General features: G+C 40.1%; 1 protein-coding gene across 1 annotated transcript; it reads right to left on the bottom strand.

Annotated features, from left to right (window-relative positions):
* Positions 1–20,142: 20,142 nt before the first annotated feature.
* On the bottom strand, positions 20,143–49,512 carry MMP2 (matrix metallopeptidase 2). The gene is made up of 13 exons (XM_041400840.1): positions 49,208–49,512; positions 45,505–45,731; positions 43,940–44,088; positions 41,655–41,783; positions 40,758–40,931; positions 35,716–35,889; positions 33,604–33,777; positions 32,387–32,542; positions 30,484–30,631; positions 26,480–26,616; positions 24,565–24,724; positions 21,868–21,977; positions 20,143–21,128 (listed from the first exon to the last, which is right to left on the bottom strand). Exons 1-13 carry the CDS (start codon positions 49,349–49,351, stop codon positions 21,025–21,027), a joined length of 1,986 nt encoding a protein of 661 aa, XP_041256774.1. The 5' UTR covers positions 49,352–49,512; the 3' UTR covers positions 20,143–21,024.
* Between the last annotated feature and the right edge of the window lie 22,577 nt (positions 49,513–72,089).

Below are 72,089 nucleotides of genomic sequence, written 5' to 3'. Positions count from 1 at the left end.
CACTGCTGCACACAGCAGTTGGGGAGCATCTGTTCACTGCTTGTAAGAAAAACAACTCCTCTCAAGGACTAGCTAAAAAACTTCTTCATGCAAAGTGCCATTCTGATTTTCTGTTTTCTTTCTGTGGTACTAAATATGAACTACTTGCGAGCAATGTGTATGAGGACAGCAGTAGATGGCTGTGTGTTTCTGTTCTCAATTCTTGCTTTCTTGCTTGCTTGCTTTCTTGCTTTCTTTCTTGTTTTCTGGCTTGCTTTCTGGCTTTCTTTCTCTCTTGTTTGCTTTCTTGCTTGCTTGCTGTCTAGGCCATGGTGCCCTAATGCTGGTTGAGTTTGTGCCCCCCTCCTGGAAGAATGCCTGCTAATGCCTTCTACGTGCCCATCTGTGCCCAGCTGGCAGCATGTTCTCTGCAGCCATCAGGGCAGCCAAAAAGTGTGACACAAGTCACATGGAGTTTGTCTTTCTCCACCTGGGACAGTATTCCAGTGTTATCCTGGTCAGCTGTGTGTACTCAAAGGTCTTTGTGCACCGTACAACCTCAGTCTCATGCCACGTAAATGGCGCTGTGGCAGGCTGGATAACACAGGGTGTGAAACTCCTTAGGGTTCTGTCAATCACCTTCAGTCTCCTGGGAATCCAGCTCTGCATGTCTCTCAGTAGAATTCACTGGTTTAGTGAGACTTCAAGCAAGGAAAGCAGTTCTGGACTGCTCATTCACAGTGCTCAGGTACTTGGGGAGTGGATGAGGTGCTGACTTGCATGCATGCACCCGTCCAAGCAGGCACACGTGGGGGCATGCATGTCTACACAAACCCAGATATACCTTTTCTTTTCTTCTAAGGCAGGTGCTCAGATAGATCTATTTTGGAGTTTTCATTTAATGTTACATAGAATTGAAACACCCCTAAAGCTAATCTCTTTCTTGGGTATTCCTAGATGTTTTCTCTTACAGACATTTTTTTCTCTGCCTCTGTCCCTTCTTCCCTAAATGTTAGACTTTCTGTGTTTTTGTTATATTCCTTTTATTGATACACATAAGTTTCACAGTGTCTGCTTGGTAAGTTTTCAAATGCTTTGTTCAATTTGAGAGTTTTTTCTAGCAGTTTTTGTCACAGGGAGGTTGCTGTCCCCAGTGTGTTATCCATGCCATCCCTTAAGTGCAGGTAAAAGAATCCTGGCGTCCTACACCAAAGAGGAAAATTTCTTGCTGAAAGTTCCCTGAAGCTTCTTCTGCTGAATTCCCTTCTCTTTGCAATGGACATAGGTCAAATAAATCAGAGACAAGAACCTAATCACTTCCTTTAGCAAGTCATACCTACTAATGACCTCTGCAAAGGGAGACACTTCAGTAGATGCTCACCTTGTGTGGTGTTAGTCTCAGTGGAGTAGGCAGGACTTGGTTGGAATTTTGGTCCTAGACAGGCAGATAGACTGCTGAAGCAGCTCTGATAACAATTAAGGGGAAAATAGCATTGAAAAATGCAATATTATTATTGCATATTATTTATTGGAAAATAGCATCATCTTGCTGATGCTGAGTGAAAATGGAGGTGGTATTATCTCAGGGAGTCCACTGGGTATGTACCCTTGGAGATTCCTCCTTCCTCACCTGAGCTGGCTGCAGAACTAGACAACTTGACAATAATTAAGAATTTCTCTTCTGTTCCTCTGGGTAAGGAAAGCTCTCAACTGATGATAGGGCATCTCCAGCTCCCAGTGCTCTCAAACTGGCACCTTCACTGATTAATCAATTCACCTGAAAACAAAAGGAAAAAAGTAGATTTACAAGAAAACTAGAGACTCCAGTGATTTGTGTGAGAATGAGATATAAAATTACCAGTTGGGTTTTTTTTTTCCTTTGAACTGAACCCAGGAGCCTCAGTAGAGTTTACCCTATTTAAAGCATTAATTAGGGAGCTGACTGTACATAAAGATAAAACAGAACTCCTAAAAAAGTCTCCAGGGACTCCAAAAACCCCAGGTTTGTCTACATGAGGCAAAAGAATTTTAATTAGCTGCAACTGAATTGAAGTGAACTGATATGAGCAACAAAAAGAGAATTTATCCCACAATGTATTCAGAGAACATAATTGAATGTTCATTAGCTAAGAGTTATATACTGACTGTTAATGAGCAGAAATGAATATGTATTATTTCTTATTAAGCTGGAAATGTATGGAACTAATTGCATTTAAATATAGTAGCTATAAAGCTGTTTATTAACAGTCACTACTAAGAAGAGGAAAGACATAGGTGAATTTATATTCTTTACTGCGGTATCATTTTAAATATTCATTATGCTAAGTGGTATTAATACATAGTTTTTCAGGGAAATGGTTATTATGTAGTGCTAGTAGGGCTTGGTGATGCCTTCATTTGGATAGGATTTATGCTTTATTTACTTTAAATTAGGGAAGGCAGCACAAACAAACAGAAGCTCTCAGATTCCTCCAAGGCAGTGTTATTATTGCTTCTCAGGATGAGGGTTCTCTGTTACTCGTGATCAAATGACGCTTGGCTTCTTGATATCTTACCTTGCTAATAATCTCAGGAGAGAGTTTGGTAATGTTTCTTTGTTGCAGATGTACAGGAGAGAGCCATCTTTTTAGTAGGTGTGGTGACAGAAGACCAGAAGTAATTTGTGTTAACACACAGGGAGTGCTGTGCCCGCACCCAGGAAGGGCCCATGGGTGCCCAGGAAAGCCTGTGCTTATGTGGTGACATCCTGGGCTGAGCCTCAGGGGGAAGTGGTAGGGCATGTGGGCACTCCGTCTGGTGAGGGACACTGGGAAGTGAGTGGGGGTGAGCAGTTGCAGGGTTGTTTAGGTTGGAAGGGTTCCCTTTGGAGCATTTAGTTAGTGAGGGGTGCGTGAAGAAGGGAAGGGTAGAAGGAAGGAATGATGTAGCTGCCCATCCTTAGGGCGAGGTGTGCAATGGAAACCCTGGTGTCCAACAGCTCCTTGGCCTTGGAGTTTTGTCTGATGAGGGGTGGTGACTTTGCCTGAACATTTTATGGCTTTTGCCCTGATTTCAGTGGTCTCTTGGTAAAGGAGAGGGATAGTAGACAGAGATGGAGGAGGAAAGGATCAGTGACACCCTGAGTGGGTGCAGAGCAGCAGGGAAGAAAGGATACCACAAAGAAGAAGCTCTGTAAAAATAATTCAGTAGAAGTGTGATGGCTTCCCAGTGTTGAGCTAGCCCGTTTCCTCTGGAGCTGCTGTGGAGTGCTGGACCAGGACACCCTGCTCCTGTCTGCAAACTTCACTGGTATCCGCAAACAAATTTGGATTTACACCCACGATTATTCTTTGCAGTTAAAAGGCTATATCTTCTGTATGGCAAAAATAGGTGTTTCCATCCTTCTGCTCTGTTTGAAATTGAAGGGTGTTTTGGTTAATCAGGGATTAACACACCTTTGAGATAGTCTGTGCATTTGACATCAGTGCTTTAGGCAGTGAGTTTGTGGAATTTAGATTACTGTCTTCCTGCTTACACAGAAAAATATCTTGCTTGTTCTGATTTGAATTAGAATTATTTTTAATTTTGAAATTTATCCTTTTCTGATAAAATTATTATAGGTTATTAAAGTAACCAGCAGACCTATCTTTTTATTAACCTGAATTTCTGTTTATTAATTGTAGAGATGTGTTTTTACTACAGGATTCTTCAGCAGCCGCAACAACCGCACATTCACTTTCAGGAAGATTGTAACTTTTCCCCTGTTCACAAGAGGGCGATAAATCCCCAATGATCTTGATGCAGCCTCTAGTATGTGTTCAGTACCTCACTGCAAAACATCATAAAGACCAGCTTGCTGTCAGAAAACTGATATATATGTATATGATCTGTATGAAATATTGTGATGCCTTTTGTTTTGGTTTATGTGGAGTTTAAGCTATGCTCTGTTTATTTATTCTCACTGCAGATCCTACTATGAGTAGAAACTAGATGTGGAAAAGTTATTTATAATATCCGTCCACCACACACTGCAAATGTTTTCTTTGTGGTACACATACAGGTATTAAATTCAGACAAATGTCAAGCACATAATAAAAAAGTGATTTTGAGAACAACATTCAGGAGAATTTCCCATAACCTAAGTGTTTTTGTGTATGTTTATTTCTTCCTCCTATTGAAACTTTCTTTGGTAATCAGAACCTTCTGTTTCTTAATGTTAATATTTTTCTTGAATTAAAGTATATATTGTTTTGAACCTTCCCTTTGAATATAATAATATCAGTATGGACAGCTGTCATAAGAACTGCAATTTCTCTATTTTTGTTGACAGTTTTAAAATTTATTAACATGCTACTATATTTCCAATATTTATATTTATTCACATTCACAATCTCTTTTTAATAGTTTCTATTTCACATTGTATAATAAGAATGATTTCAGGAGTCTTACATGGAATAAGAGAAAAGAACAACTTATTCAGTGTGCTAAATTTTATCTCTCTGTTGATGTTATCTGAGCTCATTCCAGCTCCTGTGTTTGAAGGAGCTGGTTTTCTTCCAGCTCTAAAGCTCCAAGACCCAGCCCATGCAGTTTTTAAGCTGTCAGTATTAGAATAAATTCTTAATAATTTACGGTTAGTATGGCCTCTGAAGAGTGTTTTCACTTTGTATCTTAATATGAAAAATAAATAAATGCTGGAAGTCTCTAGCAATGCACTGAGGTATTTGCTCAGTCTGTTAGTACAGTGTCCAAACGAGTTTAAGGGCCTCAGCTAATGTGACTTCCTTAAATAATAAGACAAGTCCCTGGCTCTTGAGGTCCCTTTTGCAGTCTCAGTGGAGTTCTGGGGCTGTCTCAGATAGCTGAGACAAAACCACCTTTATATTTTCTTTCAACAGCTTCAGCTGCGTTTGGTTGCAGAGACTCAGTCTTGCCTGGTCCCTTGCCCAGCTGCTGATTACCTCAGGCCTGCAGTACGAGGGAGCTGTTAGAAATCAGGGCTACCAATAGCTTATTTATTTTGATATTACCTTGCCTGTAACCTTCACAATTCACCTCCAGCCCTCCTGCAGTGGTGGCTGCACCAGTGCGAGGGCAGAGATGTCCTTGAGCGCAGCGCTGGCTGTGTGCTCTGGCAGCTGCGGTGCCCACAGGAGCAGGACTGGGCAACAGGCACAGCTGGGGAGAGGATTGCAGCTCTGGGGAGAAAAATGCACCCTGTTTAAGGGAAATTAGAGTCTGTCCCATGCCTTTCCTAATCGCCCGATGAGGTCTGTGGCCTCTTCGCTGTTTTTTGTCAGCTCTAAAACTGGAGTGCTTTAATGGGTGTCTTACAGTCAGTAGTTCCAGGTTGGGAGCGCCACTGTAAACACAAACTCCTTCATAGAGATTCTGTCAGTACAGCCAGGCATTTTGGCTATTTTAGTAAAGACCAAAATTATATAACAAATCCATGTGACTGTGTCTGTTGGTTTACTATCAGCTTTCCTCTGGACAGCAGCAGAGACCAGTGTGCTTCGTTAATGTCTCCTGACTGCCTTGGCAGATGCAGCCCCAGCTCTGCTGTGTGTCTGGGGCTATGAAAACCTTAATAGGCACATTCAATTGTAAATATTATCTGCCTCACTGTAATGTATAATTCGTGTGTTTCCAGCCAAGGAAAACAAACTTTTCTTGCCACAAAAATGCATCCTCCAGAACTCCATCGGTATGTCAGAAGGATACTTAAGTCATACTTTTGTCATATTATTTGGAGTTTTAAGTACACCACAATAGTAGGAGAGTAAGTACGCAGATGGGCCAATTCTTTTTATACCATTTCAAGAAACAAAGAGGAGTAGAGAGTGAACAACCAAGAGTAAATGAGGCATTTCCATCCAACCCGCTAAGTGTGACTCAGCTGAGCATGATAATAGATAATGAGAGCAAGAACTTGGTAACTAGAATTAGAGTGGAAGACATGCAATAATTATTTTTTATTTAGCAACTGGAGGAAGATTTCTCCTACCTATTCCTTCTGTAGTGTTAACAGGTATCTGCTTTGCTCAAACCAGTTTCTGCTTTTTTTAAGTGCTATCACTGAAGGCATTCTAACGCTATTAATGTGACAGGTGAGGCTGCAAGATTGTAAGGACAATAGCAAAATTCAGGTGTGTAAACTCAGTTAATGCTAATATAATCTTCCCTGAGCCACACCGCTTTTTCAAATACTGAAGGTAAGGATATTGGGTAATTTAAAGCAAGACCAAGTATTCCTGCTGTTTAGCAGCTGGGACCCTTGAAGACCACAGCAGTGTTTCTTCTGCACAAGTACCCATAGGTCAGGTGGATCTGACATAGGGACCAGCCTAGATACTTGCTGTGAAGCCCAAAGCAGTGGTCTATTATAAGCTTTGGAATACAGGTTTAGAAAAAAATTATTTTTCTAGAGAAAAAGGGCAGGAAGAGTGGAAACAATGAGTATTGCAAAAAGGGGAATGAATGCTAGGAAACAGGCTTGCTATAACTTGGCAGTTTTCAGAGATGTGCTGCTAGTTGTGCCTGAAGAATAAACATTCGGCTTTTCTGCTGACTGTAGCCAAAGTTTTTGGCCAGCAAAAAGGCAGGGGAAGCTCTGAGGAAGTGTGTGTGTCTAACAGGACATTTCAGATGCTGATTACAGGTGCTTTGCCCAAGCTTTTCTTTCTTTATTTCAAAGAAGGTTTGAGTCTGGAAATGTGCTGTGGAATTAGAAACACTGCCTAAGCTCTACCCAGCTGGCTTGTAGAAGCTTTTGGACACTGATATGTAAGGTTCAAAAACTGAGATTGGGCCTTGAACAGTAAATAACCTCTTTTTCTTCTGTGGAATCAGATCACAGATGTGGATGTTAACAAAGGATTATGAAGCTGTAGCTCAGTTCTCATAAAGAGAAATGGTGATTAGTTACAGAGGCTTGTGATGTTCCTTTCCAGCAGCAGAGGGGCATGGACCCAAAGAGGTTGGGTGTTGGAATTTCACCCATGTTTCACTGGACAAATGACAGTAACTCTGTGCTGGTTTTCCAGTCTCTAGTATAAAGTGGTTATCTTACTGGAGGGATTGAAAGGCATAATCAGTTGTAAAATGTATTGAAACAGAAAGTGCTATCTCAGTGCAAAGTGGTTTTATCTACTGCTGCACACCCAAAGGATTTACTTTTGAGGTGGAGACACATTTCTTAATGCCTGTGATGTGTACCGAGACAATTGGAAATAATAAAGCCTTGGGGTAGTGGTGTTGGAGCCTCGTTCTTATTGAGGTCACTGGCATTCCATCACTGATTTCAGCAGGAAGAAGATCAGGATGCTTTATCAAGAGGCCTCAGGTAAACACAAGACTTTCCAAGACTAAGGATCTGGGGTTTTTGGAAGGCTGAATTGTGCAGTCCTTGCCTTGGTAGTCCAATGGTATAGTGTAGACACTTAATGTCAATTAATTAACTTGAAATTTTAAGAAAAGTGTTAGCTTCATTGCTGTCTGCAAACAAAACATGCTGAGTGAAGAAGGTTCACATACCCTAGGCATTTTGGCAGAAAGTGAACATAAAATGTGTTAATTGTACAGATGACAGTAATTCAAAAGGATGTGTGCCATTAAAATGGATCATATGATCCACAAAAGAACTCAGAAATAAACACAGTGTTTCCACCACTGTTGTAGAAACTGAGAAGTGACAGTGGATGGAGAGGCACAACAGAAAAAGAAACAGGAAAATCTCCACAAATACAAAATAAAAAAGCTCTTGTGGAAATTTACCCCAATGTAAATCAAGTTGAAAATGTATTGATATTTGGGAGATGCCTCTGACAGTTATGAACTTAAACAAGAAGGATGGATATTTCTCTGAAGAATTTCAGAGTGTATAGATCTGCAAACAATTTATATATCAAAGCAGTCACCAAAATGGGCTGGAGAGGCAAAGCAACAAATCATTTCCAGAAACTGCCATTATCAGAATTTACAAGTAGTGGTAATCTCAGTGTTGTTACAAAAGTGAATTTTAAATTGTATTTTAAAGTGTATTTTAAATAAAATATGATTTTGATTTTGTTATGGGGCCTTAGAACTCCTTGGAAATGGTCTTGGAAAATTGTGCTGTAGCCATGTCAGCTGGAGTCTTGACGTATAAATGACAGAAATCTGGAAAGTATTCTAAACTACCTGTACTGTCTTGTTAAATCACAGTGCAGTGTTTCATCTGACCATTGGACACGTGTATAGTAACAGACAGATGCACAGGTGACTTTCTTATTAAAAAAATACTATTCCTTGTTTATTTCTAATGTTCTTCTAAAGAATTTGTGCTCCCAGATGATTTTATGCTTTTGCATTCATTTCTTGTTTTGGGAAGGAAGATCTTTTAATAATGTTTAGCATCAACCTCTCCCACCTGTGCAATTTGCTGCTCTAGTAAAAGTGCTGTTCCCCTGCAAAAGCTTATAACGTGCTATATGAAATGTCAGAAATGATAAAGCAAACTCAGGAACCTCTGAAAGAAAATGTACTGCCATGAATATCTGAAATTTACTGAACCACTGCTTTTATTATACTTAAATTTTAATAAACACTTTTCTTAAGAGCTTGTGCTTCAGTAGGCATAGAGATGTTTTCTATGTTAATAGCAGTGTTTGACTTTTTTAAAAAAACTGTATTCTACTGCAGTAATAAATCCTACAAGCAAGCGAAGACACAGTTTAGGCCGTGAGATATGGAATTAAATCTCTGAAACCTCTCTCTATGCTTGTTGGGTTGCCAGTTGTGGCCGTAGGGCAAGAATGCCTTAGAGAATGGATTTTCTCAATGTTTTCATGTACGTTCAAGTTTTGAAAATAAGAGGGAAGGGAGGAAGCCAAAACCCATGAAAGGGTGCTAATAAGCTCATTTTGCCTCTTTGTTGTTTTATGCCTTGCCCCAGATTCTATAGCTTCACTCTCAAACGAGATGGTATGGCACAGGATTTATTTCCGAGTGCTTATCACTCCTCAGTAGAACGCATTTACGCTTTCCATAAGAATGCTTTCTATTCATAACTTCCTTGATAGCATTTTTATCCACTTACTTTACCCTGAGGTATCACTTACAACGCTGCTCAGAGGTTGGCAGGGTTAGTGTAACCATTAATTCATTAAAGTGGCTGCTGGAGGTGTTAAGGCTTTGCTGGCAGTTGTGTTTCAGAGCTGCTGTCTCTCGTGTCAAAGGACTTCCTTTCCTAAGTGCCAGGCCAGCACTTCCTTCCATCTGAAGTCTTCCTCAGTAACTCTACCAACTCTCCTAGTTACCACTTTTAGTCTCCCAAGATATCAGGCTTAAAGTCTTTGAAAGTTTGAAGATGTATCTGTAACTGTTTTTATAAATGTCTGCAAATATAACTGATTTTCCTGAGTAGACTTTCCGCAAGTCTCCTTTGCATCTCTTCAGGGCCAAGTTAGCAACCAAGCAGGAAGCAAGTGAAAAAGGTAGATTGTAACAGGACCAGTATGTGACTCCATCCTAAGCAGAAATATCACTTGAATATTTTCAGAATGAAAGGCAGTCTCTCCAGTTTTATATTCTGCTTGTGCTTTTTACTGCTCTTTTCCACATATCATTGGAGAACTTGTGTGTAGCTTTTCAGGCACGACAACCATTGCCTGTCATGCAGAGCTTTCTCTTTCTCTCCTCCTTTTTTTTCCAAAGAAGATCACTGTAAGGGACTTGTGTAATAACAGTAATGCTACCTGAATTACAGTAAGTGATATGGTGGTTGTTTAGCTTTGCATGGACTAGAAGAAGGCTGGAGTTGCAGCCTTCTAAAATCTGTTCATGGTTTATTTGGTGAGGTTGGGTTGGTTCTCAAGCTGGTTTAGATCTGTTTTTCTGTGGCTAAAACTGGCAATTATAATGCTTATCCATGAAAGTAAAGTTGCTTGCTTTGACACAGACATAGGGCATTTCTCCCATGGAGATAATGTCATGGAAGAAAGTAGTTTAATGATGAAAGAATGGAAACATTAGAGAGTTTTTTGGAGTGTTTTTTAGAGATTTCTTTTTCCTGTTCTCTGTCCCAAAGTAAATGTTCTGCCTTTGCGTGGGTAAGATGCATTGGATGTTAAGACCTCTGAATATCTTGGATACCTTAGAACAAACAGGCTGTCATAACATGGCTGAGCACAAATTTCTATCAATAATGCTGCATGTTGAATACTCTGGTTTTGTCTTTCTGAAAGGGAGGCTGTGTTCTGTTGTTCCTACACCTCCTACAAAGGCAGTTAGGACCCCAGTGAGATTCTTTGGTGCTGCTGGCCTTTGGGCTGGCACTAAGAGTGAACCACTACCAGCCTATAATTACACCAAAATTAAGAAGTTCCATAATTATGAGTACAGCCTGCCTTGCCTGTTACTGGCCCTACGAATCTTGCAAGGGGGAGGCATTAGCAGATGCCTGTGGTTGCTCTGCAGTTCTTCAGAGAAGGTGACATTCTGGACCTGGTGCCTCTTCCTGCACCAGCTCTGACTCCCCAGTTCCACAACGAACTCCTCAGCTTACAGAAGTGTTCCATGGGTTCATTAGTTAAGGTTTATAATGTGTCTTGATATACAAATGGTTGGCATTATTGCTTAATACTCTTGAACATTGCCTTGCTACAGAGATAGAAGACTGAGTTACAAAAATTCAGTATTTTATTAACTGATATTAACAATACCATTGTCTGAATTCCAGTGACTTTTTCTTCATGCCTTGCTGTTATCATTCAGTTGCCTTTTAAAAATATATAATTTTTAAACAGATTATTAAACTTTAGAACAGAAGTTGCTTGACATAAAACTATTTAGAATTTTTTTATTTTCTTTTTAGTTGCATATAGCGCTGCTTTGATTCAAAATATTTAACCTTCAAAATATTTAACCTTGAGCTCTGGGCTTTTTGGTTTTCTGAACCCTAACCCTAGGTAGGAAAAGCAGCCTTGGGCTAAGGCTGGTTCCAAGGAAAAAGCTGTGGAGGGAGCCATGTTGTGGCAGTTTTGTGTTCCCCTTGGGATGCCTTTTGTCGGTGCAGTGTCCTTGGAGTTCTGGGCTTTGTGGTTTTCAGAGCCCTAGACTGAGAAAACTTGTTCCAATATGCTGTAGTTGTATTTTTCATCAGGTCTTCAGGAAATTCCTTTTCACTCTCTGTTGCTTGGCTATAACACACTTTATGAAAACAGGTTTGTTTTTGTTTTTGGGTAAATGATGTATAAAAACTTTGGATAAAAAACACTGCTGCCTTCACCAATAATTCTAAGAAAAAGGAAGTATAAATGAATCTCTATCTATTATTTCTTATTCATTGTGTCCCTGTGTGTCTGATGGCTTGGAGAGGGCAGATGTCGTATTTGCTGTGGGCAAATGATGTAACTGGTTAAATGAACATGTGCTACTATGTAATAACTGATAATCTGTCTGTTTTAAAATTCTGTGTTCTGCTATCTGTTGATCACATCTAACACTGCAAATTGATGAAAACAAGAGCTTTTCCCTTCCTCTATTGAGGAATTATTTCATTGGCTCTGATTCTTACTGGAACTTAACAAGTCCAGACCACACACATGTCCTGAAAAGATGAACACAGTAGTATAATGGAAAAAGTTGAAAAAATAGCTGTGTTATTCAGTTTATTTTAACTTAACTTCTGAAAATGTGAATTTAACATTCTTAAATAATTTTTTTTCTCAGAAGACCAGGTATTTCTAGCTTCTGCTTAGACCACCAGGGCTAGTCTGAGTTAGTGAGTATTATAAAACAAATTCTCCATCAATGAACTAAGCTGAAGCATGTTTTCAAAAACACAGCTGCAGTCAATAATTTTGAAGAGTAAGAAATATTATGGACAAATTTGTTGAAAGCATATTCTGTACTGGATGTGAAATTCTTGTGCACATGTATAAACAGCACAATTCCTGGAGATGTGATACAGGGCTGTGGAGAGACACTCAGCTAGCAAGGTTTGTGTGTTTGCACATAGTTCATAAACAGCATGATTTGGAACTCAGTCATGTCCTGTGGTTTCCTCATATCCTTCATGTTGGATGAAAAATAAGCTGTCATTCATGGCATTGTGGAAATTGAACTACTTAAGAGGACAGTCATTTAATGTGGTAAATTTTCTGTTGTTTATAGCCCGTAAATCAAGGGTAAAAGTGACTGATCAATGTAGTAATCAGTGGTTGAATTTGAAGGGACATTTAAGGAGATCAGGTTAAATTAACACAATGCTCCTTCAAATGTAAAAGCTACAAAAGCACTACTGAGCATATGCACAGTCAGAATTTTATGTACCACATTTATGAAATGAGTATCTACTGTTCTAAAGTGCTCTGAGCAGGGGAGGAGGAGCCTTCACTTTAACCCTTCCTTCCCCAAACTCAGCATGAATGCTGAGCTGTTTTAAAGTGCCTTGCAAAGAGGAAGAAAAGAACATTCCTCCTTTATCCACAATGCAGTGCTGTTGTGCTTAACTCCAGGTAAATGTGTTGTTTTTTAGAAAATGGTAATAATACAATCAGCTTGCTTTTTGGTAAACTGAAAGTGTTTTTATGAATAGCCACCAGTGATACAGATAAAACCTGTCCATGATAATGGTACACACTCATCCCATCAGGGAAATGGAGAGGTCTTGCCAACATAGATTAGATTGTGATGGATATTAGACAGTAAGTGAGAATAGATTAATCTATATAAATGTGAAGTATTTAGTAGTATTCTTGAGGTCCAGATAATGAAGTGCCATCAAGGCACAGTTAAATTTCTGTTTATTGACAAACATCTGCTGCAGTAAAGAGCCTGCCAGGAGCATGGCCTATGTTTTGAATTGATTTTATATCCTAATAACTCTCCATAGTTGTGTGAAACAGGCCCAGGTGCTGGAATGGAATTCAGTAGTTCTGTCTCTAGTAATAATTTATCTGTTACCTTTCTTATGATTATTCCTCTTCTGGTGATCCCTCCCCTTCCCCCCTGTAAATAATAGCAGAAGGAAGACCTCTAATGACAAGTTAGTTGATCTCAGAGTTTTGAGCTGCTTGCATATTTATTTTATACTGTCAATACTTTGTTAGTATTTCCATGATGTCTGAAATTTTGGTATTGGCCTAAGAGCAGTAACAGCTGTCTGGTCAAGAGGAGTAATTTTTGGATTCAAAGTGTATCTTTGTGTTGCTGCCCCTCCAACAGTGAGTGCTGAGTGATGTTCAGGTGGGATGGCACAGGGGAGGTGAGGCCAGTGCTGGCTTTCCAAGGGTGAAACAGAGGACAATCTCTGTGAAGATGAACCACGTGGCTACTTAGATACTCATTCACCACTCTCCTTGCTGTTTTGCTGTGGCCATTCTCACATTTTGGATTATCCTGTGGAGTTACTGCCTGGTAGCTCTGTATTTGCACTGTTAATGTAAGACTGGGTGGCACTGCTCATCCTCCTTGGTTTCTCTCCCAAAGTTGTGTGTTTAGGGGTGTGAGCGTGCAGCAGTCATCTCTCCTAATTAGCAAGGTTTCCCACTCTATTTTCTGTGTTCTCAAGCACACCAAGATATTTCAGGCTATACTTTCACTGTGATGCCACAGTTGTACCATACCTTTTATCCATAGAGGCAAGGTCTGAATAATTTCCCATTCTCTGAGAGGGGAAGTTGACATACTAGTCACAGAGCAAGATCTAAAAATAATTACTTTTAAAAGAAAATTTTAGAGTTAAATAAACAGTTTCAGGTGTTGAATTATACCAGAGAATTGCACCAAGGTGACCTGTTAAAATTACATTCAGGTGGTATCAATTTAAAGAACAAAGACTTTAATAAGTCTGGAAAAAATATAGAAAATAGGTTGGAATACCCATAGTGTGTGGTGGAGATAGTGCTGAAACGTGGCCAGAGGTCTCCTGGCAGCACACTGTGCTGCTATAAAGACAATATTAGCTTTTCAGACTGGCAGGAGTTGCTGTGGGGGACTTGCCTCCTACAGTGAGGAAATTCCTTGAACGTGGCTCAGTCATTTCCCACCCAGCCTGTCCTGGCTGAAGACTGTGCTGAAGACTTAGGATGACTTTGCTCATTTGGCTTGAAGGGATGGTGGCTAAAATGAAGAGCCTGAGGGACATGAGGAAGGAGAGACAAACTCAGGGAAAAAGCTTCCCCTAAATGAGTATGGAGCGTATATATGGCAGAGTGTATATGGGAGTTGTGGAATGTGATTCAAGAATTGATTCTGTAAAAGAATTTTCACACTTATTCCTAACAAAATGTGCTACCCTTTTGATGTTTAAGCATTCTTTATCTTTTTAAATAGCTTGGTACTACCCCAAAATAACAGGCCCAAAGAGAGCAAAATCCTTCAAGCCTCCTGCTCGGCAGCATCTGTCACCGCAGCGAGGAGTCCGAGGAAGGCAGCTGTTCTGTGCGCTGCCTTTGGTGCAGGGGGCTGCTGTGGGGCCGTGCTGCAGGACCAGCGGTGTCTGAGCTCCGGGAGCCTGGTCCCGGTGCCGTGCTGCAGGAGGAGCGGTGTCAGGGCTCGGGGAGCTTTGTCCCGGTGCCGTGCTGCAGGAGGAGCGGTGTCAGGGCTCCGGAAGCTTTGTCCCGGTGCCATGCTGCAGGAGGAGCGGTGTCTGGCCTCGGGGGGCCTGGTCCCCGTGCCGTGCTGCAGGAGGAGCGGTGTCAGGGCTGGGGGGGCCTGGTCCCGGTGCCGTGCTGCAGGAGGAGCGGTGTCTGGGCTCGGGGGGCCTGGTCCCGGTGCCGGCGCTCCCCGGGCCGGCTGCGGTGCGGCCGCGCTCCCGCAGGGGCCGCTCCGAGCCCGGCCGCGCGGAACGCGCCCACAGCGAGAGCTGCAACACAGCTCCCCTTCCCAAATGTTTGTCTGTGACAGCCCGTCTGCTGACTCTGGAAGTAAAATCAAACTGGAAGCAATGCTGTGTCAAGTGCAATAACTCTCCTTCGGTTTGCTTTAAAGCTGTCAATTATTGTAAACCCACTTCTTGCCTCTGCAGAGGCTTTTATCCCTTGGAACTCCAGAAATGGTTCTCGTTTACATCCACATTTCATAAATGTCCTTCTGAATTAGCCTACTTTGGGCTAGTGAGAATGCAGTTTATTCCAAACTTAGAAGAAAGTAAGGCTCACAAATTTTGGTTTTATTTTTTTCACCACAATTTTTGCAGAGCCTCCTTTTGCCTTTTCACAGTGTGCCATGTGGTGTCTACAGCAGCCTAGCTCATGTCACAGTTATTCAGATAATACTCAATTACTTAAATTCCTAAGAATTTTAGCATTGGCAATCTTATATGGAAATACAATGCTGTGCAGTGTCACATAGAAAAGCATATAAATGTAAGAATGGATGAAAGTCCTACAAATGAGGGGTTTAGAAGCCCCTTTGACAGCATTAGAAACAACAGAAAAAGGATTTTCAGTGTAAGTCCTACTTCATTATTTTGAGCTGCTGATGAATAGAATAGTGAGTGGCCTTGAAAAGTACATTCTCTTAATGGAAAAGCATGAAAACGCTGGAATTTAATGAGCCTTGCCACATCTTCAGCTAGTGGGAAATGACTCTCTCCCTTTTGAGGCCTGGGTTCAACAGTCAGTGCATTGACCACAGAGGGGAAGCAGAGCCCTTGTCTTCCTTCTGCATGTGGGACTTGTCTCTCTGGTGAAGTCCTGTGACTTGGTTTGCCTTACTCACTGCTCTGCTGCTCTCCTGAGGCAGTGAACTCTGCTGTGGGGGTTCCACTGGGTCAGCTTCAGGGAGCTGGAAAGGAGAGCAGTGGAGAGTGGCCGTGGCCAGATTGTTTAGGTGCAGCCACAGCAGAAATAATGTCTCCATGGCTGAAGTAACTCTGTGATGTGGCACTGGGTGGGAGACCTGGGGTTGAATTTCCCAATTCCTTGGTCAGTGGTGATTAGGAACTTTATGCAGTGGAGGTGCTGGGTCTGCATCATTGCCTGGAAGCCAACTGCAGAATGTGAAGCTGCTTTCAGGCTTCAGCCCTTTTGGCAGCAGTATTGTGCTGTAAGAGGCATGGGCAAGGCAGAATATAGCTGTGAAGCAGTCCAAGGTTGAAGCAGTGGTAAGAGACATGGAAAATAAGCCCACTTGGATAGCTTAGTATTGTGAATGCCTGTCTTTTAGAAAGAGGAGACCACCTCCACCTAATTCCAGAGACAGACTGCCAAACTCCAGGCTAATCTAAATTTAAACAATTATCCTCTTACAATTTTAGTTTATTTTGGCAATGCTAACAAATTCTTAATAGCAAAGCAAGTCAGTCATTTCTAAGTAATTCTGAGAAGTCCCAGAGGAGAGGACTGTGCAGTAAAAGACAGCTGAAAGTTCAACAGATTCTGTTTTGTCACCCTCTGGCTCATTGTGCAGAGCCTCTGTGGCAGGATTTGCAAAGGACATGCAAACCTGTAGTGTTATGAGGTATTTTTTTTTATTCTTGTATCCCCCTTCCAGGCTGGCTTGGTGGTTGTCAAAAGATTCTGAGCATGGGTATGGTGAATCTGGCTGAAGCTGAACTTTAGAAGCCTCCTGGGAGTTTGGGATTTGCAAAATGAGGTGAAAGAATGATCCAGTGGTGACATAAACAGGCAGTGTGGATACAGCCTTCCCAGTGCTGGTTGGACTGACCAACCTGCAAGTGCTGGTGTGGCCTCTCATGCAGCTATTGCAGCTATGGAGAAAGTGTTTGAGCAATAAAACAAATGAACTACTGATTATCTTGGATTTCTTGGCTGTTATCTCCAGTAGTGCTACCAGGGAAGATCACCCATGCAGGCTGAACACTTTTACTTTATCTCACTGTGTTGTTCTTTGCTCACACTGTGATTGATTTTCTGGAGAAGGGAAAAACTGGTGTTATGTGCTGAGCAGGTTTAGGTCAATTAGCCTTCACACAGTTGGACTAGATGATTGTCATAGATCTCTTCAAACCAAATATTCTATTCTGACACCTGTAGGAAAAAAGTATTCTAATATAGCCATGAGCTATTTCTTTGTGTGTGCATATGCATGTATGCATGCAGCCATATATTTAATATGTAACTTAGAAAAAGCTATTATATATACTTCTTAAATTATAGAAATTAATTTAATGGCCTAAGGCAGTTCAAGACTAGAAGAGACTATTGGTTCACTTAATCCATTCCCTTCTTGGTCCAGGCCAGGAATTTGATTTCCCAAAAACCATGAGAAATAATATGTCTGATGAAGAATTTTCTCTGAAAAGGCAAGGAGTCTGATCTGAAGACATAGTTGTTGGCGTGGCTGTTGTTTAGAGATTTTTTTTTTTAATTTTGTTTTTGTTCTTACTACAGTTTCCTACCTGGAAACACCTAATACTCCTGATTATTTTACATAACCAGTCTGGAACAAGTTTCTCATTGCATGTACCAATCTCTGTGATTCCACAGAGCTCAATGCCTGCTTGTTTTCTGATTTCAGCTCTTCCAAAAGCAGTATGTTCATTCACTTAGTCTTTGCTGCTAAAAACATACATGTCTGCATTTATAAATAGAAATAATGTGTCCAAAATGGACCTAAAGGGCCTACTTCCTCCTGATTTTAAGAACAGCACAGTTACGTCAATTCCTAAAATTTATGGGTAACTGCTGCTTTGTAAAATCAAGACAGAGTAGAAGGAAGAAATTGTATTTTTAGCAAATACAAAGTATTAGTGAGACACAAACTGTTAAGCATGGTTCACAGTTCAGGCTGCTCTGTCTGTTGAGTGTTTAAGCTGTGGAATTTCATTATAGCCTTGGCTGCTTTTTATGTATTGTGATGGAGCAGTTGCTACACCACTGCCCTTTGCCCTACTGGACTGGAGCTGCCCTGCTGGGGGCCTGCAGCCCATCCTGCTCGTAACTGGGAGAGATTTCCTTCAGCTCAAGGAGCAAGAGTGTCTGAACTCTCCCCATGTTGCAACAAGCTTCGGTGCAGCGTGTGTGCAACTCTACCCTGACACCAAAAAGTCCTAAGTGAACCCAACTTCAATTTAATAAAACTCTAGAAGCAGAACAAGTTCAATAAATGTTTGTGCTAGATTTTGTATGGCTTTGAGGTAAACACTTGTGCTTTTTCCCTTTGCTACTTTTTGAAGAAGGTAGGTAAAAACTCTTGGTTCTCTTCTGAAAATGTCTTGGGAGAAGTGTGTTGAGGGCAGGAAAGGCAAGGGTGGTGTCCTCCTTGACAAGAGCACAGTCTCAAAGTGCACAGAGCTGAAAAAAGAGGCTCGGGAAGGATAATCTGGTTCAGCCAAGGGTCTAGGGATCATCAAGAAAGTCCATAGTGTTGGGACAGACCTAGACAGGGAAGCAAATGAGTGGGATGGATTTGCATGGGAAATGTCGGGTACAGGCTGAGCTGCAGTGCTTCTGTCTCGTGGTTAACTCATTACAGACAGGAAAGGAGAGGCAGGTTTTAGAAGTGACTCTCAATAAGTGGAATTAGACCCAAAGACTTTTTCAGGACACATTTTGTGACTTAGTATTTCCCAGGTCAGATGTGAAAGGCTAATGAGAAGGTCAGTATGCTCCCCCAGCTTGTCTGACATACATAAGTGATAACCTGGCAAATGTTACAGCTGATGAACAGAAACAGATGTGTTTATAAATGACCTGTGTTAATCTTAAAGTCGCCAGTCTGAAACTGAACCCAAAGAAGTGTGCATTGGGTTAAGGATAGAAAATTTATTTCTGGTTTTCTGCCAGTGATTTAGTCATTGGAGAATGGGTTTACACAGGCAAGAACAAAAGGAGACACTGAGCAGAACTCCTTACAGCCACCAGATGTGCAGAGTTTTGTAGGATTATGGTGCTATTACTACAGAACATAAGATGGTAGGCTTGCCAATATTGCAGAAAATGCATGAGTTGTAGACAAAAAGGAAACTATTTCAGTAATCAGTAGAAATGTGATTTAGCAAGTTCAGAGCTGGAAAGCCCATTGCAAATGTTCTGCTATATCTATGTTTGAAACCCCTTCCATATTAAATACAGATTCTAGAGTAGGCATTGTGGAGCAGTATTGACATAAGAACATAAAAATCTTCAGGGGATAGTTATTGAGGATTCTTAAAACAGAGCTTAAATTATTGCAGTGCTCAAAAGGAATGCCTGGCAGTCATTAAAGCTAGAGAATATTTTCAGCACTAGTGCTGGCAAGATGTTTAGGAAGATGTTTATGATCAGGACAGATCATACATCCCTGAAATAGATGCTGCTATCATGAGAGGGTTGCCAGGTGTTTGTAAAAACTGAAACACGAATATTTTGCAATTAGAGCCACTTTGTTTTGTGTTTTCTTTTGTTGGCTCTGGTGCAAGAATAATTGTGAAGGCAGTTAATGATTTCTAATGAGAATGAGTATTCTGAGGAGGAGATAAGGCATCTTTCCTTTTGGCATAAGTAAAAATAGTGCTGGCTCATCCAGGTGAGGATTGTCTATAGTAATTGACAGCTTCCTAAAGTGGAGTTATATCTGGGTGAGTGCAATTAAAAGATTATTTGGCAAATGCCATTTTAGAAAAAGTATATTTTCAGAATATCATAGTAAAAAAAGTCTGCTTAGAACAGGAAAGCAGTGAGTGTAAACAAACATGAAGTTGTAGAGGACATGAGAAGAAACCAGGTCATGGGCTCAGGTATTAGCTACTGGTCAGTTCTGTGAATTATGGACTTAAAGATGTTTTTAGAAGGACCTAGGTTGACCCCTTGCCTGATCCATAGAGGATTATGAAGTGTTTCATGTGTATGGAGCAGGATAAGATCCTTGGCCAGATGGTGTCTGATCCCAAGGGCAGGATAAGGGTCTACATCCCTGTTTCTCAAGCTTGCATCCCTATAGGATGCATACACCCTCTCTTCCTGCCTGGGCTGTGGAGAGGTAGCCTGTGGTAGAGGGTGGATGACAGACAGGAGCAGAAGCTGTTCAGGGAGGGTAGCGGGCTTTGGCAGACATGGGGCCACATCATCTCTTTAATTAAATTGCTGCAGTTGCACCTTGGAACCAACAGAGAAAATAGCCTAGGTTTCTAAATAAACCCCCTATGTGCTTATATACTGGGGTAATGGTTTTGCCTTTGACAGGTAATGCACTGAAACATGCCACTGGATTTATAATTTCAAGTGATACAAGGAAGCCTGGCCAGGAGTAGTGTTGACAGTGTAATTTGATTTTATTGGTATTGTTGGCACTTCATGTGTGGAACATTCTTTTCTGGTTTATTTTTTAATGAGAAACATTCTATCAGATTGTGAAAAGAACAAAGCCTAATTGAACACCCCCCCAATATTATAAAGAACAGAAAAGTAAAACACGTTAAACAGTACTTGACTTTTATGTGTAACACATTGTCTTCAAAAATCTGAGTCGTTTCCATCCATATAAACAAGTTATATAGTAGTAACAAAGTGCATGAAGCAAATTGCTAAATTTAACTAAGGTATTAAAATAAAAAGTACTTTAAAACAATACTTTAACACAGTTTTTTTGCCATGATTCTATCATGCATCAACACAAAGCAGATCCTGAGGCAACCTGTGCCTTTGACAGTCTTTCTGTATTATTATGTAAATAAATGGAAGTAATGATCAAACTTGTAAGAGGGTGAAAAACATCAAGACAAACCATCCATTTATAACAGAGTTGTATTAAAAAAAATAAAAATCAAAGTGCACTGCTGGTACATCTCATTTGAACCTATCTGGTATGTGAATAACAGAGGGGCATGATCCAGTCTCCAAAGGTTCCAAGGCTTTGTTTAAGCACCAAGGCAATAAAGAATGATGGCTGTTCTGTTCATAGCACTACTATGACTAGCTTGACAACGGAAAAATTGTACCAGAATATATACGTAAACATCTTTTGTATACTGAGGAGGCAAACACTCTTAAATTATCTGATGTGTACAGTACTGGTACTTAGTGTTTTGGTGCCAGTACCAGACTGGTCCAGTAATTAGCATTCAGATCTATTTCTAATTACAGATAAGGCATATAACAAAAAAGTAAATATTTGGTTATTGATATCTCATATGGTTCAGCAACCCAACCAGTCAGAGCTTATCTTGCCTATTTTAACAATCTTCAAACTCTTGTCTTCCATTTGTAGGTAGTACTGATCTTTGAAAAAGTAGGTATATCCTGTTAAAATAAATAAATAAACATGCTTAGATTATGGAGCACATAATTCTTGATCAAAGATTTTTTGTCTTTGTGATTTCATTAAGCTTTGTTAATTGAATGACTTATTTCCCAAAATATTCATGTGTGTTTGTATTATTAAAAAGATATATTTAAAAAATACATTAAAATTTCCATCCTGTAGAAGAGAGCTGTTGTTAAATGGAGCCTTATTAAGGTCACTACTTTGTGAGCCAGAGTTTTCTGGGATGAAATGTTTGCTGGCAAAATAGATGTTGAAAATGTGACTGAGTCAAGACTCATGTGACACCAGTGTTGCTTTCAGACATTAGTGCATATCTGTGCAAAGTTTAAGGCCCTTTAAAACCACGGGCCAGGATCTCAGCTGGAGTACATAGGAAATCAAGAAAAATTGCAACATAAAACCCATTCATGCCTGTGATGAGGGAGATTATCATACTTGAGTTCTGGTTGTGCTAGGGCAGGATGGTGCTGAAATGGTGCTGGGGCTGTGTGCTGGTGTGGAGGAACCTGGAGAGTGTCAAGGAGCTGGGAAATGTCCAAGCCACAAGGACTGGCTCGGTCATGCACCCTGGTGTTAGGACATCCTGTGCATCAGGCATTGGGTGGCTCCATTTGGCTCCTGCTCATGGACCACAAGAAATTAAAGTCTCCAATAAGTCTTGCAGCAAACAAATAAGAGAGTTTGTTAGTGATTTAAATCAGAATTACAGCTTACCACTGTCCCCAAGGCCCAGGACAGCATTGAGGTTATCTGGAACACCATTCCAAGAGTCAGCAATGAATTTAGGGGATGCAAGCTCCATTTTCTTCTTTTCTTCATTGTACCTGAAGGAAATGATATCTCTACATTACAAATCTGCATTTAATATTAAATTATAGTATAATTTTTCAGGGTGTCCTCAGCAAATGTGACTATATAAAACAAATAGAAATATAATAACTAGATTGTAACATGGTTTCTATTTCATTATAATTATTGCTGATTCCTTTAAAACTCTGTGAAATTTTACATCTTTCCTTCAAAAGTGAAATTCAGTATTGAAAATACACTTTCTAAGGAAAGTTCCTTCCAGAAACATAATTTGGATAGGAATCAGTGCTGAGCAGGAGGCATGGAGGTGTCCTGAGCATGGTGACATGCAATGTAGTTTGAACCAGGCTTCAAGTACATCATGTGAGGCCTCAATGACCCTTCAGGTGCTCAAGCACCTCTTCAGGAGCAGGAGACTTCAGAGAGTTTGTCTTTGACAGTACTGGAGGGAGAAAACCATTTATATTCCCAATTCTATATATCCATGTCCATAGGCATCTCAGGTTACTTTTCCCTCATTGCTCTATGGAACTACTTGGAATATATCCAAAGTTACACCAGTACTAATGAGCACTAGGTTGGTCCAAGTCAATTTAAATGATTAATTTACATTCCTTACTATTTTTTTTCTGGGCTATTTAAAGAAAATCTAATATCTTGCTGGGTAGCTTTAAAACTTCAGCTGTGGAATCTGAGCCAGCTCCTTTTCCCCTCCTTCAAAAAACTTTGCTCTGCTCAACAGTCTTGTTATAATAACACTAAAATAGCTTGTGGCTGGAATGAAGGAGAGAGAAGACTTCCAAAAAATCCATTTAAAGTAAGTGTGATAATGACACAGGAAGGACTATGGTATGTAAGTATTTTGATTCCACTGACAGAGTCCTTGTATAAAATGTAACAGCCACATACTTAAGGGTTATAGCGTCTGTTCAACAGAGATGCGTTTTTTTTCTGAAATATTTTTCAACTGCTTCCTTTCTTCTTTATACAGATAGAAATCACTTAATCCTATTTTGTTTCCTTAACTATAAATTATGCATTCTGCAGTGACTGAACTTGATAAGGTACTTTGATAGAAATACTGTCTGTGATTGGAGTGATGAATTACTTGGAGGCCCTGCAGTACAGTTAATCAAAACAATAGTTGGTACAGAGGAAACCAGCAGCTTTTTAACTCATAGTCTGTAGGTTTTAGTAGGAGTCTGAAGTGTTGCAAATGGCTGTATTAGAAGTACTTGGCTCTACAATATGACATTAAAGAATTAATAACATTCATTAAGTTTTTAGGTTTTTTTTTCTTTAGATAATGGAGAAGAGTACTGTCCTTAAAGTAATTGAAAATTATGATCAAATGGCAATTGTATGGAAAGAGTATTTTATTTACTTACAGGAATCCACAGCCATTAGGACAAAATAAAGTCATTCAGTTTAATCATAACATGAAATTATTGTTCACATAAAATGAACTCAGTTATACTGAGACCTGCTTTGATATCTTACACAGAACATCTTTCATAATGAACCCTTAAAAATTGGAGAATCTTTTAGATTTCTGGTGGTTATTTCTGATGTTTAACTTTCCTCTAAATTTTCAGTTAATGAGTGGGTCCACTTTCAGCCTGTTGTGTAATATCTGCATTCCTGAAGTGAAGTCCTGTTCCTGGAACAGGCCTCTGACAGTGACTGCAGGAGTCAGGGCCTCTCTTTTGTTCTGGTGCCATTTTGACAGCATCCAGGTAACTCACAAAGATCCTCCTCTGCTTTTTAAGATGGTCTTTTGTGCCAGATCTTCCTGGCAATTATGGTAATGAAATTCTATTAAATACAATTATACAATTAGTAGACTCTTCAGGTGTAGGATATTTATTTCTACCACAGTAATAGCCTTGAGACTTCTTAAGGACATTCTTTCTTAATCTAAGATGATTAGATAAGAGCATGGTAGCAGGTCACCTGAGTTTCACTGGAAACATGAAAAGGATTGAGAGACTGTCAAAATGAATTGAAGCTAAGATTTTTCTCAAAGTACTTACAGATACAATTGCGTCTTGTTCAAATTTCCTCAGTGCCAATTATATTAGTAGAGCAAAGGTGTAAGTGATGGTAGATCAGCTGCTGAAAGGATTTACAGTCAACCCCAGCATGTTTTGGTAGTCACACTACTTAGGCAATCTGGTCAGTCTTTGGATTCAAGTGATTGGAGCTCAGGGCATTTCTAAGGAATTCCTTGTAGAGTTTTCTCCCAGCATTTTTGAGCTGACAGCAAGGGCAGCTTGCCCCTCTTAAGAGCCAGGGACTGATGTGGGGCAGTGGCTGGTACATGGGGGCACAGGGATGAGTTAGTGGTGGGCAACCTGACAGACACTCCCAGATATCCTGTTCCATTGCTGTTTTTGAGGCTGTTATTTTCTCAAATATGTGCCAGCTTCCTGTTGCTATACTCAAGCACTTTCCTGCAGTCAGCACTGTCCTGGCAGCCCTTGTTTTGCATTCCCAGAGGATGTGCCCTGTGTTTGTGCCCTGCCTCCTGAAGCTCAGGGCGTATTCAGCCCTGGAGACAACTCAGCTAACAGCATCCCACCACCACTCAAAGCATCTTACTTCCAGTATCTGTCTCCAGCAAAGATGTATGTCCTCTTGTTCCTGCCCCAGTTGAAAGCTGCATCCACACGCTGCACATCAGGGGGCAGTCCCAGGCTGCTGAGTTTCTTTGGATAGCCCCTGTCCAAGTTGCTGGCTGAATAAACCCAGTACTCGTTTCCTAAGTAGGGGAGCAAAAAAAAAGCAAATAAAACCTGTTTATTAATCAGTAACAAAAGGGTATTTCTTCTTTTTTGCTTTGCCATGTGACTTTATTGTACTAGCTGTACCATTAGTCTATCTATTATTTTGCCATCTGTGAATACAATCCAAGTGGACAGTGATTACCACTGCTTTTGCTACTGAAGTGCTCCTTGCCTCAGAAAAAGACAGCCCCTCATTTCTCTTGCTTCCTCCCTTCTTAGCTGATGCCCCTTTGAGACAGACACTGCCTTGGTAAATTGGAGTTATATGCTAAACCACGTCGTTTATACAGGAAATTTTTTGTATGATAAAAATTGTCTGAAACCTGGCAGGGGCACATGATGTTCAAATGCAGCAGCTCATTTTCACCCTTTACTTATTTTGTTGGCCAGTTTTATTGAGTGATTAATAGGAGTTTTTGCTCAGAGTTCCTGTTGTCCTTTGTCACAGAACATTATCTAATGTCTCTCCAGATATGTATTAGTGGACTATGTAGTAGTGTTCTGTGTTCTCTACATGGAATTATAATTTGCTTAGTAAATAGCCTCACTGAATTATCTGAAAGCCATGGAAAGATTTATTCATGAAAGGACACTTCTTTGATCCTGTGCTACTGGGAAAGTAGGTAAGTAAAGTATTAATGTGAGAAAAATGTAAAGTGTAGCATTTGAGATTCTTAGAAGTTACTGATTCACTATTCAGGAGCAAATGGTGGGACTAACTGTAAGTATTTTAAGACAGTTGTGTTATTTTCAAACCAGTCTTTGTTTTTTGATAGTTCTTATTATTTTTTTTTAAAGCAGGTTAGCTATGTTTCCCTGGAATTTATAAGAAAAGGAGAGGCGTAGATGTGATAGGATTATATACAATAAACACAATATTTGATGTGCTTTGGTTTGCCTGACTAATTTTAGGGTTTTTTTCCCCCATTTATGTAAACTAAAGCAAATAGCCTCTGAGCCATGTGGAATAGATTATCATTACTTTTTTCCCTCCTGTACAGAAAATGTACAGCAGCTTTTGCCATATGGTTTTTACATGACTGGAGATGTTTAGTCATGTTTTTAGTAGATACGGGAGCCTAGGTTTTGCTGGCTCAGTTCTTCATGTTGAAAACAGTCTCACAGCTCTGCTCATTTGGCCACTACAGCTGAACCATATGTGACAGACAGAGCAGAGCTTCCTGTCCTCCTCCTCTCCCATGGAGGCAGTTTGCCTGTATCCTCTGCCTGATGAGCCACCAAGGAAGATGCTTGGAAGCCAAAGGGGAAGTCAGTCTTTGGCAAAAGACAAGGACACAAGGAGGGGCATGAGGAGAAAAAAGAAAGTGTAGTTTTCTCAAGCAACATGTGCTGAGATAATAGCTTAAAATGGAAGGAAACAAGAAAAACAGAGCAGGGACTGAGGAAAGAGAGCTCCCACTGTTGTTGTTGCTTTGCATTTGAAATAATGATTCTTGTTTGGTTTTGCTTATTGTTGAATGTCTCTTTCTAGGTGCTTATAGTTCTCATTTTGTTGTACTAGAGGCTGAATGCTGTTCTGAGTCTTTCAGATCCAGCTTTTTTTCTAAAATCCTCAACTTGTGAATAGAGAGATCTGTCACCCCACCTGTCAGCTCTGTTGGCTCTTGGACAGGCTGTTCCATGTCCCAGGTACATTATGCAAATGGATACTTACATTTTGAAACTTAAAACACATACATGTAAAAAAATATAGCTTTTAAAACCAATACCTGAGAAAAACACAGCCTTCTCGTCCTGAGGGGCCTCATAGACAGCATCAATTTTCTCTGGCAGATCAGGCCAGAATGTAGCAACAAGAAGAGGACCTGTGGGTTTTCCTCGGGGGTTTATAGTCCTCCACATGAATCTGAGCAGAACAGAAAATTGTACAAGATTTACAATGAACTAATTCAGCAGCACATCTGTTTCTCATCACTTCTGGCACAGCCACGTGAGCACGCACGCACACACACATGCGCACACTCGTAACTTCTCTCCACTGACTGAAAAGCAAATTCATTTCTTTGGAGTCTATGCTGCTAGAGGAGCTGCACCATAAGCTGCATGCTGGACTGCAGGTGAAATTGCTGTGCTGATTGTTCCTGTTGTTTTTTTGCATCGGGGCAAAATTTATCCTGTGCTTTGAGTACACAAATAAAGTGCTTTGAGCATACAAATAAACTCATTTACGCAGCATTTAAATTGTTAGAGCCCTCCTGGTGCTGTGGATGGAGCAGATGGATGAGCATTTAACAAAAGCAGAATTTTGCATTCCATGAACTGCTCTTGCAATTACTATTGTAGTGACTAAAAGTTCAAATTTAATAGCAGTATATCATAGTGCTTGGAAGGGAGTTTGGCTGTAAAAGAAACTGCTAGCACTAAAAATGTTCATTAGAGAAATGCAAAGGGTAATTTATTGGCTATTTTATGTATAAGTAGGATGATAATTTGATTTAAGCTTTAAAAAGCTCTAATTATCTTTAAATGGCAAAGCTTTGTGCTGAGGGCTTGTGGTATTTAAATTGACACTGCTATTTCAGCCTCCACAGAACGAAGAACTTTTTTCCCCAACAGAACAAAAGTTTTGACTTGGTCATAAAATGAAAAATCAGCAGGCTGGTGGAATTGCTCTTGCACCAAGCTGTAGTCATTAAATTCTGAGGTCAAACTGCTTTTGCCATTAATATGTTTCTGAAGCTCAAGGTGCTGCTGGCATTTTAATTTTTTGTAGAATATAAATTGTTATTACCCATTCCTGCCTAGAATAATTATACCTTTGAGAAGTCCGGGATATTAAACTGCATTTTTTTGTCTAAAATTTGGAGGAGCAGTCCTAAATTAATTTAACAAATTGCTGGTTTTTTATCAACAATGAAGATGGTAATATGTTATCCTATCCATGTTTTGCATACATAGATGTATTTTTAGCATGTACAGAAACATCTCTGAACATAACTCATAATTTTCATTTACAAAAAAAGATGCAAAGAATAAACCATCTGGCTAATTACTCCTCTTGAAAGTGTTAAAACACATGTGACATGTTGTAATAGGTAATACTGTTCATTTCATGCATGTCTTTTTAGACAGAAAAGAAGATCCAATATGATGTGGAACAGAAATTCATATAGAAAATCTTTATAACACAGCTTTCATAAAAGCAGTTCCTTTAAAAATCCAAGTTACAGAATTCTCAGTCAAGTTTCGACCTGATTTATGGCTGAATCAGCTCCAGTAATTGCTATCTGCATGAATTTCAAACTTTCCAGAGCCAATGGAGACTTAACACCAGGTTTTTAATAAACCACACATTTCAAGGGACTTGTTAAATTGGTGAGGTTTTCTTTTGGAAAGGGAAACTTTGTCAAAGATGAATTTTATTTTGTTTTTGAATTGGGTAGAAGGTATTTCAATTTCTACACATCTTACTGAGGAAATGGTGAAATTAATTATTTGGCTTTCTCATTTCAGTTTGAACACAATAAAATGTTTAAACTCATCCATAATAAATCTTAATATTACATTTATGGACAGATTTAATAATATAGTAGTAGTCACAGTAGGTACTTTACATAATATTTTAACATAATCTATATTTGCAATGATGATGTTTTTTATATAGAGTTATTAAAAGTGGATCTTTTTTAGTGTCCTGATAAATTTCAAAGTGTGAACTTTTATTCACTCTCAGAATAAAACCATCTGTGGAAATGCTGTTCTTGAGCATTCTGTGCCCAACAGAAAAGCTCAACTGTTTTCTATGGCTAACAGCCATAATTCCTGTAATTCCCATTTCCTGGTAATTTCCTTTCCTTGATTTGAGGTGGGGAGGGAAAATACTTTTTTTTTTTTGGAAAGAATTAATCATATCTGACCTCCTTTTTGCTATTTACTCTCTTTGGCATGTGACAGTTGGATTCTATGGTAGTTTTCATGAATCATGGAAGTCACACGACACATGACAGACAGTTGTTTCTTGAATTCCAAAAGTGAGTCACAATGCTGTTTGCCTGATACTTGGAAAGCTGCAAGACTGACAGGCAAAGCCATTCCAGAGCAAAACAATTCAACAGTTGTCTGCTTTTGCTGCGTGCTGAAAGAAGACTGAGCCAGTCTGAACAGATTGTTTTGGTATTTGCATAGTTCTTAGACCAACTGTATCTAAATGCAAAATACTCCTCTTTTGTTGGGATTATATAGAATATTGGATCACTCTGCTGGTTTAGGAGCAGATTTTACTTTGCTCCTGTGTGTGACTTTTGGCTTGCAAGGGCAGAAGCAAGGTGGAGGTCTGGCTGAAGACCCAGGGCCACGAGTGAGCAGAAGAGGAGCAGGAGCTGGGAATGGTGTGGAACTTGGTAGGGGTTTTACTGCTGTGAAAATGTTTTTCCTTTGAAGGCTCTGAGCTCAGGTGAATACTTCAGCACTCTGATGACTAAACTAGCAAAACTGGGCACTGTTTTTGGCAAACTTGGTGTGGGGCCGTGGGGCCAGCCCTGTGAGGCTTTGTGTGAGACTGGTCTGTTGGTACTATGGGGCCATTTGGTGCAAGGAAAGAAAGTTCCTTGCCAGCAGGGATCACTGGAGTCTTAGCCTGCTGCTGACAGGACAAAAAGAAAGAGAAAGAATACAAAAGGTATCAGGGTGATCCCCACAGACCAGATCGAAGCTTCTTACAAGCAGATGGTTTAAACTCCGTTTCTGCATTGCTAAAACACAAAGCCTGTGAAAAAGATTAAGTCCAACCTCAAACCTAAAGCACCATTGTGCTGGGTATCATATAGATTTATCTAGAAGGAAATACATGGAATCATGGTATCTACCCTTAAAAATCAACTAAGTAACCCTGGGGGTATTTTGTTTCTAAAAGCTGGTGAGTAGAGTTAAACCATTCAGCATAGTAATAAATGCTTCCTATATCTAGCTGCAAGTTTGAATCTGGAGTAGATGGCTGGACTCAGGTATATCACCAGGAGATACAAATAATATTTAAATTGCTATTTTGTGAGGGGAACTTGTTTGTTAGTTCCTGTTTCCTTTCAAATTTCAACTGACAACTGGCAAGAAGCAATGAACAGGTGAGTTGCAACACTTCCCTTAGCTTGAGATGTTTGAGTATGTTTCTATATGTTAGGAGACAGTGTTTGATTTTGGCACTCATTGAATGTGTGTGGACCCAGATCTTCAGTGGTGTTGTGAGAATGTTCAAGGTAGCTGAGGATAATTGATTCCAAACTTGGCACTGATTTATGACAGGGAAGAAAGGAGCTTTAGTGTCTCTCACAATGGTGCTGCCAAGTCCCATACTCCTTAGGAGATGCTCTTCATTGCTGAGCAGTTGGGTAATACAGGCCCTGGCAAAGGCAGGGGGAGCTGCAGCTGAGCTGCCACCTCATTTTATGAGGAATGTCTCTGCTTTTGCATCCAAAATGCCTTTGGTGCCTTCTGTCTTGGAGGCTTTGCACACATGTAGCCTATCCCAATCACCAGTGTCCTTGATGTGCTACAGCAACCATGAGCCACATAATGCTGTTATTTAATGACTTTGGACTCAGCCTGAATTAAACCATTTCCATTTCCCTTTGGAGTTGATCAGGACACTTCCCAGTCTCTGAACACACAAAACAAAGGGTGGATGTTGTGCCTGATAACAAATTTCTAGATTTTGGCGAATAGGTCTCACAGATTCCTTCACTTGAGGTTCTCCTGGTAAGCAATTTATCTCACTTACCTATCTTTGAAGAAAAACGTTTCTCCTCTAATTTGTGCGACTCCATCAAACACGATTTCATGCTTGCAGAGCTCTGGAGTGACAGGTCCGAGGGTTGGATGTGGGCCTGGTCCTGGTCCTGGTCCTGGCCCCACATCAGGTGACACCTCTGTGATGGTGAGCAGAGACATTCTGTTACACAGCAATGAAGGGTTACATGGAGAACAAGAGCTGCATGGCTTCTAAAGTGGTAATCATTTGGAGAGAGTTCTTGAAGGAGGAAAAGCTGATAATAAAATCTCTTCAGAAGAAGCGTGGTGGAGCAAAGCTGAGGAAGCCTTGACTTCCACTCCTGCCTTTATCCTCTGTGTGGCCTCATTTGAGACATGGTGCCTGTGTGTGTCTGTCTGGGTTGACCTGCCTGTTTAACCTGAGAGATAATTAGAAGTGACTACATTGGGTTCAGAAGTGAACATTACAATTTTTATTTTGCTGGCTTCTAAAAAGAAGATAAAAATTTCAAAGTCCTTGTACTTGGAATTATGTACAGCTCTGCTGGGAAAGATGTCAAAGTGGATTTCTGTATTTTAAAGAAGTGACAATATCTGGCAAGTTACAAAGCTGCATTTTGAGCCATTTGTATGATCTTTCTGCCATCACTGAGAATCAAAATGTGCTTTTCAGAACATGCATTTTGCCATCTGGTTTATTTTATTTGGTATTATTATTTGGGTTGAGTCATTTGCCTCTTTTTCTCAGACACTGGGTTAATTTACTGTATGAGTAAAAAAATGGAGTGTAGCTGATTTGTGATAACAACAAAGCAAGAAAAGAAGTTTTTTTTTAATACTTGTTTTACATAGAAAGCAGTTTGTAAAGTGTTATATGAGTTAAAAAGATGAAGAAAGGTAGTTTCATCTTGGATCTTGAAGCATGCTTTAAGACACCTGGGTTAAGTTTTCAACTCTTATCAAAGATGCACAGTATGGGCTCAGAAAACTCACTTAATCTTGACCATGTCTCAATTCCCATTCTTAATTAAAGCAGCTAAGAACAAGTAATAATGAAGATTCAAATCAGACTTTTGTCTCATGTGATAATATTTTTGGCATATTCTTATTAAAATTTCCAAGGTGGGGAATACTGTCGAATATAGTCACAGTTAAAAAGATCTCTCAGTAGAAAAGTGAAAAGCACAGAAAGAGAAATGGAATATGGGAATGACTGCTTAATTGACTGTAGTATACTGGTGGCTCTGCAAGGTAGAAAATGTATCCATGGAAGGAAGCTTAATCATGATACCACTTATGCATTTTACTAAGACTATCTGTGGAGAAAACCACAAATGTTAAAGATGTAGCTATGTAAAAATACTTAAATTCACTTTTTCTTTAGGAGTCTGCCTAATACATTTGCGCTGAAGTTTCAGCTCCCACACACTTTCTGTGAATGTTATTGTGATGGTACAGCTTGAATTGTGGGAAGGCAATGTGAACTGTTTCCAAGCTGGGACACAGGAAACAATGTCCTTCCCCCCTTGCAGAGGGTCACAATCTGGGATGCTCAGAGCGTTGCAGAAAGTGACATCTAAACCCACCCACATCAGGTATTTCAAGCTAGAGACAAACATGGCATTTTATTGCCCCAGTAAAGGCACTAGAAATTTTCATCTAAAATTTTGTTATGGAGTGTTTTGATGCTCCTTTTCATTCAGTAAATTTAGTAACCTGTCATCCTTAAGTTATGATATTTGATTGAGGTAGGAGGCCTGGTAATATGAAGAAAGCAGGGGGAAAGGAGCAGAGGATATTTCTGCTGTTGGTGGGATTGTGCCATTTGTAATTTACTGCAAATTCTGAGTCCCAGATTTCAGCCTGTGCTGCCTGATTTTCTGATGAGTTCTGCTGATGGGGGAGGCCTTTACCATATAGCTCCTGGATCCCTTTAATGTCATCCTGAGAAAGTCGGAAGTTCTTGGTGTAGGTGTAGATAGGGGCCATGAGAGCTCCCGGGTCCTCAGAGTGCTCCAATCCCATAGCATGGCCAAATTCATGGGCAGCAACCAAGAAGAGACTGTACCCTGGATAACACAGGAAGACAGTGTTAGCCTCTTTAATTTAAATAGAATTGTTCCACACAGGTTATTCACAATAAACAATAATGATTAATATTTGCAGCCTCCCGTGGTGAACATCCCACCTGTTCCCAATAATGCCATTTCACTGGAGAGATTCTAAAACCTTCCTTTGTGGGTGATCTTTGCTGCTGTCTCCCATGCAATTGACTCTGAGGACAGTCTTAGTACTTGTGTAAGAAAAGGAAGTGTAGCAAATAACATTGGACATCCCTTTTAAGTACAGAAGAATTGAACTTGCAATCTAGATATCAAACCTTATTTTTCACCATGAAATGGCTTGTAGGTGATAAAAAGGTCTGTAAATATGTGTCCCTGAGAACAGAGTCTGAATCACTACTGGTGTACCAAATATTGTTAGGTTAGGAATAGCCTTTTATCATAGAATGACATTTTATCAATTATGCCCAAACAGTCTCTGAAATTTGTCAGGTTTCTTTCTTCCTAGAATAACACCCCAAATCTAGCATTTATTTGTAAATATGTAACAAGCCTTTTGCCCTTGTTAAATTATGGCAAATATTAACCAAAGTAATTTTGAATAGGGATATTCACCACATAAACTATATACTGTCTCACTTTTTGAATGTTTTTAATCCTTCCCAATATCAGTCATGAATGTATTCATTTTTTACATGTATTGTTCGTTTCTAATTTGTATCAATGTATAATTTAATGCGTACTAGTGAAACACTATAGTACTTGTGGCTTTTAGCCTTGGAAGGAAAAACTAGTGGGGAGAAAAACATCTATTTATTCATTAATTTATTTAATATTTTTGTATTTTGGAAGGATCCTGCAGCGCTATATCTTTAGGAAATCTGAATACTTCAGACGAGCTCTGGGTGTGACCCTCTAGCTCTAGTCTCACACTTCACTATAGGGATTTTGCTGAGATTTCAGGCTGGGGAGAAGTGCTGGAGCGAGGAGCGTGGCGTCATTGCACGCGTGCTGCCAGGGGTGTGGGCAGTGCTCAGTCAGCCCTGTGCTCTGGCAGGAGCTGTCACCTTGGTCTGGACAGAAGCCCCACTTGCGGTCGTCGTCGTAGCTGCTGGTGGAGGCGCACCAGAGCTTGCCGTCGCTGCGCCCCGCGCTCGTGCACGACTCGTACTTGTTCCCCAGGAAGATGAAGGGGAACACGCAGGGAGCTCCCTCGGAATTCCCACCAACTGTTGACATGGCTGTGCAAAATGACAGGAAGACGCAGTGAGAAGGGGGTCCCTGTTGCACCGTCTTAGCTACACTAAAGCAGGAAGGAAGCAGAAAGAGTGCAATCCTTCTAGGAATATGAAGAGTAAGGTTAAAAGTAATATTTGAAAGGTGTCGGAACGAATTAAAAAGGAAAAAGTCTACACATTGCCATTGCAATGGACTTGCCAATAGTTTTGGTGGGGGTGAGAAGGAACCCTGGACTCGTGTTCACGGCTCTGGGAAAGCAGCAGTTTAATGGTGTTTTTTGGAAGGTGATTTCCCAGTGAGTATCTTTTAATGCTCATTCCTGGTGTTATTTTAAAGTGCTTTAAAGTGTTCAGGAGGAAGGTAGGTTAAACAACTGTTGAATATCCACCTGGCTGGTGGATGTCCCACTGAAGAATAAGCTTTATATATCCTAATAAATATAGTATTTTATTATAATATAATACATATTATAATATATTTTTATATATTATAAAATGTATTATATAAATATCAAATTTATATAATTTATAATATAAATATAATATTTAATATAATATAATCAACAGCAGGATACTGTTGAAAATCATGCGGTTTTAAACATTTTCTAAAGAAAAGGATGCATTAAATGGGGATAACTTTTTTTTATCCATGATGTTTGCAAAAACTTGAGAAATTTTCCTGTGTTCTCATCTATGTAGTATATGGCAGTAATATATAAGAAATAATACTTGTATGTGTGGTACAAGTATTTCTAGAGGAAAGAGGATGTAAATGCATATAAAATAACAGTTTAAAGTAGGTATCATGAACAGAATATGAAAAGAACATAAAACTCATTTAAATTAATTTACACTGCTACCTGGAAATTACAGTTCCTTTCCAGTTATGGTCTGTCTTCTGGGAAGGTACATGACAGCAATACAGAAGCAAAACTGGTTGTGTCCCTAATTATTTATTAGTATTTATTTCTCATTCATTATTATTTATTAATAGCCTTTTATGCTGAAATACAAAATCTTAAACTAAGAGTATTTCTTACTTCCAGTGATAGCGACTGTGCTACCTTTGAATACATTGATTCTAGATATACTGGTTCTTTTGTCTGTTGAATGATCCTTTAGAATTTTCTCTTCCTAACCTTGTAGCAAGTTATAATGAATTTCTCCTTCCTTTTCTTTTTTTTTTTTTAAAGCATCTGTAATGTAAAATGGAAGGGTTACACCTGGTTATTAAAAGTAGAAGAAAGCTGAATACCAGTAAGGCCATTTTCAAGAGACCCCAAAAAATCAAAAAGCAGGATGCATGTAGGTTTGAATGTAGCTTCCCACTGGCCCTGTTAAAAGACAGAGATTTTAGAGCTGCCACGGTTCACTTTGTCTGTATGCTTATGGCTCTAGTGTCACAAAATGAACACCTGCCAAGCTATTCAACATTATAAATTAATTTTTGTTCCTTTATGTAGTAAAACTCAAGTTAGGAAGTATGAAAAAGTCTGAAGAAAGCTGACATTTCTTTCCATGGCTAAACCATTTCACTAAGCTTTCTTGAATTGCTGAAAAGATCTATTAACACAAGCTTAACGTACTAAACAGGATTCCTTTTTACAAGTGTACATGGTAAGTATTAAGCTAAAATATTATTCATACTTTTTCTGTCTCATGAGACTTCCCTTCCTGGGCCATTAACAAATTGTAATCTGCTTTAATTATCCTGCAGTGGTAGCCAGGCATTTGTATGTTCAATGCCATTTGTGTATTCCTGACAAACCTGTGCTGTGACACACCAACAGATTGCTCCTGTTCCAGTTACATCCTGGTCCACCTCTGCTGAAATTGTGTTTAACTCATCAACTTTTGTGTGCTCTGCTGAAAGTGTGCCAAAGGAGTCTTGTTAAAACAATGACCAATTAGTCTGTGTTGTGCAAGCAACCTTCCTCATACCAGTCTCGGGACAGAATCCGTATTTCTTATCTCTGTCGTAGTCTTCAGTGGTTCCACACCATCGGTACCCATCTGTCCTGCCTTCTGTTGTGCACTGGTCGTAGGACTGGCCTTGGAATTTGAAGGGAAATTTGCATGGCTGCCCATCACCATTGCCACCCATTGTAAAAAGTGCTGTAGGGAGAACAGAGAGGAAAATGTCAATACACAAAGCTCAGTATCAACAAGGACTCCCAGTGTGCCTGTGGGAATGTGCCCAGGTCTGGACAGACAGTGGACACCCATCAGATGTGATGTACTTCACACTCAGAACCTCTGTTTTACAGCAGCACTGAAATGCCTTGGCAAGAGAGACCAGGGCTCTTACAGTCTCACAAGTGTGCAGAGGGAATGGCTGAGTGATCTTAGCACAAACTCATAACACAAACTTGATATTCCTTCTTAAAACAGCATTTAGAAAGAGGGTTCTGAGCAAGTCACTCATGTTCCTTAGCTCTGTGCTGATTCACTTGCCTTCTGTCAGAGATGTCAGCTAGAATGGCAGACTTTGGGCAGAGTTTCTCAAAATGCTGGTGTACAGTAAAATTGAATAATAACTGGTAGGTTCTTCCTCTGTGTTTGCTTCTCATTTCTGAGAATCTCTGCTCAGAAGAAGAAGAAGGAGGAGAGGACAAGTATGAGTGGAGAAGCAGGAGAGGACAAGTATGAGTGGAGGCTTCTCCTGTCCTTTGCTTGGTCAGTGTTCCTGAAGGTTTTGTATTGGTCTTCTGGGGAAGGAGAAGGGATGCAGAGTGTTTGTTGTCAGTCCATATGCACAAGCAATGCCCCATGGCTCAACCCTGAGAACCAGAAACTGTTCTTATGGATGAGGAATTAAAATGGTTCATATTCAAATGACTTGAGTTCTGGGTTTCGTTTTAGGATTTTACTAAACTTTCTGGAATATCTAGAGGAAGACAAATACAATCTCACATGCTGATATTTAAAAAATGTGTGTTCAAATTGAATTCTGTGAAAAGGCAGGTGGCTTGGAGTATCAGACATCTTGTGAATCTGACTGTGTCTTCTGGCTGCTCTATCAGTGGGAATCCTCTGTGGTAGGACACTGCTGTGCCATGTGCTGGTGAGAGAAGTCTGTGAAAGCAACAAACTGCTAAGGTCTTGCCCTGAACAGAGATTAAAAATCCTTCCTTCATTCATCTACTGGAGTTTTAAGAACAGCACTGCAGAATGACTTATCTGTTGAATTCCCAGTGTAAAGCACGCATGATTTGGCCTTTTTAAGATGTCCAAGGGCACCTTTTCCCCTCTCTCTCATCCAGTTTAAAGCTGCAGCTAAAACCCTAATGTGTATGTGGGAAGCTTGGCAGGTTAATTCTAACTTTGCTGTTGTTTTTGATGACTCAACAGCCATTGCAGCCTCAGGGCTTGTGTAGGGTCTGGGGGGGTTTGCCTTTGCTTAGTCTGATGCATCAGTGGGAAGAGGCATTGTTTATGTGTGTGCTTCTTTAGGGTAGCACTAAATAAACCCCCCAGACCTCTTCTGGCTTAAGGGTGACTGGGAAATGGCTCTGACAGTGGGCTATTGCGACACAGGTGGTCCATTTTGCCTTTTACACTTAAACCAATAATTGGCCACAGCACCAGGAACATGAACCAGTAAGTTATGGAAGTTCCAGTCCCACTAATGAGAGGATTTGGAGCTTTGCAGGCGTGGGTCACACACATGTTTGCTGAACTTCTGCTCTGCCTACAAGAGTGATTCCATCCTTCTTCATCCTGGGCATGGATGGGGTCCTGTCTGCAACACACACTGTGCCTCCCCAAAAGAGCATGCTGCAAATGCTGGGTTTTGTCTCAGATGCTGTACTAAGATAGGAAAGGTGCATTAACTAGGACTGTGGCTATTATGATTGGAGAAGGACTTTTTTTTTTTTTTTTTAAAGTAATGATAGGATTGGAGAGCAAAGTTAAACTTTGTTTAGATGACTCACTTACCATGAGCTGTTTCCAGCTCTAGGTCTGGCAAACGGCATTTTAATAGCCGTTTTTATATTGGTTTGCATGTGGCTAAATTGCAAAAACCGTATGGAAAGCCAGTCTCTTAGATTGCATGCAGCCTTTCTGAGTCACAGTCAGAATGCAGTTTTTCATTTTGCTTGAGGCTACATCATGTGATGGTAACAACAATGGTTTATTAAGTTTTCAATCCCCCCTCCTTACTATAAAATTGCTTTAATGTAAATGAAAGTTGGAGACTGGGGCAGTTTCCCCAAAACAGAAGGCCAATTTACTTGTAAGGGGATCTTAAAGGGCCTTGTTCTGCATCACGGCAAGCTCAGCAATTTAAAAACTGGTGAAGATACACTGACGTGAGAGCAGATTCAGACTGGGCATTACTAATATGTGAACTTCACTTTTAGCTCTTCCCAGAAAAATCAACCAGTTGTGATGTCAGGAAACCTCAACTGGAAGGCTGCTAAACCCCTGTGGCACAGATCCAAGGTGGAGGTGGCTGCAGCTCCAGGAGGGCTCTGCCTGGGAGAGCTGACAGGCAGCGGTAGGAACTGGGGTGAGTGTGAGGCAGGGAGCAGATTGTTAGATCTTGCAGGACTAAAGTTAGGAGCCTAAACTGCCTGTAGTGTCAGTGGAGTTTGGAAATGAGAGATATCAGGATCCCTTGATCCCATATGGCAAAGGAGAAGTTCAACACGCCTGTGTAAGGTTTGTGCAGTAGGTAGATAGCTTCCTGCTTTACCTTTTGCTTTGACAAACTATAGTTCAATCAGTTTACAAACTTGGGGTACAGATCTGGGATTAACTTTAGAGAAACCTGGTGCAGCACCATAGCAGTAAAGATGTTTCCATATATGCACTGTGGCTCTATACTAAGAATAATTGGAACTAACTTCAGTGAGTTAAGCATGAGAGAAACAAAGGCCAACAACCAGGAATGTTGCCCCCAACACAGAGTCTCTGATGTAAATCCTCCCCTATCTGAATGTATTAGCTGGGGTTTAGCAAATGGTGCCTTGGAATAATGAGTGAACAATGCCACTCTGCATTTAATAAGAAACATCTGTGCATAACGAACGGTTCATGGGTCTTGCAAAACAATTACATCAGAAACAAAAGGCTGAAACCCTTCTGTTCCATTTCAGAAACCTTGACACTGACACTTCCAGGAACTTCACTTTCAGAACCAGCTCTCTCTGACAGTGCTTCACTGCTTACATTTTCAGCCTTCCATGACTTTAGGATGTTACAGAAGTATATCAGTCAGGGTAAATGTGGATATCCATTTCTCCAGCTGCCTATAATCTGGGCTTCCTTCTGACTGTATCTGAGTGCTTGCAGTACTGAGCCAAATTTTTATTTTTCTGTCTGAAAGAATTAGCCCGAGGAAGAGGAGATTTGGGGAAAGGTGGGAAATTAAGGAGATGGCAAATTTTCACCAAAAAAAAAAAAAAAAAAGATTGTGCAGTTATGTGCATGTGCACACTTATAGCCTGATGAAGTAAACATTCTGATGTAAACATTCTGAAGTAAACATTCTGAAGTAAACATTCATACCACTAACAATAACTTAAAAAAAATAATTGTAGTCTGTGTAAAGTTCGTATTCCTGCTTGTTCATCCTCTATAGCTGTATAAATAGCTGTCACCAGGGTAGATCCTAGCTCTAAATGTGATCTGGAACAGGCAATTAGGGGCTTGGAAATTAAAGAATAACTTTTTACCAGATTACGGCTAGAAGACTGGTATGTTCTACAACAGATTGTCTTTGGAAACCACCACCATCCTGATGCAGAAAATATGTAATCTTGTATTTGAAACTGTATGGTCTTGCTTGAAAAAGCCCAGCAATTTGTCAAGCAGGAATCCATTTAGTGTTTGGCTACAACAGGATTCCAAAGAATCCTGTTTTGAACTTTTTCCATGTACACATACCTGCAAACTTTTGAAAAATGTGGTTTTTTACAGACATTAATACATGTACATGTGTGACAGTACTTGTGTGCTGGGACATGTTGGGCTCTACTTGTGCACTCTTGGGCTGGCAAACCCCTGTTAGCTGTTAGCTTAAGGCATCACTAATTTTCTTTCAGCAATCTGCATTCTCTTTCCTTGTACTGACTGCATGTAGCCATAATATTGTAAGTTTAGTGCTATTGTTTCAAGCAGGAGTAGCATGAATCTGAAAAAAACACATTGCTTTCTGGTTTGTTCTCTTTAAAACTTTCTTCTTATTTGTTATGACCCAGGAGTAATAGACAGGAGTTTTAGTGACCCAGGGCTTGATATGAAAGGTAAAGAGTGATGAAACACGCCACAAAGCTAATAGTTGGTTATGTACAAAGGGGAAAAAATGAATGTGGGAAACTGCAGTACTGGGAATGGCTGTTAATATATGTGCCAGGAACTAGCAAACAGGAGGTGGAACGAGGGGCTGAAAGCACCTTACCTTCTCTACTCTTCTCACTGTTGATAAATTATCTCAGTAGGCTACAGCCAATTCTATTTAATTGCTTCTCTAAAGGTTTCCTGCTCTGTGATGTACAGGAGATGAAATTAACACTCATACCAATAAATTGTCTGAAATGTTATATCTTCAAGCAAATCTCATCAAGATTTTCAAGCACAGAAATATGCGTTCCTGTTGTTTTAACAGGAAACATATTGTCATAAATACAGTTGAAAGATAATAATGACAATCTTGTGTATAGTTTAAAAAAGTTATGACAACAGGAAGACATTATATCCTTTGTCTAATATGCAAATTAATGTTTCAAAATATGAAATAAAAATTCTTGTGAAAGACAGTTCTGTTCAAATTCCAAAAAGATAGATATTAAGTAGTCTTAGTTTTCATGGACTTCTAATAGTTTTGTACAAATACTGGTATGTTATGATTTCTGAAAGACATTCATTCCTTTATCTGAAAGGGAAGGAAGTGGGAAAAGCACAAGAAGAAGTGGATGAGCAAAGAAGAAGGGAACAGTCTGCCAGGAAAAAAACAGTAGAAATATTGGTCTACTCACACTCATGGGGACAAAAGCCATATTTGCCATCTGCATCGAAGTCTTTGGTTGTGGAGCACCAGAGGAATCCATCGCTGCGTCCTGCATCTGTGCAGCTGTTGTACTCCTTGCCATTGAACCAGAAGGGAAATTTGCAATATTCACCATCTGCATTTCCATACTTCACTCTGACCACTATAAGGAAAACAAATGCAGTGGTGAAATTAGCCACCCACTGATACAAAAAATACAGTTTCTGGACATCTTCTTTTCCTGGAAGATACTGATATAGAAATGCAGTCTGAATTTCTACTTTGAAATTCAATATGCTGCTGGTCTCTCTATTGGCAAGATGATCATAGCTGAAATATAAACTGGTAATTTTAAAATAATTCCATGGATGTTACTCATGGTGAAGTGTTAGAATCAGCCCAGAAAAATATATATGTTGTTACTATGGCAAGGCAAAGTTAAAAAGGTGCTGTTAATACATTTAGTAATTTAGTTTCTTAAGTAATATGGTCTAAAATGTTCAGTATAGTTTCAAAGGTTCCAGGCAGCAGCTGAACATGAGTTGAGCATGCCTTGTGCCTCATAAACCACTTTGGTATTTCCAATGGGCCTTGCATGACATTTGCTCTAGGGGGGACAGGGTGGAAACACAGACACACCCAGATCCTGGGGCTTATTTCAGTTTGGGACATGGAGTCTTATGAATACAGTATTGGTGCTGGAATATATACTAATGCATAGATAAGTTACTTATGCATAGCATTTTTTTAATGGCAGAAATTTTAAATTGCATAAATGAATATTCACCTCCTAATATTTCCTGACAGTCAATGAAAGCATTTAAAGCAGCATTAAAATAGAGCAGCCAGCTGGCCATATGTTCTGAAACATGAAAAAGCCTGGTACCTTGTCCCTCCCCAAGAGTCCACAGTTCATCATCATCAAAATGGGAGTCTCCTCCAATTCCTGGTCCTGGTGCAAAGGCATGAGCCAGGAGACCATCTTTGCCATCAAAGGGATAGCCATCACCATGTTCTGCAGGAGTGAGCAGACAAAAAAGAGCAGTTTCTAATGACCTCAGGCAGAGTCCATACATGAATGATGATTATCATGTGTACTTTCCCATCCAAGACAGCAACAGAATACTTTAGTGAGTGAATGTACTGGTTTGAGTTGTGCTAGCAAGACTGATGCAGAAGAGAAGCAGCCAGTTCTTACAAAGAACATGAAATGTCAGTACTGCATTTGTCACAGCATGGTATTTTATATCTCCTAAGTGAGGTGGAAAGAAATAAAAAATTGTGAAGGACAGTGAATTATTGTACCTGAGATGTATGACTGCATACACTGAGCTGTTTCTTGGTGGAGGCTGATAGGGATTTGTAACTTAAATATTGTGTATGAGGGATATTTGCAGGTAGTTCCTACCACTCTCCAACACAGAGATTGGAAAGTAAAGGCAGATTTCACTTTGCAGGCTGCTCTTTTCACCTGCATCTGAGATTGCTGTGCTCTTTCCTTTGTGCAGGGTACTCACTACCCCAGCAGGAAGGCACAGCTGGGTGTCTCAGCAGTGAGCTCTGGAAAGGCAGCTTGCTCTTGCTGCTCTGAGCCCTGAAGGAGCCTGTTCCTCCTCCACTTCAAGCACTCCAGGGCTCAGGCTGCTCACAGGGCAGCAGCAGGTTAAGCAGCTCTGCTGTTATTACACTGTAGGCTTTTCTTGGAAGTACACCACTTGTGGGTAAGGCAGGCTGGCACGGGCATAGCCCTGGTATTCATAGCTCTCCCACCACACTGACCTGTGCATCAAAGCTGGCTGCCAGCATCTCCAGTTGCATCATTTCTGGTCTTTTGGTTTGATGTCTTGGCATTTAACAGAAGCCCTAAATACACAGGCCTGATTCTCTCCCCTGTTACACTGATTTCAGGCTGGTGTCAATCCTAATACTAGTTCAGTTAATTCCCTTCAGGAGACTAGTGTGTCAGTTGTGAAGGACAAGATTTTCACCTAGATTAGGTGCTGCACCTCATATTTATTTCAAAGTAGACCCTTTACTTAAGAGAAAGGTTAAAAATGAAGAAACCTCATGGATGTCTCAGCCCCTGTGAATCTGACCTGCAGTAAAGTGATAGCAATGACTGAATGTGGAAGGAGCTCTTTGCCCACAGTTCCTTAGCTGGCTTTAGCCAAGTACTAAAACCAGCAGAAACACTCCTGCTTTTGTAGACTTTTTTTTTTTTTTTTTTTTTTTTTTTTTTTTTTTTTTTTGCAAACCAAGCCAGTCTGGATGAGGATCTGAAGTCCTGAGTGTACAGAATCTCTGCAGATTTTTAGGTCAACTCATCAGTAGCTAAAGCAAAGAAAACCAGCTTGAAATGAAAGCTTTTACAAAGAGTTCAGTTATTCTTTGAACTGTTCACTTAACTTTCAAAGTCTACCTCCCAAGTAATTGGCTGCACAAGTATCTTCATTAGTATTAAAAATTCTGTGACTATCCAAAATAAGTTAAATGTCCTATCTTTACACTGAAAAGCCATAAAAATTCTTTCAGGGGAAACCAAAATTGATTGAGGAGACATGCACAATAAAAATGAATCAAGTCACCCATCATCATCTGTACTCAAACCATAGTTGAGCTTCTGATCCATATTTTTAAATTCTTCAAGATCAAAGAATGCATCAAAAGCTTGCAATCTGCCATGCTAAATAATGGAAACCAGCTATGTAGTCAAAATTGGAAGTCACAAATCCATTTTAAAGCTCTAATATGTTAGAACTCTCACCACTATCACTGTAAAACAGCAAAGAGAGCTATAAATAAATGGTATGATGGCATTCCATTCTCTTCTGTGGCAGGAAGCCAGTCACACCATCTGAAGATCTGTACCGATATGTCTCAGTCCTATTTCTGATTTGTAAATTTAAAAATAAAATGTTGCCCCTAGCAATTCTCTTTTGGAAAGATAAATATAGTGTAAGGATATTGTATAAATACATATCCCCCTCTCTCTCTAATGTATAAGAAAAAAGTCTTAGTGAAATTAGATCTTAGCTTGTATGAGCCAAGTGTGAACTAGGACAAGGTTTGCCAGAAAGGCTCATGGGTGCTGCTTATTGAGTGTGGATCATTCTAAGCTGAGGATTAATGACAGGAACAAAAACAAAAACATAAGTAAAAAAAAATATATACCCCATCGACCAAAATTAATCATAATGTCTGCTTCTCCATCATGTATTCTGTTAAACCTCAGAGGTGTGACATCACTCCAGACTTGAAAGGCTCGAGCAAAGGCATCATCTACAGTCTCAGGATCCAAATCCGGGGTATAGCCTATAATCCTTAGAGGTAAAAGCAACAGTTAAGTAACACACAAACATCCTCCCTGTATTAGCTGTTTACTGCCCAACACAGAGTAGGCTCAGCAGTGAAACCAGCTAAGAGGTAACACTGACATCTAAGCACCTCCCTTGGATTCAGAGATGAGTTTAGATGTGGCACTTACTGTTTATTTTCTTTTGGAATTGACTCAGCAGCAAGAAGAAAATTATAAACCCAGAGGCTATAAAGCCTGGATGGCAGTGGGCCTTGCACAAAACATTCTGGGTTTTGCATCAGCACTGAGAACAGAAAAGGAGCTCAGTAACATTCTGAAAATTTCAAGTGTGGATTGTTTTGATCTTTAATAAGAACAGAAAAGCAGCCCTTCTCCCTCACCTTTGTTGCTATCCATATATTGTTTAGTCCCTGTGGAATGCTAATCCTTTATCTGTGTGTGGGATACACTGGCAATAAGATACATGGGGAAATAAAAGGAAAAAGCATGTAAGACAAAGCTGTAGGCCTGACCTGAGAAAGGGACAAACTCTTAAGTGCGCTGCTTTCTTCTTCTTTGTATGTATTAATTGGACTTCTTAACGCCTTGTATTATAGCCTGCTATATTCCATGTGAAGACAAGTTTCCAATTCTTTGCAGCACAATGTGCATAGTGAGAGAAGCTACTTTGTGCCTAAGGAGGATGAGGAAGATTCAGAGGAAACACATCAGCAAGTAGGGGCTGTGAGAGGTTTTTTCAGTCGTTATTAGGTTAGTTGCAGTCCAAGGAATGCTTTGAGTCCAAACTTGTGAGGAAATAGCAGACTAAGTCAAGCAGCTACAACAAATCTGCTGGTTTTTCTCATTGGTGGTAAATGTTTGTTCATGGGCCACCTAAGGTAATGAGGTTTTACCACAATGAGAGCTGAATTGGTCCCTAACTCATCAGAAGATGAAATTAGAGAATGCTAAACTTATTGCAATAGGCTTGTTATTATTCATGTTTGCATGTATCTGAAATACGATTGTTTGATTTTAAAATTGATTTAATAATCTCCTTTTTAGGACTGCAGAATGAAGAGGAGTTTGGCCTCTGCAATCAATGAGTACTTTGGTCCTCCTGGAGCAGATGGGCAGGTGAGATACTCCTGCTCCAGCTCCCTTGGCATGCTTGCTGCAGAGCAAAGTGTAAACCCAAAATCTCTTCAGTTTCAACCAGAACCAGAAAACTGATGCTGATATGATTCTTCCTGATGTATTACAATTTGAAATGACAGAGGTATTTGTTAGAGCATTTGCTAGTTACCCAAACACCAGGGGGTTATAATTCAAGGAATCTTGTCTCACCCTCTAAACAGCTGCTGCATTTCTACGTGCCTTCCTTAGTTCTTGGAAGTGCTATGGGTATATGTGAACAGTGCCCACCATTACCAGACTGTACCTGTATGTTATATGATTCTTTTCCCATTTTGGCTTTCTTGCAAAGAAGTTGTAATTGGCCACATCAGGGTTACCACAGCGGGGTTTCTTCATTGTCTCAATAGTATTTTGATCCAGATCTCCTGTTTCAGGCAGCCCAAAAAATTTCTGCATTTTCTTCAGAGTATCTTTCAGGACAAATAAATTGCAACTGTCTTTTGGGCAACCATAGTATTTATTCAGGTATTGCTTGGGAAAAAAAAGCACAGAACAAAGACTTTAAAATTAATAAAATAAATAATCATTATAAATAAATAAATACTATAATTCTGTGTTAGCTTTCCTTCTGTAATTTGCAAGTTTTACTTTAACAAATACAATTACTAGTAAGTGAGGGACCAGCAGAATCTTCTTAATTGACACAAAGCATCCTTGATCACATGATGTTGCTAATTAAACAATCATTTCCATTATTAGCTATCACCTTTACTTAATTAATTGCTTTCAGTTATTAGAGCATAAAGCTTTAATGTAGAACTATGGAGTAAGAATGGGTTTGGGGTTTTTTTGTTTCTTTATGATGTTTCTTTATAAATGTGCTTACAGTTTTAGATTTTGTGCAATGTTTTATTGGAAGAGTCCGCATTATTGAGAAACTTCTCAGGAAATCAAAGCAACCCCACAAATGAGACCACATTGATTGCAAAGAAAAACCCCATTCTTTACCCAAACTGACAGAGTTGTTTGAATGTTGGATGTGTTTGCTTTTGAGTCAAACATTGCAAAGACCTGAGGAAGAAAGTATTTGGTAACATCTCAGTTGCTTGGACACCACAGCCAATCAATATTTGCATACTTAAAACTCCATTGAATGCTGCAGCACATTATGGCCAGACTGATGTTTCTGAAACAGCTGTGGTGGCAGTTCACAAAGTTCTTTCTCATTAAAAAAGAGGGGTCATAAGGGACCCAAAAGATGGCATAAATCACATTATTTTCATCTCCTAAAATAACACCCATGAAAGTCTCCTCCTCTTCTCTTAAGGATGGGTTTAGAGTGTTTTATGCCCTTCTGTGAAAGAGAAGCTACAGCCAGGTGAAATGGCAGGAATTCCCAAACTGCACCCAAATGGGTGCTTGGCACTGCACAGAGCTGAGGGATGCCCTTGCCAATGGTGCTGTGAGACAGGAAAGTTGCAAGTTATTGGTCTTTCCAGTAAAAACAGTCTGCAGCTGAGGAAAAAACATCCTTCAGGTTTGGTATCCCAGATATTAACTATAAGTCCAAGGGAGGAAAACACCAGAATAAGGTAAAGGTGTATTTGCCAAAAATATATGAGGAATATCAGGGAGAACTATTTCAAATTGAGGATTGCAAGAAGCCTGACAAAATGACTGCACATTTCAGTTCTTGTACCACCAAGTATTCCCAAGAGAAACCTTGTTTCATGTGTCTAATTAATTGCTCAAGTTCACCCAGGAGACTGGGGATAAAACCACAACACCAGCAAAATAAAGCAGAGGATATTTGATAACTGCAATTGGTCAAGCTGAGCTTTCACCACCTTCCTCACAAAGTCCAGGCTAACCTCATCTGCCCAGCATAGGAAATGGTTCAGGGATTACTCAGAAAAGGATTTAATCAAGATGTTACACCATTTCCTTCAGGAGGTCCTCCATCCATCATGACTGAGCACAGACTATGGCTGGTTTTTGTGATTTTTGTAACCTCTGATGTGCTATTTCTCCAGGGGGAACTGTGGCACTGCCAAATGAAGGACACACAGTGGCTTCAGCTTTGCTTCCAGAGCTCTCTCCACACATACTTAATGGGGCCTGGTGGAAATGATGTGAAACGCATTGAGAACAGAATCAAGCAAGCCAGTTTGGTTCTTATCCTAATTTTCATTTCATGTGGTTTGGTGGGTTTTCTTCAGCTTCAGCTTGCATCCCCCAGTGACGTACGTGGTGTAATACAGACTGCGCGTGAGGACTGAAGATGTTTACTGAAGGACCAGGCTGCTGCTCTTGCCATTTTAGGTTTGGGAGCAAGCTATACAATCAAAACTATAAACTGAGGCATGGTGAAGAATTTTACTTGCTAGGATTCTAAATAAAAAGCTAACCCCTTTCAGTTTTTCCTAAAATGGAGATTTTATTGAAGATGAGAAATGACCAAGATCAGCTGTTCTATGAGGAGACAATCTTGAAGAAAATGTAATGTCTATGCAAACCACATCTTGGCCTAGGATGTGAAATGCAGTTTCCTCAGAGTCAGCAGGGAGCTGTGGTGATCTGGAATTTTGATCCAGCCCATTAGTGAAACAGGGTCCAGCTGCAACATAGCAATTTGTGTTCTGATGCTGAGTGTTGGGGCTGCTCTGATGGAGGGTGTGAGGAAAGGCAGCCTTAGCATTGCCCAAGAATACCCCAAGAAAGACAAAGAAGGACTGCAGTGTTAAACCAGCTTGTAATTTTCCTCTGAGTACCATAATAAATAGGTTGTTTGAAAGAAACAGAGATGAAGGGAGATGTGGATTGCAGTTATTGAATAAAAGCCTGGCTGTGTATAAGAAAATAGATTCTCTTAGAGTGGTTAAATTGCTCTTAGACACGTGGGACCCCACTCTCCTCTCCCAAATGCACTGACCCCACCCCCAGCTCTTGGCTACTGTGCTGCTAAGGCAAAACCTTGGGTGAATTTGTTTTGTTAACGGCTGAGGAATGCCCTATTTGGGTCTGTTTGTCTGTTTTTCCTAAACTTTCTGACACAGCTCCAAACTTGAAATTCTCTCTGTACCCTCCCCCGGACCTTCTTTAACCTGGCAAGCTTTCCCAAGATGCACACAAACTCCTAAAGAAAAGTGACCAACTTTCATGTCTCTGTGTCCTAAAATAAAAATAATTTATCTCAATCCTCCTTAAAATGGATTTACTGCTGAAGAAGAGAAATAGTCTATAATTTAGTCTAAAATTTACATGCTAAAATAAGGATAATCCATCTCAATCTCCCTTTAAATGGACTTCCCCATAATGTCACTTTTATGAATGTTCCACAGGGCTAAAAAAAGGTTTGAATAAAATGCTGTAGAGTTAGAGCTGTAATTTGCTAATATACAGAAATACAAACTCCTTTTTTTTTGTTCCAGATTGGATTTGGGAAAAAAAACCTAATTCTTTGAACCTCGGTGAGATTGTTTTCCAAAGTCAAAACTAGTCACAATGGCTTCTGAAATTTGAGCCAGCTTTCAGTTGTAGATTCCCTTAAAGAAGTGTTTATGCAGCACACAGTAAACAATCTGGAAAATACACTTCTGAAAGCTGTGATACATGCATTACGGGAGTCTCAACTGCCCACACTTCTACTTGATTTAAGTAAAAAAATTAGATGTCTCTTATTTTCCCTTCTCCCCTCTTACCATTGCAATTTTTGGATTATAGTAATGAGGATTTCATGAAAATATTTTGTATCTTGAGACTTAAGGGAAAAAAATACCCCAAAAACCAACTTTCTTTGCTGGCTTAAAAAATTTTAAGAGAGGAAACATTACTTGGCTCCAGTTTTAACTTTTGAAAGCTGATACCTTTGCTAGCTAGCTAGCACTTCCAGAGACTCCAGGGAAAGAATGCTACAGTCATTCCTTAGCCTCAGCTGAATCAAGAAAGAAACATCTGCTTATGAAACAACAATATAAACCCGAAGCAAAGATGAAACCAACACTTACCACTGCTAGCTCTTTGTCTGTTTTGGGAGTGCTGTCTCCAGGAAACTTAATGATTGGTGACGGTGCGGCTAAAGTTTTGTTAAAAAGATAAACTTGGAGGAATAGTACTTTAAAAACGAAGCCACGGCCAATGTGAGTCTTCATTCTGCCTAAACTTGTGCTCTCCTCTTTGGAAAAAGCTTTTCCCCGCTGTCTCTCTGTTACTTTAACTGCAAAGTGCACCAGTTGCTTATCTGCACATCTTAACTCCCAGCACCGTTCTCCCTTTTGCTTGCTCCAGCAGTTCCTTTGTATGCTTAAAACATCCAGATGCGCAGTCTCAAGCTACCACAAGAGGAAGTCTGAAAACTAGTGGAAACATGAGAAAAGGGCAGTTACCAGATGTGATTGCTGTGATTTTAAGGTAGCAACAGGCAGATAGCTACTATGGCTGAAAGAGGCCACATTTTCTCTTCATTTGCATAAATTGAAGCGTTTATTTATGCCATAGAAGAGGAAAAAACAAAACCTGACTTAATCCTGAAGACAAGGTGTCTCACATATATTTTAAATTAAAAAAAAAAAGAAAAAGAGAAAGAACTTGCTAAACATTATTTTCCTGGCTAAGCATTTTTACTATTTTTTAGCCTATTTTTATGGCACAGATATGATTATGTACTTTAGTCGTGTGTGATTATGCTCCCACACAGTGCCTTGCAGCAAACATTTTGATTATGGATGTTGAGACAGACCCTGCACAGGGCAGTGCAGCTGAGCAAGGCTTCTTGTCCCCCTGCTGCTGAGGCTACACAGAGTGTGGGTCTGTACTCGGGGCTCACTGTGCTTCGTGCGAGTCTCGCTCCCTCCCTGCTCTCTGCAGAGCTCTCTCAGTAAGATCATTGTGGCTTCTTGGGTTCAGAACCAGCTTTAGGCTTCGCCACCAGCAGGTATCACCTTACCCCTACAGGGTAAAAGATAATTAGGCAAATTCAGCAACAGAGATGAACAGAAATAAAGGATGTCAGGGAAACTGTGCAAAATTCAGTGTTTGCTTGTAATGGGAGTTTGAGCACCTGGTGCAACTGCCTTAATCTGAAATTTTGGTGAGAATACGGCCATTGTCATGGGCAGTCATTTATTGTGTCATTCATAATATTGCTGGCTTTGAGGTGCTATTACAAAGGGAATATTATTTTAGCTGAATTTCCCTAATCTAGGGATTTGGCTCATGATTTTTCAAGATGGGAGGCTGGCAATTCTGCATGATTGCAAACTGTGTTCTGGCCAGCCAAGGTTTCTACTGAACACAAGTCCAGCTATGAACATTCCTCTAACCTGTATGCCACCATAAAGACTGCCAAGGCTTTCCAGTCAGTGCTAAATGAAAATTTTACAGCTATGATCTGTCAACAAACAGGGCTAATGAAAAGGAGGTACTTTGCAGGTGTTTGGTGTTTACTGATATTTGATAATTGGTTGTAAATAGTTAATATTGGCAGTTGTTAGATTTATGCTAATATCAAGCTATTTTGATAACTGCACTGCATCATCCATGATGTGACTAGTCTTTCATAAAGGCAGGGATTTCAAGGAGAGGCCTGAGGGGCTCAGGGAGAAAGCATTTGCAGGGGATTTTGCTACCCATACCCTTCCACTGGGAGCCCAACAGAGCAGCTGTGTGCAGGGCTGCTGGGTGAATCAGCCATGGGAAATGACACTTGAGGCTCAGGAGAGAATGAGGAGTTATGGGAACTTGTGTGTGAATGGAGCTGTCTTTGTCAGCAAGTGGCTTTGTATTTATCCCCACTCATCCTCTCAGGAATGAACATGACATGACTTGAGTTACAGTGAACAACTTTCCCCTAATGGTTCAGCTTTGAAATGACACATGCTTTTTTAGCTTTTCCCCATCAGCAAAAATCCGTGGTCATTTACAGTGTTGCCTTAATAAACAGCAGTTCTGAAAATATGATCCAGTTTTTCCAGAGCCTGGTACTTGGTTGTGGGGAATGACTCTTCTGCTTTGTTTGTGATGACAGGTCATATTTGTATCTGAACATGTGACACTCTAAGAGAACAAAGGCCAAGGAAGCCTTCACTATATGTGCCAAGTTACTCTTAGGTCTCCTTAATTAAGCAAGTACAAATATTATGTATCGTGTTGCAAATTATGCAGTTATCTCTGTGCTCCATGTTAGGTCAAAGACTGATGTAAATCTTAAGGCATGAAAACCATGTCATTTTCATAAGAATTTTAATGTAATTTATGACAGCTTAGCAGCTTTCATTTAGAAGGGCACTGTGGTGAAGCTGTTTAAAGCCAAATGTGTCCTGGAACATTCCAGTTGCACTCATAAGCCTCATTGAAAACTAATTAATGCTCTGTTCTCTGTCTGTCCTAATGAATATCGGATCAGAAATGGATGAGGAAACTTTGAATAGACTGTGAGGTCTGTGCAATTTGAAAATCTCACTGTATTCTGTTTCTTATCCTTGCTGGCAGGGAGGGTAGGTTGAGGTCACCTTTTAAATACACTTTGTAAAAGAAATTGGCAAAGCAACAGAAACCACATAGACCTGCAGTGAAGCATTGTTTCTCACCTTTGTTTGCATTTTTGCTGGTAAATTGCTTTTCTGGTATCACTTCAGTGTTTGAGCAGTTAAGCAAGTTATGTTCAATTAGGAAACACAGTACATAATAGAATATTTGATTTATGGGTATTGGGTGAACCAACAGATTGGGTTTCTGAGCAGTCAGTGAAAACATTCTCTTTCATTAGCACATGACATCAGAGATACTGTCTGAGCTGCCCTCTTTCAGATTGGCAAAGCAAAATAAATTCTGCTCACACTTTGTTAGAGTAGAAGCCCTATTGTATTGAGACTATATTTGGGGTAAAATGCTTCTTATCTCCTTGTATTTGTCTTTAAGCTCTATGCCATCATCCTGTTTTTAGTGTTCTACAGAGGTGCTGCTTTTACAGGCTGGGAATGCAGTGGTGCTCAGTCCTGGCAGTGGGGACGTTCTGCTGCTGCCTGGCCTCTGCTTTGGGTCAGAGGTTGGGCTAAAGACTCCTGAGGTCTGTTCAGCCCAAATTAACCCGTCACCCTACCACTCTTGTTGAATCTGAAGATATGGTATGATGTGTTTTCTTCTCTCAGCCAAAATAAGCCCAAAATCAGAGAGACAGACTCCGAAGGGTCTGAAGGGATGTATTCTGACATTGACAGATTGACAAGATAACTGCTGTCAGGGTTTGCTGCACAAACAAATGCAGCCTCCATTCTCTGAGGAGATTACCTCTGACAGTAATTGCTGACTTCTACTAAGTGACTTCTACTAGGGTAGACTTCCTAGACGTTAAACATTAAAGAAAGAGGCAGGGAACAAAACACAGGGAAAGAAGAAAAAGCCCTGCTGAGAAGAAAACCTAAGGCCATTTACCAACTTTTTGAGGAGCTGAAGCAATAATCTAGATCTCATTCCTTTTACCTTTATCCTCAGTAAGATATCTTGTCTATGTAGAAAGATGTTACCTCTGGATTAGCTACAGAAAAATGAACAGAGTTGTATCTCCTACTACTGCCTTTATGTATTTGTGGAAAAAAAATATTTTCTCTGTTGAATATAATTTCTATGTTAGGTATTTATCTGATACACACAGTGAGGTATAAATGTGAGTCATAAAAGGCTCCTCTATAGTTATTGAGCTTGTTTCAGGTTAGAACCACTCCATATTAAAATTTTAAACCATCTACTTTGTAAGATGCCAAATGTACTTTTTAAATATGTACTTTTGTACACTAATAGCTACTGTATGGCAGACACAGTCTGCAAATACCTCTTTTAAGGCAAATACCTCTTTTGAGGACATACTTCAATAATAACAGTAAAAAGGGAGTCATGATGTCTTTTGAGCTGTAAGTTATGTATCTAGGTAGGTCTGACTGTGATAAGAGAAACATGAGCATGCATTAACATGCTGTTTTTATCAAAGGATTTTTCTGTTTCATAAAATGATTTTTGAAATGATTCAGAAGCACTCAGCAGTTTCAAGATTAGACTTCAGATGGTGTCCTAGATAATTTGCTTATAGAGTAGTCATCCCTATCCCTCCAGAAACACACTGTAGCAATTCCTACTGTCACTAATTCCAAAACTTTGTCAGAAGCTGATTATTTCCTCATGGTTTCACAAGACTATGTTAGGCAGAATGTCGTGAGCACAGGCCATGGGAGGATGGTGGATTTATTCCTGGTGGGGTTTCATGTTTTAAATTGAAACCTGTTGCTAGGCTGAAGAAATAAATAATCATCAGGACAATTAAGGTCTTAAGAAAACAGCTGATCCTCTGATTACCAACTCAGCTGGTTCTAACTGGGTGCAGTGGGATGCGTGTCTGCAAGTAAACTATTGCAGGATGTGTATATAACCTTTTCTTGTGTGTTTTCTAGGTCATGTGCTGTCAGTTTATAGGTTCTAGTTTAGGAAGCAAAACAAGTTATTAATGTAGATGGACTTGCATTGATTTTAGCAGGATTTGTGGAAAAGGAATAACTCATTAAAGTTGTCAGAGCTACTGTAGTTTTCTCAGAGTTTTGCAATCAGAACTTCTAAGGAACTGGAAAACCCAAAGCTCAGGTGATGGAAAAGTTTGCCTGAACTTCAGGAAAGGTGCCAATGAAAATATCCCAAGGTCCAGTTTAGCCAGACCTTTGGCTACTTTTTGGTTTTCCAGGGTTGCCTCGTGACTCATTCTCTTTTCAGAAATCCCATTTTGCAATTTCTCCTGGATCAGGGTTCCAGAACCTTTCTTCTTGTCTGGGGAAGAAAAGTTTATAAGTACCAAGAAAGTAAAGAGCTTACAGAAGAAAGCACGGGACTGGAGTATGCTGAAAAAGGGATTTTGATGCCTTTCACCACATGTCTGACTTGGAGGGCACTGTGTAGAAGTAGCAAGGCCATGAGTGTGGTGCCAGACTGAGGCTCCCCAGAGCCTCAGGTGTGTAGGAATCATGGATCTAGAGCTGTGGTCCTGAGGGTGGACACAAATTGCAGTAGTGACACTCCAAGGGACTGCATTCTTTCTGGGGTTTGACACTGGCAAGTCACTGAGCTGCAGGCAGCTGCCTTTCAGTGCCTGTACAGAAACAGTGGGTGCCTGCTGCAGGAGATGTGTGCCCCTGCAGGACCAGAGGAAGGTGTGATATTAGCAGTTTATCTGTTTTACTAAGGTGGTCTCTAGGAAGCAATGGTTAGTCACAGCAGTCCCCACTGAGTTTAAAAGGATTAATAACTTCAGAAAGAACTCATTTATTTTGCAGGCAAGTGAGCTCATCTAAGCCCTGCACGTTGAAGGGTTGGTCCTTAGAGAACGTAAGCTTTAAACATCCACATCATTTATTATCTGGATGTGCTCTCTGTCTGCTCAGCAGCTGGCTCAGGCCTCAGTGATCTGATTCACCATATCTGACCACCACAGGAGGGAGTCTTTAACCTGTTGGAAATCAGTGTGTGTGTTTTTGTGCATGGAGGGGTGAGAGTGGAACGATGTACAAAGGGTCAGCCCTTGGTACCAGATGTGATTTTCGGCATTTAAGGTGGCAATTATATTTGCCTTCTGTTTCTCTCATCCTTTCTGTTTTAGTAAGTTAGGTCCTAAGGATCTGAAGTTCTGCTTCATTTCATATTCTACATGGATATAATTTGTTAGCTTGCTACTAAATTAGATATTAATATTTAAAATTTGAAAATGAACTGGACTTTGTGGATAAAATGTGCAGAACTAATTTGTCTTCAAACATACAGGGCGCTCCCTACTGGTGCTTCCACATACTGGTGATGCTTCCACATACTGGTGGTTCAGAAGTCCTGATGATTCTGTATTTGGTTAAACTTGGCAAACTCAGCATGATTCTCAGGAGCAATGGGAACAGATCCTGCCATCCACACTGCTGTTACCTTGTGTTGTGGAGTTCCACGAGGCACCTTGCAGTGTAAAATGTGAGTAAAGATGATGGGACCAAGCCCTTTGCTAGCCAGATAGCCATCCCTACCCTATAGTAAGAGCAAGAGCTAAATGGATGTGATTGCATGATCAGCTACTCAGCCACAGTGAGAGCTGTGACATTTCTGCTTTCCAGATTTCAGACAGACCCTGAGGAATGCTGCACCGAGGGACACATTTCTCAAATCCTCTGAAGAGGCCCTTTACTCCCAAACAGTGCCACACCAAAGCCTGGCTGTTCCCCAGCGCTGCTCTGTTTGTATTCATGGGAGATCTCTTTGCTGTAACAATGGGCAAGTGCAATCCTGAGCATGTCAGAATAATGGTTCTGCTTGCTTTGCTGCTGCTGCTGGGCAGCTGCTTGTTGCTAGTCACTGTACACCTCACTTGTCATTTTAGTGTTGGTATTCAGACACCAAGGGACCTTAATTAATGACTTTGAAGATGTGGTCTTTTATAATTTATGACAGGACTTTAATTAAAATCAAATATATAGTAGTTGAATTAGCAGAGGATTTAAAGTGCACAGTCTTTGATGGAGACAGTGATTCCCTCTGACCACTGCTGGTGGATGCTGAATGCAAATTCCATTTCATCACAACAGATTCAGAACAGAATGCGCTTGCCTTTCTTTTTTTTTTAAATTTAAATTTTTTTTTTTTAATTTTTTTTTTTTTTTGTGGAAACAGATCTATGATCTTACCATCAGAAACCAGCAAACACACAAACAAAACCAATCAACAAGAATAACTATCTGCTGCATATACAAAAGCTAATAAATTAAACAAAATGTACAATTTAATAGAGCTAAGGAAAGCTGGTCAATAATCATGTCAAGCTATTTCAAAAAAATGCCATGAGAGGGAGATGAATAATGGAAAAAGATGCATTTGAATAAATTAGTCACTGCAAGCTGGTAAAAATCAGAAATGTCTTATTTAGTAGCTATATAAATGGTTTAACAGTAGCAAAATATGATTCAAAATGTCTTTGCTAAATATTGACCATCATTCACCCATTTTTACCTTTACAGTAGCAATAATTTCTTAGCTATAAACATAAAAATAAGAATATCTCTTATAAATAGAAAATAACTTTCCCGGAAAGAAGAAAAGGATTTCTTCAGTGGTTGCTCTTGGTAATGTTGCAAAAAGTTAATTTGTTTTATATTACTAACTTTTCATGTAGTACTTCAACTGTCTGCTAAAACTACAATTTGTGAACTGCTAAAATGGAATTCCTGGGCACAATCATGGGGGATATTTATTTGAAGTTTTTTTTTTCTTTTATTTTTATTGTCAATTTGCTACAGCAAATTGTTACTCATATTGGATTATTTAAGGCTGTTTGTCTGGCAGATGTATTTAAATGTGAGTCTTAGTGGCACTGGGCTGTTTCTGCAGATCTAACCATCGTTAGGGCAGCAGAGGCTCAGCTTTCAGAGTGCTAAACCAAAGTGAACGTCACAGAACTGCAGGCTCCTCTCTGGTTGAGCAGCATTTTGTGGCATCACACTGGAAAATCTGATTTTCCATCTACAGATTGCAGAGGGGTGCTCAGGGGCCATGCCAAGCCTGCTCAGCCTGTTGCTGGCAGGGCTCATGGGCAGGAGCTGCTGGAGCAAGGCTGTTCAGGGAGTCAGACCCCTGACCTCCCTGCTGGTACCTCGGGGGCTGAGGTCAGTCTCTTCCTTTAACAAGTCACACCAGGTCATCATTTCATCACAGCCACCCCAGGAACAGATCACAGCCTCAAAGATGCCAAAAAGGAGAGAAATCTAAGGGCTCCATGGGAATTCCACAGGGGAGAAGTGAGGAAATCCTACAGGCCCACAGAGCTTCTGTGGTGGTGTCGAGTTCAAAGGGAAACTTCCATTAGCTGGGGAGGCAAAGGAGAGGCAGCACCTGCCTGTGCTCCAGCAGGCTGAGCTCCTTGTTAATGGGAATGACTGAATAAAGGCAGCACTTTAATGGGCAGGGAGAATGTTTCTCTAAAGGGATTAAATTCCAACTTTCTGTCTTTCAATGTTTTTATTACTCTTCCTATGCTTTTTATGAGCCGTTAATTTCTTTTGTGCTTGACCATTATTAATACAGGACAAATAAATGGCTAAACTACTTCCAGAGGCAGCTTGATGGACCACAGAGCAGGTCTACATTTTCCTCTCAGGAAGACTGATTCTATGGCCATTTGCACGAGTTTATACTGGGTTTTATTCCTGATTTCAAGATGTTATTAAAAAAATATGAGTGCTGCTGCACACAAAATCTGGATCATGCATTTTTTTTCTCTGTTTCAAAGAATAAAGTGCTTAAGGTTTTACTCTGAAATTTAAATGAAGATTTATTTTGGTTATATCACTGTGCTTCCTAGGCTCCCTCCCTCCCCAGTCTGCTGTGATGTAATAGACGAAGATTTGAATTGGGAATTATGATTATAAGCAGATCAATACATGTTTTTCTGATGATAGTAAGATAAGCAGGGGAAACTTCTTGTAAAATTATGGATTAAGAGACATTATTGAAAACATGGCATCTTCTGTGGAGCTGCAGCACCTGTACAGTAATACTAAGTTTCTCTATTGTATTTTTTTTTTAGCATTACCATCTGTGATGGAGTCATCTTCCTATTCCAGGAAGAGAGAGACTTTAAAATGCACCAAGTTGTCTTGCTTTCAGCTCTTCACATTGGGATCTTTTGGAACTTTCCAGTCTCAACAGTTGTAGCTAACTGTTTTTTCCTGCTTGATCTCCTTAATAGCTCTGAGAATGTCAGTCCCCATGTTACCTGAGATGATGTTTTACCCAGAACAGTGGTTTCATTCTGGATGTTGCTTTTAATGAGCTTTTGTCCGCTCCTGCTTCTACCTGCAGTCTACAAATCTTTCTCAGGTAATTCAAGGATCAGAAATCTGGAACCTTAAAACCCCCAGCCCTCTGAGTTCCCAAGGGGGAGGTAGGACATTTAACATTCTTTGGGGAATTAAATATGTGATTTATCATTTATTTAATTCAGAGATCTCATAAATTAAGAAGCCTTTGCACACTCTTGGTCCAAGATGCAGTCCTACTTCTCCAGCACACTTTCTGAGCATAGTAACATTCAGCATTTGCTGCTGCCAACTGCAAGTTAATGTGAACTAAATTCCTACAAGAACAGATCCAATACCTTTCATCTTGGCAGAATTTAATTTTTGCTTACGTTAATAATGCTGAAGTTTCAGGGAAGGGGGGCTCTTCAGGTGTCTCAGCTTTATTAGGTTTTGCATTGCATGTTCACTGGAGTGTTTTATACACTAGCTCTTCCAGTTTTCTGCTCCAGACAGAAAAGCCCTAGATTTGCCTCTAAGAATTCACCATTTCAAGAAATATTTACAAGTATGTTGGTCATGAATTCAGTCTGAATATGTGCCAGCCTGTTTCATAGGTATATCAGCTCCTTTGCATAGATTATTCTATTTTCATTTGTTTCATTGAAGTTCATCAGGTCTGTCTTTACAATAAAGCCAGGAAGATCTTTCTAGGAACCTCCCTGATACCACAGGCAGAAGGGAAGATAATCTTCTGCCTTTGAAGTCAGATGAAATCCTAATAATCTGTAATGTTGCAGATTACAAACCATCTCAGGAAAACCAGTCTAAGTGAGCTCAGTTTATGTTACATTCTGCTTTACTGCAGAGAGCATGAGAACTGATTTATAGCAGTTGTTTGTTATTAAGGTGAACATTCAGATCAGAATTGCTGAAATATGCATGGATACCCTGTGTGTACTCCAGAGGAATTCAGGGGCTGCAGCTCATAGGCTGCACAAACTTCTTCAAGCTCCAGATCAATCTCCTGATTATATAAGAAATACAATTACTACTGATGAGTAAAACAGAAAGGCAGCAGAAATGGCCAGAGACATTGTTGGTGTGTTAGATCCCTGTAGCTGTAGGAAATGCACCACAACTGATGAAACTGCAGAAGAAAACCTGGTCCCTGTGATGAAGGTGAAGGGAAGAATATTCCTCTTCCCTCAAGCTTGGACTTGCAATTAGTGTTGCTTTTCTCTCCAAAATCAGAACAAGGTGTAACAGGGAACACTGAAGTTCTAGAGGACTAATCAAGTATATGACGGGAAATGAATATATTTTTTTAAAATGTTTGGGTTTTTTTAACCAGTGTGTAGAGAGACCACATCAATTTTGGTGGGATAACAACCAAACTATTGATAGTTTCTCCAAGACTTAGAGGAGAAGTTTTTTCAAATCACAGAGTTTATCTGCCAATTGCTGCTTATTCTTGCAAAAACTCTTATGGCCTGAATTTGACAGAACACTTGAGCACTTGTTTTTACTCAGTAGTCACGTGAAACAAAAGAGATTAGTTTTATGCTTAAATGCTGGGTTGGAACGTATTTGGTTGAAGAAAATTAAATGCATTTATCATTGCAAAGAATGTAAATTCCATACTGCCTAATTCTAATGGGCTGAAGTTCATTCAAAAGAATAGTGCTACTCATAAACAGTACGAAGAGGAAAGCAGGCATATTAGCAAGGAGAATGTTTAATACTTCCAAAGCACCTTTTACCCAATGAGTTCACATTGCTATGTGCATAAAAATGATCAACACTTTAACACTTCTGTGAACTAAGCTGAATATCTCCTTTCTCAGATGGGAAAGTCGAAGCACAAAGACTTTGAATGATTTATCTGCATGAATTGGTAGCAGAGCTAAGAATTGAATCTTGGCTTGCCTCAATCTGCCATGGTATTATTGCTCATATGAACTATTCAGTCATTTATACTACATTGAAGTGACAAGCTCTGTCATTCAACCGGATGAAAATAATTTAAAAATATGATTTCAGTACAGCTCTTTCTCCCCATTCTCCAAGATCCTTTTATTAGAAGTTTGCCTTTTTGTCTCCCATGACATCAAGCCTTGGATTTAAAGTTTACTGCATTCATTCTGCTTTCCACTTCCACCAAACAAAGTTTGGGCTGGCCAAGTCACCTTGTCCAGTGTTAGGGCACTGCTATAATAAAAGTGAGAATAGGCAGGGCTGTGTGGAAAAGTTGTTTCCCACCTCCAGGCATATCACAGATGTGAAGTCTGTTATTTGCTTATCATGGTGAGAGCTGTGCAGCAGTGTATATTTAGAAGATATGTAATGTACTCTCCTGTAGCATGGGCAAAAACTTTTTGTCACACAACTCAGCGTTTTTCTCTCTCTCCCAGCCCCTGGGGGTCTCCTCTGCCAGTTGTGAATCATGAGAATGAATCATTTACAGTCTTTTTCCATAGAATGTAACAATAAAAGTAATGTTCTTCTCATTATGTTGCACACTGCAATTTCTAGATCCTAAGGAAAATTGTGCAAGTTAATTATGAGTTAAATTTATGAGTTCTTTACAACTTAAGTGTTTTGACCAAGAGCTTTTCAAGTGCAGTAAAACCCAAATATCTGGTCTTTTACTCCTGCAAGTTGTGAGGGTGGATTCTTCCTCTTGTAGACCTTGGAATGTTGGTCACTCACTTTGCTGGGGAACAAGATAGGGTTCCTTACTTTAAAGACCTTTGATTGCTTTAAGGTTTAATATTTCTATTGTATAGAAGCCAGATGCTTTTCTTAGTCCATCTGTCTCTCACACAATGCCCACATGCATGCCTTATAGTTTACATGCTGCAAATAACTTCTTAAATGCCATTACAATGAGGGAAATGACTGTAAAACAATGGCACTTACCCCCTAGACCTGCTCCCACATGTCTGACATATCTGCTTACTTAACAGAATTGAGCTTTTAATATTGCTAGCAATTAAGAGACAGTTTAGTTGTGGGAAAGTGAGCTGGTCTTCTGCTCTCTCTGGGACATTAACAACATCACTCTCAGATAAATCTCTGTTACTGATTTTTATTATTGGTGATGATATTTTAGTCCTGAGCATCCAACTTCTGATTCCAGGTTGCATTTGCATGGAAAAAGAAAGGGTAAAAAAAGGGAGAAAATCCCTTGCCTCATAAATTAAGTAGACTTAGCCTGGAAGATATTTAGAGACACTAATGGTTCATTAAAGCACATTTTCCTTATTTTTAACTTCAAACAAAGTTGGTGGGGAGCAAAGAGAGCTGTTAATGGTGTTTGTAGAAAAAAATGCATCAAGGTAGGGAGATCTCATGATGGCTTGTGGGTCTTTCTTTTCAAAAGCTGCTACATGATCTTTCTCTGTTGCCTGTTTTATGATGTGCCTCTTCTCCAAGACTTCAGCCCCACCCCATCCCATGGCTGCACATGCCCACTCTTCTTTGTGTCCCTCCAGCCACATGCCAGGCTTCTAAAGAACGTGTCACCGTTTCATTCAGATGTGACACTTCCAAAGATATCTCTCATCTTTCTCAAATACATGTGCTCCTTGGAGGCTCCAACCTGTGGGAAGCAGACACTGCTGCAGGCTTGGCAAAATACCTAAGTCTAAAAATATATAAGCAAATGAACTTTGAGGGAGCTGAGCCATTCCCATATTCTGACTATGGCAGGAAATATCTGCTGTCTCTTTGCTGTTCAGTACAGCTTCAATATGCCGAGTTAGAGCTGAAAGATGTGGAGATTTTGTGGATTTTTGGTTTTGTTTGTTTGTTTTTTTGTTTTGTGCTTGGTAATGTAAAATAGTTGTCCTATTTAGCCATCAAATTCAGCTGTATGTGTTTGGCTGAGGATGCCTCTGGGAACGTAATGGACCACAGAAGCATGGGATCATTTGTGTTGGAAACAACCTTTAAGATTGTTGAGTTCAACAGTTATTAATCCTGTAACATCACTAATCCTGGAAAATTTTGATATGCAGCTTTAACTCCAGGTAAAGGAATGTTGGATTGGGTAGCATTAGGTTATATTCCAGTATAATAGAGAGCACAGCATAAAGACACTTCCTAAAGATGTGGGAAAAAAAAGTTGTTATGTAGAGCTTTCATTTCTCCAATAGAAAGTACTTGTCCTACTGAGAGGTCTGGAGAATGTAGGCTTGCTCTCATTAAATAGTGTGTTCAGCTCTTTTGCAATGGACAGTGTTACAAACAAAACATGAACCCTTAGTGTCTTCTCACTGATGCTAATGTTATTAGGAAACTCATTCAGATTATTCAGGGTAAAACACAGAATCCAATGAGTCAGCCCGGGGTCTGTAGCTTTGGGTATAAAGCAGCTGAAGAAAAGTCACTTGATGCAATAACAGATGATTTCCTGTGGACTGCCAACTCTTTTCTTAGTATCAAAATTCTTCCTTTAATGAGACATGAGGTTACTGATTGTATGACTTGGTTTGTTATCAGAATTGGAATACTGTCATGCTTCATTTATAAGTATTTGCATAAATCAACACATCTCCTTCTTTAATAGGATGTACAATGCTAAGATCTTAACTTAGGCTGGAGTTGCTTCTTTCCTCATATTTTATGGAGCACATGGACTTGATTTTTAAATTTTTAATTCCAACACGTCTTATTAAACGTGCAGGCATAGAGAAGCACCACCAGTCAAAGACATCATTATTATATGCATGGAGGGTTATCTTCTGCCTTTCTACCCTCATCATTCATTAATGATGCACAGAGACTTGTCATTTGTCTTTTCAATTCTTTCACTTTATTTTATTGCTCATATTTTATGACACATGGAGAGCTCTGTAGCAAGCATTCATCTTCAGCTTTACGTGTCTATGGAAATACCATCTCTGTTAGGCCAGGAAAAAGGCCCTTCTGCTCTCTTTGTGTTTCACCCATGAACTTGGTCTAACGTCGCTCTCTTATTGTTGCTGTTTCTCGCAGTCTTCAAATTTCTAAGAAAATGACGAATACAGCTCTGCTGTATGCTGAAAAAGCAGCTAACCTGTACAGTGGAGTGTGTGTGTGTTTTACTCACCTTTATCTCATTTCATAGCTGCTCCTATGAACCCCAGTGGCATCAGGGTAGTCATTGGGACCTCAGGTGTAACTCCAGTTTGCCATTCAGATAATGATCCTAGATAAGATTAAGATGCTGCTTAGTCTTTGTGAAACTGCCAGATAGAAATCTCTCCTGCCAACTGTGTTGGCTGTGTGTCTTTGCAAGGCAAGCTGTGGTCCTCTGGGACCAGTGAGGAGACTATTAAAGCAGTTCTGACTTCTACATGTCACTTTGGAAAGCCCCCCCAAGATATTCTGATCAGAGTCCTTGGAGTGTTTTAAGTTTTTCAAATTCAGTTTAAAGATCTTAATCAAACTTTCTGACACAACTGGCACACATTAACATTTTTCAGCTGTAAACACACAAACCCAGGAGTTTCTAATTGCCAGTAATTAAAGTGTGTGGTTGTTTTTGAAATGCTTTCCTATTGAAGGGGTCTGAAGTGGTACAGCTCCCTAGTGATGTTCCCAAGGAGACAGAGGCCTGCCTGAGGCCACCTTGCTGCCTCTCAAAAGGTAATGGGGAAAAACTGGGCTGTGTACTCATCTTGCATAAACATTTGAGTTGGGGCTACTGTTGTGTGTTCATAGAAAAAGCTGGATAGATCCTTTTTATTAAAAAATTAATTAGTTCACTGTGCCAAATATCACTTACTGCCTGATATGACATTCAAAAGGACTCTGGTGTGTATTATTTTTTTTTTTTCTGAAATGGTTTAAGAGCTCAGAAGCACAAACCCATACTGTCCCAGCAGGATGTGGGTGGCTTCCACTGCTTTATTGAAAACATTTACGAATGAAATGTTCTTTGGACTAGAGCTTACCCTGAGTTACTCTGAAAACATCCAGAGACCTGCCAGTTAGGGGCCAAGTTACATGCATTTCCTCTTTGGAGGAGCTCTTTGGAGCACACAGAGAGGCAGGCAGTCCTTCTCTGATGCTTCAGTGCTTTATCCACACACTGACTATGAGAAACAGGGCTGCAAGGTCTCCTGGGGAATATGATATGCTAGACCTGTCTCAGTTTCCTCTGGAGCATCTGGGGCTAATGACTGCTGAGAGGAATTTGATAGGAGGCATAGCCTAATCTAATATGGTAATTCCTAGATTTTCATGATAGCTTGACAAAATCCACTGCTGCTTTTCCCTTCCTTGTGCTCACAGAAGATTCTTGCATAATCTGTTTTAAAAAATCCAGCAGAGCTGCTGAGCCAGGGCTTGGCAGCCCATCCTCTAGGGAGACGCTTGCAAGTATTTTTGTTTCTCAGAGTGGTATTTCTGGTGGCCACAACACAATTCAGTTTTCAAGCGCTTGTCTTTTATTATCTCTCACAGGATTTCTTGATCTTCCTGTCTCTTCTAGTCAGTTCAAAAATACTGTAAAAGCAGCCTTTATTGTGGTATTCTGGCCCTTCTGTTTTCAGTTTCAGCTATAGTGAGGAAGCCCAGAAGGAAAAAATGCCCTTTTTTTTTTTTATTCCCTGTAAGAGTTTAACCATTTGGAGCCTGAATTGGTTCAGCGAGTGCAGAATGGGGTGATGTTTCTTACTCTGAAGATTCAAACTAAAAAAAAAAATAGAGAGAAATCTAAACTTTATGCATTCACACCAACATGAAATTAACAAAAAATATTTAATGTATAGGTCATTAAAGTGTGTTCCACTGCAGTGTTAGCAATCCAGTAATAGGAGCAGTGACACTTTCAAAGGCTGAGCAGTAGTAAGTGCACCCTCCTTTGGATTACTGTCATGCATGTGTGGAGAATGGGTGAGAACATGGGGAAATTTTAGCAAGGGGCATTGTGGAGCCATGTGAATTGGATTCCTTATCTGCCATCTTTTATCTCCACTTCTGCTCCAGGCCAAAGAGCTGTGGTAGAGCAGAGGCACTACAGTGAATGTGTGCTAGGACTATGATTCCTTCCACTGTGTGTGCCTTGTTTCCTCTGGGTACAAGTATGTGCCAGTGAAATGAGTAAAAGTGTTAAACACTGGTCTGACATCCTGAAAATGGAACAGAGAGTAGCTTTCCAAGAAGATTAGGTAAATATAACTAAGTACTTAGAGGGGAAGGGTATTGGAGGATTAAAGCTGTTAAATTGCAGTCACTTAATTATCCTGAGTCATTCCTTAAGTATCTGTACTCCAGAGTGTTCATCCACTGCACAGTCACCTTATCAAGAGGAAAGACAAATGTAATATATTTCCATACAAGAAGGATAAGAATCAGAAGCTTAACAAAGCATTTGAAGAATTGATGCACAGCTTCTATTTTTTTTTTTTTAAATTTGTATTTTATTTTACATTCTTCAAAGAAGGGAGCATGAGATTGGAGTTTTTTACAATGCAGGATTGGCTCTACTCTGGTAGTGGAGGACATGGATTCTGCAGTACTTTGGGTATGGTGCTAAAATGACTCAGGTGTTAGCAATTCTGCTACTCCCTCTAGAAGACTTTCACAGCTGCATAAACATTACCAGAGGAGCTCTTCCTGCTGTGCTTTCATTCAGAGCAGAAGTGAAAAGGATTGTGGTCCCTCTCATTCAGTAGGGCAGAAACACTGGGAAGCTGTTTGGAGGGGAAACGTTAAAAAAACCTCCAAGGGTAGGAGAGAAAATTTGTGCTGAGGATTTGGGCCTTAAAACTGAACTGGATGGTAGGAGAATGAGAGTAAAATGTCCATTCTCCTGAAGGCAGTTACAAATATCAGACAAATTGCAATTATGGGACAGTGATGTTTTCATTTATACTTCTGCTTCTCGATCCCACTTGTAGGCAGAATCCACTGAGTGGAAACATCAAATACTCAGCTTGTAGTCAAGCAAATTGCTTTTAAAACAATGAAGTAGTGGAACACCAGAGGTCTAAATGTCCTGCTTAGAGCTTTAACATAGGATTTTTCAGATTCCAACTCTGACACTTGGAAGTTCAGACCAGAGTTTCCCCAGTAGCCTCCTAGAAGTTTATGGAGTAATTTTCCAGGGATTTACTCAGGAAGTGGCCATGCATCTGCCTCAGCTCTGCATGGGCAGGTTGTAGCTTCAGGGCTGGAAGCAAGTCCCTGAAAGTCTGAGCAAATTACTGGAAATACAGGATTACATGGCCTTCATAAAAGTGTCTTGCAACCAGGATCCAGGGGATGTCTGCCCTGTTTTCTCTTATATCCCAGGGTAATGAAAATTTTCCACTCAAAGTGCTTTAATGAAGATAATTGCACACACTTGCTGTATTTAGTTTATGATGCTCTGACTTCCCATCTCATATTTGCAAAGCCACAAATCAGAATGCTGTTTTTAGATGGAGACACTCTCGGGTTCATGCTGAGCATAAATATTTATAAGAATAAGGAGCCCAAATAATTCAACAATGTTAAATTCATCTAAATACCTTCAACACAGGGGTGAAGTTGGCAAACAGAAAAGGTTATCTCTGTTATCTTACAACAGAATTTGCTGAAGTTATAGGTAATATCTATTTTCCAGGCTTGTATTTACTCAGAGATCATCTAAACTAATGGCAGACATAGAGACATTCTAAAGATTTGACATTGCCATCTGTTTTGGTCTTCTGTGTCGAAAAGGGCCATGTAGGCACACAGTTTGTGGTGACTGGGATGGGGCTGGCCCAGCCTCGTCCCCAGTGGGCAGAGCTGTGAGCAGCAGGTGAGCAGCACTGACAGCAATGAGCCATGGAGTGCCCAGGGGCACTGACCAACACCAAAGGGAGCAGAGGCACACAGGGGCAGTGCATCAGCATGAGGGGACAAAAGGCTGGGCTAAAGAACAAGAGGAGCAGATGCTTGCAGCCTTCTGAGGTGGGATGGTATTCCTCTGTAGATCGTGGCTGTCTCAGCTGCGACATGCTGTGAGAGTGCCAGGCAGTTTTCACTCTGCAAGTGCTAACCGTGGCATCACAAATGTCTGAAGGGACACTAGGATCTATCAAAATTTGCCACAATCAGCTGCGAGTGACTTTCAGGCATTTGTGGAGAAGACATCACCTGGACAGTGTGCAAGTGAACAGCATTAATGCTTCCACTCCGGAGGTACCTGTGTCAGGCCTTCTCCTGAAAAGTTCCCTTGCTGAAGCATTGGGAGAAAGGACCCCTGCTAAGAGTTGTCAGACATGGTAAGTCTGCATGGGGTTGTGGCATGGGGAACTAGTGTGAAAGCAGGAAACTGTGATTTGTTCTCCTTGTTCCAAACTTAAAATTAATCCAAGGCAAACATGGCTCTTACTCCCCTTAAACTGACAGTGGAAGTACTTATGGGAATACATGCAGACACTGGACACAGTGAGGGAAACACATCTGGAGGGCAGCTAGTGCTATCCCTCAGTTTTGCAAGCTCTCTTGTGACCCAAGTGCTGCCTTGGTACTCTGTGCTTCCTCTGAGTGTGTGTGATGTGTGCTCAGTACATGTCTGAGTACTCAGTACATGTCTCACACCATGTCACTGAGCCATGAGAAGATCTGAGAGTCATGGCTCTTTAGAGCTGCTAAGTGGGCTCTATTTTCTCAAGTGCTTGAGTTGCTGGTTAAGAGTATATGGTGATGAAAACTCTTCTGCTGCAGGTCTGTGAACTTTTGAGCAATAAAGAGTACGAGCAACCTCAAAATAACAATGTAAAGGTGGGCTGTGTAGCTAACTGTTCACTTGCAATAAGCAGTAAAATACAACCTCTGCAGTTGGTGTTTGCAGCCCACAGATTAGGTAGAAAATGTCAGTGTTAATTAATATGCATACAGTCATGGTGAATAATGCCAGATCTGTTCCTAACTCTAGTACTAAGCGTTTTGAGTTCATACTAAACTTACTGTGTTCTGAGGTAAATCCATTGCTGTCAAAGTGGTCTAAAGGCATCCTTCCTCTCTGGTGGCCCCTGAACCACTGACTCTTGGAAGCTTGTAGAATTTATACATGGAAAAGCCATGATGTGGGCTTATTGCCTCATGTTCTTCTCTAGACGTGCATTCCTGACCTGCTGGGACCACCCCAACAGAGGCATTTCTTTGCACTATTATGACTTTTCTTATGTTCCTAAGCTAAAGGCACCCTCTACGCTTAACTTCTGGTCCAAAAAGAAATGAGAATACCGGGCTTGAGAAACAGGAAATGCCTGTTGGCATAAATTTAGGAACTTTTTAATGTGTGTCCCAGAGAATGCAGTTGGGAGTGACACCGCTCTGGAGAGATTCGGTTTCTCAGACTTAGCAGAAAGCCTCCACACTCATCTTTTTAAATCAAGATCATTTGCTGTTGTACGAATCAGTAAATTGGAAGCAGACTGGAAAGGACAGGTATCCCACGCTGTATTGGTGCAAGAGAAGCATTCTGCACTTAGCAGGCCCCTTCAGGCTGGTTTACAGGGTCAGCCTTTCCGAGGGCACTCTGAGAGTTCCAGTCTGCGTGGCTTCCTCCGGCACACTGAGGGAGAGCCTTGTACAACATCTGCATCCAACTCTGCTGCATTCACTAGCTCATGTCAGAGGAGCAACACAAGAGATTAACTCCTAATTTTTGGACATACTAACAGTTGTGAAGAAGTTGTCCTTTTTTATTCTAGGCAAATGCAAAGGGCAGTCCCACATTGTCCTGAGCAGTTGTGCAAAATGGAATGTTTGGATTTTGAGCTCCTCAAAGCATGTGTTTTATGTCTGTATTTATCTCCAAAGTGCCTTTAAGCACCCTGTTAAAAAATGCAAACATTTATAAACTCTAGCCATTCCATTTGTGCTTGTTTAACCATGAACAAAACATTCCTCCCCCACCCCTCATTCTCATCCTTAGACTCTTTCAACTTCTCATTCAAACTTTAGGAAGAGTGCCTTAGGTCTTTTCAGGTCTTCTGTGGTAATAAGCTGCAAAAAGACAGCGAAATTAATGGATAACATGGGTAAGAAATGAGTGAAGCAAAGGCTTGGCTTGATGTTTGTGAGAGGAAAGCAAGCAGATGAGCTCTAGGTATGTAGCAGAATGATGATCCCACTAGGTATTGTGCTGTCAGGTATTATCTGGGATGCAGCATCAAAGAGCAAAGGAGCAGTCACCAAAACCAGACGATTAAAAAGTTGTTTCATAACTGCCTAGCATAGCTTTTAGCAAATTAGTGAGAGGTACTTTTCTTTAATGCTTGGTGACGCATGCACAAAACCCCCAGTACATCTGATTTCTCAGGTTTCAAATGAGGGCATGTGTTTCTCTGCCATCCAGAATATAAATAAATATGAAAGTATCTCTTCATCTAATACTGATTATGGTCTCAGTTCTAAGCAATATGTAGGAGATTAAAGTCTGATGCTTCTGTGTACAGCCTAAGGCACTCTCACAGTGGGAGGAACAGCAGTCCCCTTGTTCCATGTACTGTTCCAAATTCCATAAATGTCTCTGTCGCTGCTGTCACCTGCTACCATGTAAAGATCAGTCTAGTTCTCCACGTCAACTTTGTTAAGTGCTTGTTCTTATTAGCCTGAACAGTGACAATTTGTTATTGTGGGCTGCTCTGGGACACCTCCCTCTCCAGCAGTAGGTTGTTTGCCAAATCTACGTGTTAGTGCATTTGTGCAGTGCAGACTGCCTGGGAGGATAAAGATAGGGTTTTAAACGTGAACACTTTGTAGCTGTAGGCCAAATTCTGTCTTCAGTTACATCTGATCAGATCAAGGCTAACATTTAGTCATGTCATACAAATACCCCAACTCCTGCACTTACATCAGGATAATTGCAGGCAGAATGAATGGATCACTCAGCCTCAGATGTCTTGTTTATTGAAATGTAGCAAAGCATCTTTCGTGTTAGTTTGATTTGTATGGTTTCATATAAGCATTAAAACCATCTCAGTGTTTTGAGCTTCACTGAAGTCACTTAAGAAAACGACAAAATTATTTTCAGAGTAAGGGATAGTAGGGCCTTTTGATGGAGCAAACCAAACACTTTTGGAGTCTCTTCTATAACAGAAAGCCTAGGGCTGCTGCATTCCTAGCAATGAATTTTGGCAAGGTGCATGAAACCGGACCAGGCGACCTCCCAGAGGCAATACAGAGGCTTTATATCTCCTGGAACATTCTGTTGTGGTGTCTGCAAAGCATCCTTAGCCTTCAGTGTGGGGGGTGAGATGTACCTAAAATTTCCATGCCTTCTTTTGTTATGTAGCTCTCTGGAGAAATGGAACAATTCTTTTACAATGCAACAAAGCATTGATTTAAAGCAAGCAAGACGTGTGCAAAGCAAACGTGGCCAGGAGCTGAACTGCACAAATGACTCCAGTTCCTGGCCTCCCCTGTGAGAGGTTTCTGACTCGGAGCTGTGCAGTTCTCTCAGGCAGGCCCCTAAATGAATTGCTGCATGAGGTCTCCATACATAAACACGGCTACAGCAGTGTCTTCAGCTGGTGCCATTCAAATGAACTCCTTAAAGTCAGTGGGAATTGGAATCACTTGTGCCACCTAGATTTGCAGCAGCTGGAAATCTAAGTGATAATCTGTTTCAAAGGGATCAAAGGTTTCTTTTCCCTTGCTCCCTGAAGGTTGCTTTCACTCAGAAGTTAATCTTTCTGAGTGCTTGAGTGTGTCTGCATCTTTGTTTAAGGCATTATCTGCTATGACGTTCTGTTCAATAATGGGCACCTTCCTCTGAGTTTCAAAGAGTAATGTAGAATTTTTCAGAGGGGCTTTACTCTCTTTACTTTCTTCCACTAGAAAACAAAACACTCTTTTAAATCTCTTAGTATAAAATTTAATTTTTATTAAAATTATTCTAACTTTCTGCTTTAAATATGTAGTTAGGCCTGTTCAGTTGCTTATTGAATAAATGTTTGTTTATATTTAGGAATAATTTTTGTCAATATCACTTAATGAATACTGTTATGAAAAGGAAGCTCCCTAAAATGCCTTCACTGAAATCAAAAGCCCTTTACTAGTTTATATTAGTTAAAAGTTTTAAGCATGTGTAGGAACAACAAGAATTAAGTAACTAGAGATCTTTCATTAAATGGGATGTGATAAGTTTTATGGGTCAAGAATACAGTTAATACTTTCAGGCTATTGAATAACAAACTGAGACTCAAAGGAACTTGATAGCAATTTTCTGTCTCTCTCAAAAAGCAGCAAGTATTTTATGGGTCAGGTTTGTGTGTGTTTTGTGCCATTTTCTTACCTTATATGTCATAGATATATGAAATACGTGAGAAGAGAGGATTAACTATTGGGATGTATCGTACTTTTGGGATGTCTTGGTGATAAACTGATCTGACCACTTGGTGACCTTAAACAAACTGCAGAAAATAAAGCCAAATTTCTGACATGGCAACTTGAAAATGTGCAGAGCATTTTCATTAGGTTAATTGAGTCTTTTGAGGCGTGTATGTCTGAGTAAGGATAAATCATGAATGTGGCTTTTTTTTTTTTTTAATGTACTTATAATTGAGCCTGTGTTGATTATTATTTTTAGGTATTGTAGTTCTGCCAGGAAACCCTGGAGGAATTGCAGGCAGTGTATCTGGCCTTCCCAATATTTGAAAAGAAAAGAAAACAAATGTGTGGGATGGACTGTTTCCTAATAAAATATGTCTCTAATATTTTGTTCCTGTTTAAGAATGGTATCTTGTAATGGGGATTGATGTAATCTCAATATTAAGAAGTTGAGACTTTAGACAAAGCAGCCCATGTGTTTTGATTTTAATTTCCTCTAAGTGGTTTATTTGGGTTGCTTCTAATTATGAAGAATATCTGTGCTAGGCTGCTTATGTGGAAAATATAAAAAAATACTACGATAAAAGGCTTTTAAAATTTATTTTTCTAACTGCTTCAAGCCCTAACATATACTTCTCTGCCTTCAGCCTGTTGTGCCTTTATGAGCCAGTTTGGCTTTCCAGACTCAGATTTCTCTTGAGAGAAGGTGAAAAGTTACTTCAGGATTTTGGGAAGCATAAATGTAATGTGTATTTGTCCATAACTGTAAGGGATTAACTTC

Source organism: Onychostruthus taczanowskii, unplaced genomic scaffold (genome assembly GCF_017590055.1).
Source record: "Onychostruthus taczanowskii isolate IOZ18803 unplaced genomic scaffold, ASM1759005v1 scaffold18, whole genome shotgun sequence".
NCBI classification, from domain to species: Eukaryota; Metazoa; Chordata; class Aves; order Passeriformes; family Passeridae; genus Onychostruthus; species Onychostruthus taczanowskii.
Note: the sequence above shows the minus strand (reverse complement) of the source record. Positions and strands in the feature narration are given on the sequence as shown.

Coding starts and splice junctions, on each gene's coding strand:
- MMP2 (XM_041400840.1), bottom strand. CDS start 49,351: ATGAAGACTCACATTGGCCGTGGCTTCGTTTTTAAAGTACTATTCCTC. Junction 41,784..43,939: donor GATTAATTTTGGTCGATGGG/GTATATATTTTT, acceptor TCACTCCTGCAG/AACATGGTGATGGCTATCCC. Junction 21,978..24,564: donor GCTGGAGACAGATACTGGAA/GTAAGATGCTTT, acceptor CATTTCCTTCAG/GTACAATGAAGAAAAGAAGA.